Raw genomic sequence first — 59,123 nt, 5'->3', positions numbered from 1 at the left:
ATAGTAGTTATATTCTTGTACATAGGAGCAGTATTATAGTAGTTATATTCTTGTGTATAGGAGCAGTATTATAGTAGTTATATTCTTGTACATAGGAGCAGTATTATAGTAGTTATATTCTTGTACATAGGGGCAGTATTATAGTAGTTATATTCTTGTATATAGGAGCAGTATTATAGTAGTTATATTCTTGTACATAGGGGCAGTATTATAGTAGTTATACTCTTGTATATAGGGGCAGTATTATAGTAGTTATATTCTTGTACATAGGGGCAGTATTATAGTAGTTATACTCTTGTACATAGGGGCAGTATTATAGTAGTTATATTCTTGTATATATGGGGCAGTATTATAGTAGTTATATTCTTGTATATAGGAGCAGTATTATAGTAGTTATATTCTTGTACATAGGGGCAGTATTATAGTAGTTATACTCTTGTATATAGGGGCAGTATTATAGTAGTTATATTCTTGTACATAGGGGCAGTATTATAGTAGTTATATTCTTGTACATAGGGGCAGTATTATAGTAGTTATATTCTTGTACATAGGGGGCAGTATTATAGTAGTTATACTCTTGTATATAGGGGCAGTATTATAGTAGATATATTCTTGTAGAGAGGAGGTAGTAGTAGTGTTGCTAGTTGTACTTGTGATTAATGGATGACACACGATACAGACATCTTTATTATTTGCTGTGGTCACACATTAGTTCTGTACAGGTCGCTGGTTTTGAACTTTACACACAGTGAAAATACTGACAAGTTTGGCCAAAAGTTACTTAACAATAAAGGTCTGAGATTTGCCTGATCCTGTGTCTCACCCTGTGATGGATCCCGCTCCTTGTTTGGAGACTTTATGAATGTTGAACTAAAGCCATGAAATTATTATAAGAATCGGAGGCGTCTATAAGAAAGTTTAGGGGATTCATACAATAAGGCTGTTCCGGGTCTCTGGGACTATACCTTTACTTTATTCTATCGGGATGGATACCTGGTATTATGGAAACAAATGAGTGGAGAAAAATCTCCATATATTTAAGGAATGATCCAAATTTTGAAAAACATGGCTGCTTTCTACCCGAAAACAGCGCCCCCCACCTTCGCAGGTTGTGCCGGTTATTGCAGCGGTTTCTTTGAAGGATTCTGCCATGTTTTTCTTCGCCTGTACATCCGCTTTTATAGATAAAGCTGCTCACAATGTCGCTGCTCGCGATCACTTTTATGCAGTGTGTTAATAGCCGCGTCGACTTTCCCTTGGTGACGCCTTTACTTTTCTTCGGTAATCTAGATCTTAGGAACGTTCCTATTTCACTTTTTGGAGCTGCAGTTTGATGATAACCAATTGCTGTCACCTTCGTCTTTGTTCACTTTGAGTTTTTTTTTATGTTTAATGAAAAAAGAAGAAAAATGCAGCACTCACCAATAGAGCTGAAAAACTGTGCGTCTCTATTTCACATGAATTCCATCAACAAGTATGTGGACATGCAGGACGGTAGAGGAATGTTTTTTTTATACCTTGGACGCCCCTTGCTATTATGTTCCATAGGAAAATAACTTCCAAAACCTCTTCAGAAACGATTAAAAAAAAAAAAACTTTTTTCCAAAAACTCACTAAAAAAAAAAAAAGCAATGTTCCCTCACGTGGTATTGTTTTAAAAACTCAAACTCGGTGAGCATTGCCTCGGACGGCTATGGAGAGCTGTGTTTGGCTACCAGGTACAATAGCATCACAGGTCAGCCTCACTCCCTAGAGATGATCCTCTACCTCTCCGATGCGCCGCGGTCACACAGCAGCGGTACTCCATGATCTTCTACCTCTCCGGTGCGCCGCGGTCACACAGCAGCGGTACTCCATGATCCTCTACCTCTCCGGTGCGCCGCGGTCACATAGCAGCGGTACTCCATGATCCTCTACCTCTCCGGTGCGTCGCGGTCACACAGCAGCGGTACTCCATGATCCTCTACCTCTCCGGTGCGCCGCGGTCACACAGCAGCGGTACTCCATGATCCTCTACCTCTCCGGTGCGTCGCGGTCACACAGCAGCGGTACTCCATGATCCTCTACCTCTCCGGTGCGTCGCGGTCACACAGCAGCGGTACTCCATGATCCTCTACCTCTCCGGTGCGTCGCGGTCACACAGCAGCGGTACTCCATGATCCTCTACCTCTCCGGTGCGTCGCGTATACAGCAGCGGTACTCCATGATCCTCTACCTCTCAGGTGCGCCGCGGTCACACAGCAGCGGTACTCCATGATCCTCTACCTCTCCGGTGCGTCGCGGTCACACAGCAGCGGTACTCCATGATCCTCTACCTCTCCGGTGCGTCGCGGTCACACAGCAGCGGTACTTCATGATCCTCTACCTCTCCGGTGCGCCGCGGTTACACAGCAGCGGTACTCCATGATCCTCTACCTCTCCGGTGCGCCGCGGTCACACAGCAGCGGTACTCCATGATCCTCTACCTCTCCGGTGCGCCGCGGTCACACAGCAGCGGTACTCCATGATCCTCTACCTCTCCGCTGCGCCGCGGTCACACAGCAGCGGTACTCCATGATCCTCTACCTCTCCGCTGCGTCGCGGTCACACAGCAGCGGTACTCCATGATCCTCTACCTCTCCGCTGCGTCGCGGTCACACAGCAGCGGTACTCCATGATCCTCTACCTCTCCGCTGCGTCGCGGTCACACAGCAGCGGTACTCCATGATCCTCTACCTCTCCGCTGCGTCGCGGTCACACAGCAGCGGTACTCCATGATCCTCTACCTCTCCGGAGCGTCGCGGTCACATAGCAGCAGTAGTCCATGTGCACTATAATACGGCCATGTTACTAGTTCATTTTTCCATGTAACAGATATGGCCGGTGAGTGATCGCCTCTGTACATGGAGATGATCTTCCAAGAAGAGCAATTTTCTTTTACCAAAGGCACAAAAACAGATGAGTCGGGGGTACTGAGACAAAATGTGGTGGCGGAGGCTAATCTCATGTTTTCGCCGTGCCTCCTCTGTGACAGGAACATATTGATGTCTCAGCCTCTGACATCCATGTAAAATGCCATTTTGGCATGTAAGATGTCTAAAGTCTGTGTGTGTAGGGTCAGAGAGGTGTGCAGGGGTTTTTTTAGGTGAAGAATTATATATTTTTTCACATTTTACTCTATCTTTTCCACTGTTATACACTAGCCTGATTCTTGGAACCGTCAGATTCCCAGCGATCAGACCACCAATGATCCACTGGTATATACTGGGTACACTAGCCTAATTCTTGGAAAAGGTTGGTAGTCTCAGCGGTCAGACCCCAAAGATCTACTGTTGTACAATGGGTACACTAGCCTGATTTTTGGAAACGTTGGTAGTCTCAGCGGTCAGACCCCCAAAGATATAGTGTTTTACACTTGGTATACTAGCCTGATTCTTGGAAACGCTGGAATCCCTGAGGTCAGAACCCCAATGATCCGATGTAATACACAAGATACAGTAGCCTGATTCTTGGAACCGTTGCAGTCCCAGCAGTCAGAACCCCAACGATCCACTGGTATACACTGGGTACACTAGCCTGATTCTTGGAACCATTGCAGTCCCAGCAGTCAGAACCCCAACGATCAACTGGTATACACTGGCTACACTAGCCTGATTCTTGGAACCGTTGCAGTCCCAACAGTCAGAACCCCAACGGTCCACTGGTATACACTGGGTACACTAGCCTGATTCTTGGAACCGTTGCAGTCCCAGTGGTCAGAACCCCAACGATCAACTGGTATACACTGGGTACACTAGCCCGATTCTTGGAAACATTGCAGTCCCAACAGTCAGAACCCCAACGATCCACTGGTATACACTGGGTACACTAGCCTGATTCTTGGAACCGTTGCAGTCCCAGTGGTCAGAACCCCAACGATCAACTGGTATACACTGGGTACACTAGCCCGATTCTTGGAAACATTGCAGTCCCAACAGTCAGAACCCCATCGATCCACTGGTATACACTGGGTACACTAGCCTGATTCTTGGAACCGTTGCAGTCCCAGTGGTCAGAACCCCAACGATCCACTGGTATACACTGGCTACACTAGCCCGATTCTTGGAAACATTGCAGTCCCAACAGTCAGAACCCCAACGATCAACTGGTATACACTGGGTACACTAGCCCAATTCTTGGAAACATTGCAGTTCCAGCGGTCAGAACCCCAACAATTCACTGGTATACACTGAGTACACTAGCCTGATTCTTGGCAACGTTGGAATCCCACCGGTCAGACCCCCAAGGATGAACTGTTATACACTAGGTGGGCACAAGTCAGCAGAAAACACATTATGCAACCTTTATACAGAAACGCCAGCTTTTGTCTTCTCTGCTTCCTCTAAGCCTCCACACACGGGGTCTGCAGGATATCATCACTGATGTCAAACAGCCCCTTAGGAGACCCCAAGACACAGTTCTCACTATAAGTGCTGTATTCAGTTTTCTCTGGCAGTCTCATAGACAATGGAGGAAGTGAAGACCAATCGTGGGCACCACCACCTCCTCCGTCTTTGCCCCGTTCTTGGGATTGTTGAGGTCCCAGTGGTCGGACTCACAGCAATCAGAAAGTTATTGTCTATCTTAAGGATAAAGACCTATGACTACCCTGGCAGAAGACCTAGAGATCAAGATTGTCATCCTCAGACTGTAAAGGTGTCCATAACCCTTTAGAGAGCGGCCGACGGCTATCTTTCCCAACTTCCCTATATACATTATGACACAGGATTCCCATTGTTCATAAGGAGCATCATGGCTGCCATACATTGTCCTGCACCAGGACTACGTCCACCTCTCTCGCATTTCGCAGTACCAGAAAGCTTCTCACCATTGGCCACATCATTTCAGCACAGTTAACCTACCTGCAATTCTGGAGGCCTCAAAGTGGCACACACACAATAATCTGCAGATGTCAGCCGACCAGCACGTTCTTTTACACACAACGATCATGTCACCCAAGAGGTCCCCATAACAAAATATTGTTGACCAATCCCTCTGAAATTTGTGGGCTTGTGCAACTTTTTTCTAGTCTAATCGTATTAATTTGTATGAGAAGATCTTGGCAGAATCGGCCGACAATCTCATGTGTCCGGGGGAGTCCCAAATCTTTTTGATGGTTGAGGTCTGTAGGAAGATGGATTGGGCTTGGATTTCCAACTCTGATCATTTGAGGCAGAACATCCCTCTACTATTAAGAACGCATGAAAGCTTGGCCAAAATGGTCATATGGCAGAAGACAATGTGGACACCTTCATGAGCAGCCATCAGCTAGGGAAGGCTTTTTTTTATTCAAAAATATGATTTTAGAGATCTAGCTGTACTCGTGTACAACGGATATAGAGGAGGTAGATCTGAGTCCACAGCTCATCTCAACTTACAATAGCTTCATCAGACTGCGATTTTTCAAGAGGCTTTAGGGGCACAGGAATCGCCACCCTAAAATGGGGTAAACCAGCTATCTCCTCACAACCCATACTGACGTTACATACTGCTCAGTTTGCACACCAGAGGTTAAGAGTCAGTGATAAGCAGTCATAAAGGAGCGCTTAGGAAGCAACACAGGGGCAGACAAGGATGTCAGGTCTCCACCGCAGCTCCAGCCAAAAACCTCAAATGGAGGCTAGTAGCAATGAGAAGAAGGAAAACGGTCTTAGGAGCGCAGGAAAGAGACTCAGACAAGAGATCGGTTTAAACCACAATGCGTTTCGACGGAGGATCCGTCTTCATCAGGTGGAAGTTTCCTCCGGCGAAACGCGTTGTGGTTTAAACCCATCTCTTTTCCGAGTCTCCTTCCTGCGCGCCTAAGACCGTTTTCCATTTTCTCATTGCGCATCAGAGGTCGTCACAGACCGGACTTTGCCACCAATTTGTTTTCTCGAAGAAAGGTGACAGCAATCCGTCCTGAGGGTTGAGGGAGCAGATGTAGAGGCAGCGCTCTCCAAGTCCCACGTAGCTTATGTAATATCAGTTCTGTAAACTATCCTACAGGCAGATTTACCATACGGCAAATAAGCATAGAGTACGAATTCACTGAAAATGATGGCTCCATCCTCGCTTGGTGTTGAGTCAGATGGGCAGCTGGCCATCACGGGTTCTACCATGAGAGTATGATGGGTCACAGATACCTCGCACTGAACCATAGTGCAGCCACGATCATGAGTCCTAAGTCTACCCATGCGATAGTCTACACAGGATATGTGGCAGTGAGGGCCAGTAAGGACTAGTCAACGGGCAGTGAGGGTCTGAGAGTCGGGATGCATCCAGGTTATTAGGAAACTGCCCAAAGTATCTGTCATTGCTGGCAACGTAAACCTACGCCACATTTAAGCTAAGGTCTGGGCCCTTCCAAAGTCTCAAAACTTAAATGTGTGCCCACGCTTACTATACACTTAGGTCTAAATTCCTTATTGCGTTTGCGCCTGATTTTTGTCCAGTTTCTGGCATTTTAAGCCTACATTTCATTTGCACCAAATTCTTCTTTTAATTTGCATCTTATTTTTACTCCCATTTTGTATACTTTAGCCAGTTATTATTATTATTTTTTTCTTTAATGTTCGCCATTGTCGGCGTGGTTGTTTATTTTTCAGAAACTTGCAGACGATTTTATCACTTGCGACATTTTAAAAAGCCGCACAATTTTTGACGCAAACGGAAAACACGCAACATTTTGCTATTAAAAAGTACTGAACAGGATGCGGATAGAAAATAAAGAGAATTTTGGATTTTTAAAAAGCAAATTCCCAGAGTTATTTTGAAGAATTTGGCACGAAAAAAAGCATCAATTATTACAAGACTCAAAATGTGACTAAAAAATAAAAGATTGCAAGTGTTGAATCGAGGCCTTAATGTCTCTTTACACGGCCAAAGGTGTCTTCAACGGAAAGCTCGTACCTATCGCTGGCCAGTGTTCACATGCCGCTGGTCAACAAAATGCTCGTTGGTTGCTACGTGGATCATTTATGCCGACCTATAAATCATTGGGAAAGCGTTGCTGATAATATGGGGACATTATGGGGCTGGAAGCATCATATTAACCATCGTTCTGTCACCAAACATTGCCATAGATGAACACCAAAGCAAATCAGAAGCTAATTACGGAAATCTTCCATAATTCTAATTGTCCTTGTATTAAACTCACTGTAACAGCTCGTTATCACCATGATACGTACTGTCAGGGTTAACACCCCCCCCCCCCCATAAAGCTTCACTTCCGGTCCCCTCCGCAAGGTATTAACTAAATAAGACCCAACTTCTAAGGTGGCGGCTGGAAATGATGATACATCAAGGGACATAACTAAACGCAGGAAAAACAGTAAGGGATTTACAAGTCTCCATTCCAAAGGTCTAATCATCTTTGGTCTTCTACACGAGGTCACCAATGTAAAAATATGTGGTGGATGGAGTTTCTGCTGCTTTTTTTGTGAACCATTTTTGGAATTTCATTACAAAAATTAGACTTTTTTTTTTTTCCAGTAACCCCATTTCCTCCTCCCATGCATGCAAAGTATTAGTGTTCTTATTAAGTATGGGATAGAGCTTATAAAAATAAAGTCAGAAGAAGATGCAAGCAAACCCCATTTGACCATCAAAAGTCATGGGTGTGTGACATCTCTCCTCAGAGCTGCAGCTTTTCGACTCTTCCATATGTCCGACCTGCTCGGTGACTTCTTCATTTAGTAACTGAGTTTATACAATGTCCGTGACTACCCCCGCCTCACTTTTCTGGCCACAGAGTCTTCCATGTGAGCTTTCTACGCTCTATCAGCCTCTGATGGGATTTCTGGTGGCCGAGAAGACTGGTTTTCTGTCGGAAGCTCTTACCACATTCGAAGCAAACAAAGGGTTTCTCCCCAGTATGAGTTCTCTGGTGCACAGTGAGATGAGAGTTGACACTGAACGTTTTGTGGCACACGGGACACTGATAAGGTCTTTCTCCAGTGTGTGTCCTCAGGTGGACCTTAAGATGGTAAGACTTTGTAAACCTCTTACCGCACACCTGACATCCATATGGACGCTCTCCTGTATGTGTCCTCTGATGGACCTTCAGGTGCGCGCTCTTGTGAAAGCGTTTTTCACAAACGAGGCACTTGTATGGCCTTTCCCCTGTGTGGATCCTCTGGTGGATTTTCAGTTTGTAGGAGTTAGAAAAGCCTTTCCCGCAATCTCCACAAATATACGGTGCTGGCAAGCTTCTGATAACAGGTCTTGAAAGTGGCGGGATGATGTAGTCATCTCCTTCGTTATCCGGTTGCTCGCAAGTCCAAGACGTATGAACTGTTTGGTGTAAGAGAAGGGTCTCGCTTTCAGTGAAGCTTTGTTGACACTCGGAGCACTGGAATGGCCGCGCCTGAGGAGGACTCGATGGGTCTATGAAGTCATAGGCACATTCGGATATGGGCTGACCGATCCTGAATATGGACTGGCACTTTCTGGGGCGTGGGAGCCGGATCGGTGATGGTTCATCCCATTCTTCAACAGATCCATTTTCTAACATCAGTTCATTATGCTGGAAATCTGTCAAACATTCCTCAGCCGGACTCCGGATGAAACCATTATCTGTGGAAGTAGAAATAAGACTAATATTGCCATTGTACGAAAGTGACACCAAAACCAAAAGACCTGCAGATCACCTATCCTCTGAAATCAGGTAATCATTCTAGACAAATGAGTGACCATCAGAAGATTCACCAGACCTAAATAACAAGGCCAAGAACATAAAAAAATACTCCTGTGTGCATAGTAACCTAAAAAAGAACACCGTGGAGTAATTAGGAGTCCACTAAAGAACTATACGGATCCCAAAGTCTGCTTTGCGTACCCCTGGAAAAAGCCTATGCGAAACGTACACTGGGGTTCGAGTGGTGGACCAGCAGTATCACTTTATTCCTCGTCTCTTATATCATGGGGTCTAGCTGACTAGTTTCTGCTGACATGATGAGTTGTCATTTAGATTACTTTTCAGCTTTACATCTAGTCATGCATATTATAGGTTCTCTTACTGGTGTATCCCTAATTATGATCCAGGGATCTGACCATTACTGTGTAACTTTGTTCCTATTGATCTTCATACCTTGAATCTCCCATTACTGTTATCTCTAGATACTCCTTGAAGGTTTTCTGCAGTTTGTCTTACCAGCTGATTTGTGGACTGACCTGCATGCTCCTGGTCGCTCAGGGTCTCGTTGTGATCTGCTTCCTGCACATTCAACCAGAAGGGCTCCACATTCCCATCTATAGTGACCGATATTCCTGTTCCTATGACTTCATCACCTGGGGAGTCGAAGACAGGTGAACAGCCTCAATGGTCCATAAAACATTGCTCTCTTGTATACAGATGAATATTACCATGAGGCTTGGAAGCAAGTTTCAAAATTCAAGGCTGGAACATCTCCATACCCTCACACTTCAGTGAGGTGGCAACTAATGTTGACCTACACAATTGTGCTCTCTGTAGTTAGTTAAACCTAACCCCCAATCAAAATACAGGATCAAAACTCTGGAAAGCATGCTTGTACCCGTGATGTAGCTCAAGAACAAACTATCTATAGTGACTTATGACATGCCAGGTAATAGGCAAAGAAGTCGTTACATCAAAATAAATCGAAATTACAAAAGGTAAAGACTATCATGAGTGCTAATCACCACGCACCTGACACTTTCTCTCCATCCACTGGTTCTGGGTCAGGACAGGCCTCAAACACTAGCTCATCTGGCTTTATCCGTAGAAATATATCCGGCTTCACGATAGGAACCTCTGAATGAAGACAGAACAGTAAACACTGTCCAGGGAAGAGGCACGTTACTTCAAGGACATAGACCCCAACAGCTCAAGTCTCACCATGATTGTCCATGCTAGTGTCCATGGTTATAGAGAGTCACCTAACCTTCGATTGTGTCCATGATTTCAGTGTGTCTATGGCTGAATGTTGTCTCTTACCTTCGAGTGTGTACATGGTTATATATTCTCTCCTACTCTCGAGTGTGACCATGGTTTTAGAGTGTCTCCTTCTTTTGAGTGTGTCCATTGTGCTAGAATGTCTCCTTCCTCCGAGTGTAACAAAGGTTATATAAGGTCTCTTACCTTCGAGTGTGTCCATGGTTGCATATTCTCTCCTACCCTCAAGTTTGTCCATGGTTATAGATTGTCTCCTACTCTCGAGTCTGTCCATGGTTTTAGGGTTTCACCTTCCCTCAAGTGTGCTTATGATTGAAAATTCTCTCCTACCCTTTAGTGTATGCATGGTTGTAGGCTGTCTCCTTCCCTCCAGTGTGTCCATGGATGTAGAGGGTCTCCTTCCTTCAAGTATGGCCATAATGGTATACTCTCTCCACTCTCAAGTGTGTCAATGATTGTAGTGTCTCCTTTCTTCGAAAGTGTCCCTTATTGTAGAGTATGTCCTACCCTCAAGTGTATACATGATTGTAGAATGTCTTTTATCCTCGATTGTGTCCATGTTTTGGAGTTTCTTAGTTTCTCCTACCTTAGAGTGTGTCCATGGATGTAGAGTGTCTACTTCCTTCGGGTGTGTCCATGGTTGTAGGGTGCCACTTTCCCTTGAGTGTGTACATAGATGTAAATTCTCTCCTACCCTCAAGTGTATCTGTGGTTGTAAATTCTCTCCTACTCTCAAGTGTGTCTGGTTGTAGAACGTCTCCTTCCTCTGCTTGCATCTGTGGTTATAGAGTCTCTCCTACCCTTGAGTAAGTCTATGCTTATATCCTGTATCCTACCGTCAATTATGTTATTAATTGTACATGGATTCCCATACTGTTGTCTCATTTTGTGTCTTCAGTACTCGTCTTTCTAGAGACTCTCCACCTCGTGTCTCCTGTACTATGGCACCTTGCACAATGCAAAGTTAATGTATTCAGTTCATACGACAGTATCCGACAACATTGTGGAGTCAATCCTCCAGGTGAGTCATAGAATCATAGAATGTTAGTTGGAAGTTGGAAGCTTCTGTTTGAAGACTTCCATTGAAGGAGAACTCACTAACTCTTGTGGCAGCCTGTTGCACTCATTGATCACCCTCAGTGTCGAAAAGTTTTTTCTAATATTTAATCTGTATCTCCTTCCATTCAGTTTCATTCAATTGCTTATCCTTTTTCCATGTGCAAATGAGAATAATGATGATCCCTCTACACTGTAACAGCCCTTCAGATATTTGTAGACAGCTATATGGCAATATCCAGCAGGTGGTTTAAGGCAGAAATACACTACATATGGATTTAGGGATAGGGTATCAGCAGTTTACTAACTGGCACCCCCGGAAGAAGCAAGCGGGCGAAACGCGCGTCGGGTGCAGGGGCTCACCACCACCACGGTCGCACAGCTTACCCTCTTTGCTCCAGTAAGTAAACTGCTAATACACTATATATGGATTTAAATAAGGATAGGGGATTTCTGCCCTAAACCACCTGCTGGATAATGCCAAGTGGGTATCATATTGAGATCCGTCTTAGGGAGATTATATATATGGGTATACATAGAGGGTATGAGAAATGCCTTGGGCAATTATTTACTGAAATTGTAGCCATTTTGCACATTTGATTAATTACTCCCTATTTATGATTGTTTGATGTCTTTTTACCACTTGGATATACTATATGCACAGCAATAATTTGTGGTTCCCCATTGGTTATTTGGACCTTTCTAGTGGTTGGTGTCCCCTTTTGGGGTATGTTTTCTGTGATTATGTATAAGTAGCATTTTATGGATTTTAACTATGTTTGAAAAAATAATTTATTTTTAACAATTCATGGTTCTCTTCTCGTTAGTGATAGCTTTATCTGCTGTCCTTCTTGATTTATGAGTGCAATTGGAAGTGCCATTCTTTGATATTTGGAGAACATTGGTTTAATAAGTCTCCTCTCAGCCTTCTTTTTTGCAGCTAAACATTCCCTGATGCTGTAACCGTTCCTCGTAGGACATACTTTGCAGTCCGCTCACCATCCTGGTAACTCTTCTCTGAACTTGCACCAGTTTTTCAATGTCTTTTTTAAAAATGTTCCCAGAACTGGACACAAGGAGGAGTAGAGGGGGATTCCTGCTCTCTACACTGTCTGCTGTCATAGGGATGCTAATATGTTTTCTCTTGAGTCACCGAGCCTGAGATCTGTGGGATATTTTGTGCACAAGAGTTTGGTCATAGAGATTAATGAAGAGTGATTGCACGGCAGCCTTCAGTCGTGTGTCCCCTGTATGATAACCACCTCACCTGAGCTGGGAGCACTCGTCCACACCACTGGCTGTCCAGTTTTCTGAGGAGCAGAAACGTCTTCCTCCACAACCTCCCGGATCCAAAGAGAGATATCAGGGTTAAACACGGGAGCACCTGGTAGAGAAGTACCATCAGTCCTCTGCAGGGCGCTGTTACAGGAGTGGTTAATCGGCACATGAGCCGATCACTGATTTTCATGTTGTACACTTCCATTATCTTTTTACCTGCTGTCAGAGTATTTTTTGGCTCCTTTGTCTTATCTCCGGCCAGAGCCGCCTCCTTTATTTCATCTACTCGCAGCAGTTGTTCTGGGTTCAGGATGGTATATCCTATCAGAAAACATGAGCACATATGTGTAAAATCTAAATAAATAGTATAAATAGAACAAAAAAAAGAGGCTCACAAGCTGCGGTCTCTCACTAGGAACTAGTGAAAATGGGGGTCAGGATTTTGTGTCTGTGCCTGGATCAGTACTACAGGGCAGAGGCGTCAAAACAATGAGGTCCTGCATCCTGAGAGCCAGCAGAAGAGCAGACGTGTCACGACAGATATGTCAGGAGGTGATGTCTTACCCATCGACAGCAGAGTCGTGTGGATCTCCCGCATCACATTCTTATAAAGCTCCTTCTGCCAGTCCTCCAGCACCCCCCACTCCTCTGCGGAAAAGCAGGCCGACACATCGTGGAACGTCACCAGGGCCTAGCAAGAAAGACTATAAAATGGCTGGCTCTACAAGAGGCTGAAACCACATGAGGCCTTCTCTAAAGAGGGCGACAGCAAATGAGGCTACCTCTACGAGAGGATGAAACCATATGGGGCTGGTTCAAAATAAGGCTCACACCACATGGGACTGGCTCTATGAGAGGATGAAACCATATGGGGCTGGCACTGTAGAAGGTAAACGCGAGATGAGGCTGGCTCTACCAGAGGCAGCACCATATGAGACTAGCTCTACAAGAAGCTAACACCACATGGGGCTAACACCAGATGAGGCTGGCTCTACAAGAGGCTGACACTATATGAGGCTGGCATCAGATGAGGCGGGCTCTACGAGACACTGACACCACATGAGGCTGGCTCTACAAGAGGCTAACAACACAGGAGGCTAGCTCTACAAGAGGCTAACAACACAGGAGGCTAGCTCTACAAGAGGCTTACACTAGATGAGGCTGGCTCTACAAGAGGATGACATCAGATGAGGCTGGCTCTACAAGAGGATGACATCAGATGAGGCTAGCTCTACAAGAGGCTTACACTAGATGAGGCTGGCTCTACGAGAGGCTGACACCAGATGAGGCTGGCTCTACGAGAGGCTGATGCTATATTAGCCTGGCTCTACAAGAGGCTGACACAATATGAGACTGGCACGGTGGATGGCTGACACCAGATGAGGCTGGCTCTACAAGAGGCTGGCTCGACAAGAGGCTGGCTCGACAAGAGGCTGGCTCTACAAGAGGCTGATGTAACTTGAAGCTGGCACGGTGGGTGGCTGACAACAGATAAGGCTGGCTCTGCGGGATGCTGACACCACAAGAGGCTGGCTCTACAAAAGGCTGATACCATATGATGCTGGCATGGTGGGTGGCTGACATCAGATGAAGCTGGTTCTACGAGAGGCTGACAACACAAGAGGAATACGCTACATAACGCTGGCTCTACTAGAGGCTGACACTACCTGAGGCTGGTTCGCTGACCCTACCTGAGGCTGGTTCTAGGAGAGACTGACACCACATGAGGCTGAGGCTACATGAGGCTGGTTTTACGAGAGGCTGACACCATGACACCATATGAGGCTGGCAAGGTAGGTGGCTGACAGCAGATGAGGCTGGCTCTACAAGAGGCTGACGCTACGTGAGGCTGGCTCTACAAGAGGCTGACGCTACGTGAGGCTGGCTCTACAAGAGGCTGACGCTACGTGAGGCTGGCTCCACAAGAGGCTGGCTCTACCAGAGGCTGACGCTACATAAGGCTGGCTCTATGAGAGACTGTGTAAACAACAAAAAGTTGCTTCCATGAGAGGCGGACATTATAAGAGGTTGGCACCGAGAGTGGGTAACAATACAAATGGTTTCTATCACTTGAGGTTTCACCCATTAGAGTCTCACATCTGACACCTCTAAATAATGACACTGCCTAGAATCAGCCGCTTAATACGTGACTCGCTTTCTTACCCGCACTGACACCTCATGGGGGAGGATGGCAGCATCCATGGCACAACAACCGGGATCAGCCGACTCCGACATGTGCACTGCGGCTCTAAAGCAAAACAACGCACGAGAAATGATGAGAGACTCTGCAGTCACTTAAGGTAAATACATGTATACATATACGGATCAGAGAGGCGTGGCAGCCATGTCAGATTTAAAAAGTCTACACACCCCTGGTAAAACGCCAGGTATTTGTCATGTGATGTAATCCTTCTAAGAAGAATCATTTTAGAACTTTTTACCCTTTAATATCGCCCATAATCTGTACAAATTCATTGAGAAATAAACAGAAATTACTTTGAGGAAGTAAAAAAAACAAAACTACAATAATGTGGTTGCATAAGTGTGAACACCCTCTTATAATTGGGGATGTGGTTGTGTTCAGATTCAGCCAATCATCATTTACAGTGATTGTCATCAACCCCAGAGAAATTCTTTCCGTTCTAGAGAAAATTTCCTGACATTTTCTGGTCTGTAAAACAGCTGACAACACAGCAAAAGATCAGTCAGGAGAAAGTGCAGCCGACAACACAGCAAAGGATCAGTCAGGATAAAGTTATCAGTCAGGAGGTAATACAAATACATGTCCCATGCATTAGATCTACCATGGACAGACAACATTAAGAAGGGGCTGAAACTTGATACAACAGTGGCATTACCTAGAACAGGACGTCCCTCAAAAACTGATGAAAACACAAGATAAAAATTGGTCTGGGAGGCGGCTATGAAGCTGACAGGAACATTAAAGGAGCTGCAGAAATTTTTAACCAGCCCTGGATGTTTCCTTTATGCGAAAACAATCTCCCGTACTCTTCATATGTCCAGCCTGTCGGGTTGTGAGTAAGACAGAAACCTTTTCTTACTAAGAAAATCATACAAGCCTGGTTATGGTTTACCAAAACCTCCATTACGTTGACCAGAAGTATTAAACGTGTTATAGCTGATGAAATCAAGGGGGAACTTTTTGACCATAATTCCACAAGGTGAAAAGCCAACACCGCACATCACCAGACGATCACCATCCCCACAGTGAAGAATAGTGGAGACAACATTGTGCTTTGGGGTTGGGGCTTTAGTGAAGGCAGAGGGATTTATGAACAGTTCCAAATATCAGACAATTCTGCAACCAAACCTTCTGGACACTTGGAAAGGTGCAGGTTTATTTTTCAATTCATTTATACAGATTATGGGAGAAATTAAAAAGGGCAAAAGTCCTGAAAGGTTTCTTCTTACTAGGATTTTTTACATAACCATAAACTCAGATTTTATCCACTGTACATTTATATATACATAGTGATCAGAGAGAAGCTGCAACCATGTCAGGAAGATACAGGAGAACATATGTTGGTCATTTCTAAATAAAACTCCATGAGCTTTTAATGACTTGTGGTAAAACCTTAGGGTCTCTGGGCCTCGTTTCTAAAAAATGTCTTTGTTTCCATTAGCAACCAATCACAGATCATTGGTAACGTGAGATTGTGATCATCTTGTAGCCGATCATTGGTAACGTGTGACTGTCTATGATCATCCTGGAGCCGATCATTGGTACCGTGAGACTGTCTGTGATCATCCTGGAGCCGATCATTGGTAACGTGAGATTGTGATCATCTTGTAGCCGATCATTGGTAGCGTGAAACTGTCTGTGATCATCCTGGAGCCGATCATTGGTAGCGTGAAACTGTCTGTGATCATCCTGGAGCCGATTATTGGTAACGTGAGACTGTCTGTGATCATCCTGGAGCCGATCATTGGTAACGTGAGACTGTCTGTGATCATCCTGGAGCCGATCATTGGTAACGTGAGACTGTCTGTTATCATCCTGGAGCCGATTATTGGTAACGTGAGACTGTCTGTGATCATCTTGTAGCCGATCAATGGTAATCTGAGACTGTCTGTGATCATCCTGGAGCCGATCATTGGTAACGTGAGACTGTCTGTGATCATCCTGGAGCCGATTATTGGTAACGTGAGACTGTCTGTGATCATCTTGTAGCCGATCAATGGTAATCTGAGACTGTCTGTGATCATCCTGGAGCCGATCATTGGTAACGTGAGACTGTCTGTGATCATCCTGGAGCTGATCATTGGTAACGTGAGATTGTGATCATCTTGTAGCCGATCATTGGTAACGTGAAACTGTCTGTGATCATCCTGGAGCCGACTATTGGTAACGTGAGACTGTCTGTGATCATCCTGGAGCCGATCATTGGTAACGTGAGACTGTCTGTTATCATCCTGGAGCCGATCATTGGTAACGTGAGACTGTCTGTGATCATCCTGGAGCTGATCATTGGTAACATGTAACTGTCTGTCATCATCCTGGAGCCGATCATTGGTAACGTGTGACTGTCTATGATCATCCTGGAGCCGATCATTGGTAGCGTGAAACTGTCTGTGATCATCCTGGAGCCGATTATTGGTAACGTGAGACTGTCTGTGATCATCCTGGAGCCGATCATTGGTAACGTGAGACTGTCTGTTATCATCCTGGAGCCGATCATTGGTAACGTGAGACTGTCTGTGATCATCCTGGAGCCGATCATTGGTAACGTGTAACTGTCTGTCATCATCCTGGAGCCGATCATTGGTAACGTGTGACTGTCTGTGATCATCCTGGAGCCCATCACTGGTAACATGAGACTGTCTGTGATCATCCTGGAGCCGATTATTGGTAACGTGAGACTGTCTGTGATCATCTTGTAGCCGATCAATGGTAATCTGAGACTGTCTGTGATCATCCTGGAGCCGATCATTGGTAACGTGAGACTGTCTGTGATCATCCTGGAGCCGATCATTGGTAACGTGAGATTGTGATCATCTTGTAGCCGATCATTGGTAGCGTGAAACTGTCTGTGATCATCCTGGAGCCGATTATTGGTAACGTGAGACTGTCTGTGATCATCCTGGAGCCGATCATTGGTAACGTGAGACTGTCTGTTATCATCCTGGAGCCGATCATTGGTAACGTGAGACTGTCTGTGATCATCCTGGAGCCGATCATTGGTAACGTGTAACTGTCTGTCATCATCCTGGAGCCGATCATTGGTAACGTGTGACTGTCTGTGATCATCCTGGAGCCGATTATTGGTAACGTGAGACTGTCTGTGATCATCTTGTAGCCGATCAATGGTAATCTGAGACTGTCTGTGATCATCCTGGAGCCAATCATTGGTAACGTGAGACTGTCTGTGATCATCCTGGAGACGAACACTGGTAACTGTCTGTGACTGTAATCCGAGTCTCTCGCGCAGAGAAGATCAGCGCTGTATACACTACTGGACACCGGAGAGATGAGGCTGTATACACTACTGGACACCGGAGAGATGAGGCTATATACACTACAGGACACCGGAGAGATGGGGCTGTATACACTACTGGACACCGGAGAGATGAGGCTGTATACACTACTGAACACCGGAGAGATGGGGCTGTATAAAATACTGGACACTGGAGAGATGGACCTGTATACACTACTGGACACAGGAGGGATCAGGCTGTATACACTACTGGACACCGGAGAGATGAGGCTGTATACACTACAGGACACCGGAGAGATGAGGCTGTATACACTACCGGATACCGGAGAGATGAGGCTGTATACACTACCGGACACCGGAGAGATGGGGATGTATACACTACTGGACACCAGAGAGACGAGGATGTATACACTACAGGACACCGGAGAGATGAGACTGTATACACTACTGGACATCGGAGAGATGAGGCTGTATACAATACTGGACAAAGGAGAGATGGGGCTGTATACACTACCGGACACCGGAGAGATGAGGCTCTATACACTACCGGAGACTGGAGAGATGAAGCTGTATACACTACTGGACACCAGAGAGATGGGGCTGTAAACACTACTGGACACCAGAGAGATGAGGCTGTATACACTACTGGACACCAGAGAGATGGGGCTGTATACACTACAGGACACCGGACAGATGAGGCAGTATAAACTACTGGACACCAGAGAGATGGACCTGTATACACTACTGGACACCGGACAGATGAGGCTGTATACACTACCGGACACCGGAGAGATGAGGCTGTATAAACTACCGGACACCGGAGAGATGGGGATGTATACACTACTGGACACCAGAGAGACGAGGATGTGTACACTACAGGACACCGGAGAAATGAGGCTGTATACACTACAGGACACCGGAAAGAAGAGACTATATACACTACCGGAGACTAGAGACATGAGGCTGTATACATTACCGGAGACTGGAGAGATGAGGCTGTATACACTACTGGACACCGGAGTGATGGACCTGTATACACTACTAGACACAGGAGGGATGAGGCTGTATACACTACTGGACACGGGAGAGATGAGGCTGTGTACAATACTGGACACCGGAGAGATGGGGCTGTATACACTACAGGACACCGGAGAGATGAGGCTGTATACAATACTGGACACCGGAGAGATGGGGCTGTATACACTACAGGACACCGGAGAGATGAGGCTGTATACACTACTGGACACCGGAGAGATGAGGCTGTATACAATACTGGACACCGGAGAGATGGGGCTGTGTGATGGTGTGATATGTTATGTGGATGTCATTTTTTGTATATTCCTATTTTTAACAATTCCAGTTATTTTCATAGTGTTTTTCTTATTACAGTGTAAGACTACAGCCTCACTGAATCTGTCTCTTAATGACCCCCTGTAGTGCATTAGTCCCTAAGGCCTTTTGTTCTCCTCTGGGAGGCCACTTGTTTGACTACCCCTGGACAAGGAAGGGGGTGGGGGGAAGAACGGCAGCTGGACAGGTCAGTTCTGGTAGAGACAAGATGGTGAAAAGGCTGCATTTCAGAGAGAAGGACCCATTTTTTATCCTCTGGTGCTAGAGTGTTTTGGAATCTCGTTTCCCTGGACATTTTATCCTGATACTGGACTGCATTCTTATTCTGGACTATCTTATCCTTTGTGTGGTGGACTGAATATGGACCTTTTCGTATTTTTGCCTGAATAAAGGTCTTGGAATTGTTCACTCTTCGCTTGCTCTGTTGATTGTGTGATACCAGAGAAGGACCCCGTGACAGGCTGTATACACTACAGGACACCGGAGAGATGAGGCTGTATACACTACTGGACACCGGAGAGATGAGGCTGTATACACTACAGGACACCGGAAAGAAGAGACTGTATACACTACTGGACACCAGAGAGATTGGGCTGCATACACTACTGGACACCGGAGAGATGGGGCTGTATACACTACAGGATACCGGAGAGATGGGGCTGTATACACTACAGGATACCGGAGAGATGGGGCTGTATATACTACCGGACACCGGAGAGATGGGACTGTATACACTACTGGACAGCGGAGAGATGGGGCTGTATACACTACATGATACCGGAGAGATGGGGCTGTATATACTACCGGACACCGGAGAGATGAGACTGTATACACTACCGGACACCGGAGAGATGGGGCTGTATACACTACAGGACACCGGACAGATGAGGCAGTATAAACTACTGGACACCAGAGAGATGGGGCTGTATACACTACAGGACACCGGACAGATGAGGCAGTATAAACTACTGGACACCAGAGAGATGGGGCTGTATATACTACCGGACACCGGAGAGATGGGATTGTATACACTACAGGACACCGGAGAGATGAGGCTGTATACACTACAGGACACCGGAAAGAAGAAACTGTATACACTACTGGACACCGGAGAGATGGGGCTGTATACACTACAGGACATCGGAGAGATGGGACTGTATACACTACTGGACACCGGAGAGATGGGGCTGTATACACTACAGGACACCGGAGAGATGGGGCTGTATATACTACCGGACACCGGAGAGATGAGACTGTATACACTACTGGACACCGGAGAGATGGGGCTGTATACATTACAGGACACAGGAGAGATGGGGCTGTATATATTACCGGACACCGGAGAGATGAGACTGTATACACTACTGGACACCGGAGAGATGGGGCTGTATACATTACAGGACACAGGAGAGATGAGGCTGTATACACTACCGGACACCGGAGAGATGAGGCTGTATACACAACCGGACGAAGGAGAGATGGGTCTGTATACACTACCGGACGCCGGAGAGATGAGGCTGTATAAACTACCGGACACAGGAGAGATGGGACTGTATACACTACTGGACACAGGAGAGATGGGGCTGTATACACTACCAGACACCGGAGACATGGGGCTGTATACACTACTGGACATCGGACAAATGAAGCTGTATACACTACTGGACACCGGAGAGATGAGGCTGTATACACTACTGGACACCGGAGAGATGGGGCTGTATACACTACTGGACACGGGAGAGGTGGGGCTGTATACACTACTGGACACCAGAGAGATGGACCTGTATACACTACTGGACACTGGAGAGATGAGGCTGTATACACTACCGGACACCGGAGAGACGAGGCTGTATACACTACTGGACACCGGAGAGATGAGGCTGTATACACTACTGGACACCGGAGAGATGAGGCTGTATACACTACTGGACACCGGAGAGATAAGGCTGTATACACTACTGAACACCGGAGAGATGAGGTTGTATACACTACTGGACACCGGAGAGATGGGGCTGTATACACTACTGGACGCAAGAGAGATGGAGCTGTATACACTACCGGACACCACAGAGATGAGGCTGTATACACTACTGGACATCGGAGAAATGAGGCTGAATACAATACTGGACAAAGGAGAGATGGGACTGTATACACTACCGGACACCGGAGAGATGAGGCTGTATACACTAACGGACACCGGAGATATGGCGCTGTATACAACCGGACACCGGCAAAATGAGGCTGTATACACTACTGGACACCGGAGAGATGGGGCTGTATACACTACTGGACACCGGAGCGATGGGGCTGTATACATTACTGGACACCGGAGAGATGGCGCTGTATACACTACTGGACACCGGAGAGATGGTGCTGTATACACTACTGGACACCAGAGAGATGGGGCTGTATACACTACTGGACGCAAGAGAGATGGAGCTGTATACACTACCAGACACCGCAGAGATGAGGCTGTATACACTACTGGACATCGGAGAGATGAGGCTGAATACAATACTGGACAAAGGAGAGATGGGACTGTATACACTACCGGACACCGGAGAGATGAGGCTGTATACACTATTGAACACCGGAGAGATGGACCTGTATACATTACTGGACACCGGAGAGATGAGGCTGTATACACTGCCGGACACCGGAGAGATGGGGCTGTATACACTACTGGACACCAGACAGATGGGGCTGTATACACTACTGGACACCAGAGAGATGAGGCTGTATACAGTACCGGACACCGGAGAGATGGGGATGTATACAGTACTGGACACCGGAGAGATGAGGCTGTATACGCTACCGGACACCGGGGAGATGAGGCTGTATACACTTCTGGACATCGTAGAGATGAGACTGTATACACTAATGGACACCAGAGAGATGGAGCTGTATACACTACCGGACACCAGAGAGATGGGGCTGTATACACTACCGGACACCAGAGAGGTGAGGCTGTATACACTACCAGACACCAGAGAGATGGGGCTGTATACACTACCGGAGACTGAAGAGATGATGCTGTACACACTACTGGACACCGGAGAGATGGGGTTGTATACACTACCGAACACCGGAGAGATGTGGCTGTATACACTACCGAACACTGGAGAGATGAGGCTGTATACACTACAGGACAGCGGAGAGATGAGGCTGTATAAACTACAGGACACCGGAAAGAAGAGACTGTATACACTACTGGACACCGGAGAGATGGGGCTGTATATACTACCGGACACCGGAGAGATGAGGCTGTATACACTACTGAACACCAGAGAGATGAGGCTGTATACACTACTGGACACCAGATAGATGGGGCTGTATACATTACTGGACACGGGAGAGATGAGGCTGTATACGCTACAGGACACCAGAGAGATGAGGCTGTACACACTACCGGACACCGAAGAGATGAGGCTGTATACAATACCGGACACCGGAGAGATGAGGCTGTACACACTACCGGACATCGGAGAGATGGGGCTGTATACACGACCGGACACCGGAGAGATGAGGCTGTATACACTACCGGACACCGGAGAGATGGGGCTGTATACACTACCGGACACCGGAGAGATGAGGCTGTAAACACTACCGGACACCGGAGAGATGGGGCTGTATACACTACCGGACACCGGAGAGATGAGGCTGTACACACTACCGGACACCGGAGAGTTGAAGCTGTACACACTACCGGACACCGGAGAGATGAGGCTGTACACACTACCAGACACCGAAGAGATGGGGCTCAATACACTACCGGAGACTGGAGAGATGAGGCTGTATACACTACCAGACACCGGAGAGATGAGGCTGTATACACTACTGGACATCGGAGAGATGGATCTGTATACACTACCAGACACCGGAGAGATGAGGCTGTATCCACTACTGGACAGCGGAGAGATGGGGCGGTATACACTACCGGACACCAAAGAGATGAGGCTGTATACACTACCAGACACCGGAGAGATGAGGCTGTATACACTACTGGACACCGGAGAGATGAGGCTGTATACACTACAGGACAACGGAGAGATGGGGCTGTATACACTACTGGACACTGCAGAGATGGGGCTGTATACACTACCGGACACCGGAGAGATGAGGCTGTTTACACTACTGGACACCGGAGAGATGAGGCTGTATACACTACTGGACACCGGAGAGATGGTGCTGTATACACTACCGGACACTGGAGAGATGAGGCTGTATACACTACTGGACACCAGAGAGATGGGGCTTTATACACTACCGGACACCGGAGAGATGAGGCTGTATACACTAACGGAGACACCGGAGAGATGGGGCTGTATACATTACAGGACACAGGAGAGATGGGGCTGTATATATTACCGGACACCGGAGAGATGAGACTGTATACACTACTGGACACCGGAGAGATGGGGCTGTATACATTACAGGACACAGGAGAGATGAGGCTGTATACACTACCGGACACCGGAGAGATGAGGCTGTATACACAACCGGACGAAGGAGAGATGGGTCTGTATACACTACCGGACGCCGGAGAGATGAGGCTGTATAAACTACCGGACACAGGAGAGATGGGACTGTATACACTACTGGACACAGGAGAGATGGGGCTGTATACACTACCAGACACCGGAGACATGGGGCTGTATACACTACTGGACATCGGACAAATGAAGCTGTATACACTACTGGACACCGGAGAGATGAGGCTGTATACACTACTGGACACCGGAGAGATGGGGCTGTATACACTACTGGACACCGGAGAGGTGGGGCTGTATACACTACTGGACACCAGAGAGATGGACCTGTATACACTACTGGACACTGGAGAGATGAGGCTGTATACACTACCGGACACCGGAGAGACGAGGCTGTATACACTACTGGACACCGGAGAGATGAGGCTGTATACACTACTGGACACCGGAGAGATGAGGCTGTATACACTACTGGACACCGGAGAGATAAGGCTGTATACACTACTGAACACCGGAGAGATGAGGTTGTATACACTACTGGACACCGGAGAGATGGGGCTGTATACACTACTGGACGCAAGAGAGATGGAGCTGTATACACTACCGGACACCGCAGAGATGAGGCTGTATACACTACTGGACATCGGAGAAATGAGGCTGAATACAATACTGGACAAAGGAGAGATGGGACTGTATACACTACCGGACACCGGAGAGATGAGGCTGTATACACTACCGGACACCGGAGATATGGCGCTGTATACAACCGGACACCGGCAAAATGAGGCTGTATACACTACTGGACACCGGAGAGATGGGGCTGTATACAATACTGGACACCGGAGCGATGGGGCTGTATACATTACTGGACACCGGAGAGATGGCGCTGTATACACTACTGGACACCGGAGAGATGGTGCTGTATACACTACTGGACACCAGAGAGATGGGGCTGTATACACTACTGGACGCAAGAGAGATGGAGCTGTATACACTACCAGACACCGCAGAGATGAGGCTGTATACACTACTGGACATCGGAGAGATGAGGCTGAATACAATACTGGACAAAGGAGAGATGGGACTGTATACACTACCGGACACCGGAGAGATGAGGCTGTATACACTATTGAACACCGGAGAGATGGACCTGTATACATTACTGGACACCGGAGAGATGAGGCTGTATACACTGCCGGACACCGGAGAGATGGGGCTGTATACACTACTGGACACCAGACAGATGGGGCTGTATACACTACTGGACACCAGAGAGATGAGGCTGTATACAGTACCGGACACCGGAGAGATGGGGATGTATACAGTACTGGACACCGGAGAGATGAGGCTGTATACGCTACCGGACACCGGGGAGATGAGGCTGTATACACTTCTGGACATCGTAGAGATGAGACTGTATACACTAATGGACACCAGAGAGATGGAGCTGTATACACTACCGGACACCAGAGAGATGGGGCTGTATACACTACCGGACACCAGAGAGGTGAGGCTGTATACACTACCAGACACCAGAGAGATGGGGCTGTATACACTACCGGAGACTGAAGAGATGATGCTGTACACACTACTGGACACCGGAGAGATGGGGTTGTATACACTACCGAACACCGGAGAGATGTGGCTGTATACACTACCGAACACTGGAGAGATGAGGCTGTATACACTACAGGACAGCGGAGAGATGAGGCTGTATAAACTACAGGACACCGGAAAGAAGAGACTGTATACACTACTGGACACCGGAGAGATGGGGCTGTATATACTACCGGACACCGGAGAGATGAGGCTGTATACACTACTGAACACCGGAGAGATGAGGCTGTATACACTACTGGACACCAGATAGATGGGGCTGTATACATTACTGGACACGGGAGAGATGAGGCTGTATATGCTACAGGACACCAGAGAGATGAGGCTGTACACACTACCGGACACCGAAGAGATGAGGCTGTATACACTACCGGACACCGGAGAGATGAGGCTGTACACACTACCGGACATCGGAGAGATGGGGCTGTATACACGACCGGACACCGGAGAGATGAGGCTGTATACACTACCGGACACCGGAGAGATGGGGCTGTATACACTACCGGACACCGGAGAGATGAGGCTGTAAACACTACCGGACACCGGAGAGATGGGGCTGTATACACTACCGGACACCGGAGAGATGAGGCTGTACACACTACCGGACACCGGAGAGTTGAAGCTGTACACACTACCGGACACCGGAGAGATGAGGCTGTACACACTACCGGACACCGGAGAGATGGGGCTCAATACACTACCGGAGACTGGAGAGATGAGGCTGTATACACTACCAGACACCGGAGAGATGAGGCTGTATACACTACTGGACATCGGAGAGATGGATCTGTATACACTACCAGACACCGGAGAGATGAGGCTGTATCCACTACTGGACAGCGGAGAGATGGGGCGGTATACACTACCGGACACCAAAGAGATGAGGCTGTATACACTACCAGACACCGGAGAGATGAGGCTGTATACACTACTGGACACCGGAGAGATGAGGCTGTATACACTACAGGACAACGGAGAGATGGGGCTGTATACACTACTGGACACTGCAGAGATGGGGCTGTATACACTACCGGACACCGGAGAGATGAGGCTGTTTACACTACTGGACACCGGAGAGATGAGGCTGTATACACTACTGGACACCGGAGAGATGGTGCTGTATACACTACCGGACACTGGAGAGATGAGGCTGTATACACTACTGGACACCAGAGAGATGGGGCTTTATACACTACCGGACACCGGAGAGATGAGGCTGTATACACTAACGGAGACTGGAGAGATGAGGCTGTATACACTACTGGACACCGGAGAGATGAGACCGGAGAGATGGGGCTGTATACAATACTGGACACCGGAGAGATGAGGCTGTATACACTACCGGACACCGGAGATATGGCGCTGTATACAACCGGACACCGGCAAAATGAGGCTGTATACACTACTGGACACCGGAGAGATGGGGCTGTATACACTACTGGACATCGGAGAAATGAGGCTGAATACAATACTGGACAAAGGAGAGATGGGACTGTATACACTACCGGACACCGGAGAGATGAGGCTGTATACACTACCGGACACCGGAGATATGGCGCTGTATACAACCGGACACCGGCAAAATGAGGCTGTATACACTACTGGACACCGGAGAGATGGGGCTGTATACACTACTGGACACCGGAGCGATGGGGCTGTATACATTACTGGACACCGGAGAGATGGCGCTGTATACACTACTGGACACCGGAGAGATGGTGCTGTATACACTACTGGACACCAGAGAGATGGGGCTGTATACACTACTGGACGCAAGAGAGATGGAGCTGTATACACTACCAGACACCGCAGAGATGAGGCTGTATACACTACTGGACATCGGAGAGATGAGGCTGAATACAATACTGGACAAAGGAGAGATGGGACTGTATACACTACCGGACACCGGAGAGATGAGGCTGTATACACTATTGAACACCGGAGAGATGGACCTGTATACATTACTGGACACCGGAGAGATGAGGCTGTATACACTGCCGGACACCGGAGAGATGGGGCTGTATACACTACTGGACACCAGACAGATGGGGCTGTATACACTACTGGACACCAGAGAGATGAGGCTGTATACAGTACCGGACACCGGAGAGATGGGGATGTATACAGTACTGGACACCGGAGAGATGAGGCTGTATACGCTACCGGACACCGGGGAGATGAGGCTGTATACACTTCTGGACATCGTAGAGATGAGACTGTATACACTAATGGACACCAGAGAGATGGAGCTGTATACACTACCGGACACCAGAGAGATGGGGCTGTATACACTACCGGACACCAGAGAGGTGAGGCTGTATACACTACCAGACACCAGAGAGATGGGGCTGTATACACTACCGGAGACTGAAGAGATGATGCTGTACACACTACTGGACACCGGAGAGATGGGGTTGTATACACTACCGAACACCGGAGAGATGTGGCTGTATACACTACCGAACACTGGAGAGATGAGGCTGTATACACTACAGGACAGCGGAGAGATGAGGCTGTATAAACTACAGGACACCGGAAAGAAGAGACTGTATACACTACTGGACACCGGAGAGATGGGGCTGTATATACTACCGGACACCGGAGAGATGAGGCTGTATACACTACTGAACACCGGAGAGATGAGGCTGTATACACTACTGGACACCAGATAGATGGGGCTGTATACATTACTGGACACGGGACAGATGAGGCTGTATACGCTACAGGACACCAGAGAGATGAGGCTGTACACACTACCGGACACCGAAGAGATGAGGCTGTATACACTACCGGACACCGGAGAGATGAGGCTGTACACACTACCGGACATCGGAGAGATGGGGCTGTATACACGACCGGACACCGGAGAGATGAGGCTGTATACACTACCGGACACCGGAGAGATGGGGCTGTATACACTACCGGACACCGGAGAGATGAGGCTGTAAACACTACCGGACACCGGAGAGATGGGGCTGTATACACTACCGGACACCGGAGAGATGAGGCTGTACACACTACCGGACACCGGAGAGTTGAAGCTGTACACACTACCGGACACCGGAGAGATGAGGCTGTACACACTACCGGACACCGGAGAGATGGGGCTCAATACACTACCGGAGACTGGAGAGATGAGGCTGTATACACTACCAGACACCGGAGAGATGAGGCTGTATACACTACTGGACATCGGAGAGATGGATCTGTATACACTACCAGACACCGGAGAGATGAGGCTGTATCCACTACTGGACAGCGGAGAGATGGGGCGGTATACACTACCGGACACCAAAGAGATGAGGCTGTATACACTACTGGACACCGGAGAGATGAGGCTGTATACACTACAGGACAACGGAGAGATGGGGCTGTATACACTACTGGACACTGCAGAGATGGGGCTGTATACACTACCGGACACCGGAGAGATGAGGCTGTTTACACTACTGGACACCGGAGAGATGAGGCTGTATACACTACTGGACACCGGAGAGATGGTGCTGTATACACTACCGGACACTGGAGAGATGAGGCTGTATACACTACTGGACACCAGAGAGATGGGGCTTTATACACTACCGGACACCGGAGAGATGAGGCTGTATACACTAACGGAGACTGGAGAGATGAGGCTGTATACACTACTGGACACCGGAGAGATGAGACCGGAGAGATGGGGCTGTATACACTACTGGACACCGGAGAGATGAGGCTGTATACACTACCGGACACTGGAGAGATGGTGCTGTATACACTACCGGACACTGGAGAGATGGTGCTGTATACACTACCGGACACCGGAGAGATGAGGCTGTATACACTACCGGACACCGGAGAGATGAGGCTGTATACACTACTGGACACCGGAGAGATGGTGCTGTATACACTACCGGACACTGGAGAAATGAGGCTGTATACACTACTGGACACCGGAGAGATGAGGCTGTATACACTACTGGACACCGGAGAGATGAGGCTGTATACACTACTGGACACCGGAGACATGGGGCTGTATACACTACCGGACACCGGAGAGATGAGGCTGTATACACTACTGGACAATCTAGGGAGTGACAACTAGTGACAGTCTCTGCTCTCTAATGAGGCTGATAATTAATGACAGTCTCTACTCTCTAATGACAGTGATAATTATTGACAGTCTCAGCTCTCTAATGACAGTGATAATTAGTGACAGTCTCTGCTCTCTAATGAGGGTGATAATTAGTGACAGTCTCTGCTCTCTAATGACAGTGATAATTAGTGACAGTCTCTGCTCTCTAATGACAGTGATAATTAGTGACAGTCTCTGCTCTCTAATGAAGGTGATAATTAGTGACAGTCTCTGCTCTCTAATGACAGTGATAATTAGTGACAGTCTCTGCTCTCTAATGACAGTGATAATTAGTGACAGTCTCTGCTCTCTAATGAGGGTGATAATTAGTGACAGTCTCTGCTCGCTAATGACGGTGATAATTAGTGACAGTCCCTGCTCTCTAATGACAGTGATAATTAGTGACAGTCTCTGCTCTCTAATGACAGTGACAATTAGTGACAGTCTCTGCTCTCTAATGACAGTGATAATTAGTGACAGTCTCTGCTCTCTAATGAGGGTGATAATAAGTGACAGTCTCTGCTCTCTAATGAGGGTGATAATTAGTGACAGACTCTGCTCTCTAATGACGGTGATAATTAGTGACAGTCTCTGCTCTCTAATGACAGTGATAATTAGTGACAGTCTCTGCTCTCTAATGACAGTGATAATTAGTGACAGTCTCTGCTCGCTAATGACGGTGATAATTAGTGACAGTCCCTGCTCTCTAATGACGGTGATAATTAGTGACAGTCCCTGCTCTCTAATGACAGTGACAATTAGTGACAGTCTCTGCTCTCTAAAGACAGTGATAATTAGTGACATTCTCTGCTCTCTAATGAAGGTGATAATTAGTGACAGTCTCTGCTCTCTAATGAGGGTGATAATTAGTGACAGTCTCTGCTCTCTAATGAGGGTGATAATTAGTGACAGTATCTGCTCTTTAATGAGGGTGATAATTAGTGACAGTCTCTGCTCTCTAATGACAGTGATAATTACTGACAGTCTCTGCTCTCTAATGACAGTGATAATTAGTGACAGTCTCTGCTCTCTAATGAAGGTGATAATTAGTGACAGTCTCTGCTCTCTAATGACAGTGATAATTAGTGACAGACACTGCTCTCTAATGAGGGTGATAATTAGTGACAGTCTCTGCTCTCTAATGACAGTGATAATTAGTGACAGTCTCTGCTCTCTAATGACAGTGATAATTAGTGACAGTCTCTGCTCTCTAATGAGGGTGATAATTAGTGACAGTCTCTGCTCGCTAATGACGGTGATAATTAGTGACAGTCCCTGCTCTCTAATGACAGTGATAATTAGTGACAGTCTCTGCTCTCTAATGACAGTGACAATTAGTGACAGTCTCTGCTCTCTAATGACAGTGATAATTAGTGACAGTCTCTGCTCTCTAATGAGGGTGATAATAAGTGACAGTCTCTGCTCTCTAATGAGGGTGATAATTAGTGACAGACTCTGCTCTCTAATGACGGTGATAATTAGTGACAGTCTCTGCTCTCTAATGACAGTGATAATTAGTGACAGTCTCTGCTCTCTAATGACAGTGATAATTAGTGACAGTCTCTGCTCGCTAATGACGGTGATAATTAGTGACAGTCCCTGCTCTCTAATGACGGTGATAATTAGTGACAGTCCCTGCTCTCTAATGACAGTGACAATTAGTGACAGTCTCTGCTCTCTAAAGACAGTGATAATTAGTGACAGTCTCTGCTCTCTAATGAAGGTGATAATTAGTGACAGTCTCTGCTCTCTAATGAGGGTGATAATTAGTGACAGTCTCTGCTCTCTAATGAGGGTGATAATTAGTGACAGTATCTGCTCTTTAATGAGGGTGATAATTAGTGACAGTCTCTGCTCTCTAATGACAGTGATAATTACTGACAGTCTCTGCTCTCTAATGACAGTGATAATTAGTGACAGTCTCTGCTCTCTAATGAAGGTGATAATTAGTGACAGTCTCTGCTCTCTAATGACAGTGATAATTAGTGACAGACACTGCTCTCTAATGAGGGTGATAATTAGTGACAGTCTCTGCTCTCTAATGAGGGTGATAATTAGTGACAGTATCTGCTCTTTAATGAGGGTGATAATTAGTGACAGTCTCTGCTCTCTAATGACAGTGATAATTACTGACTGTCTCTGCTCTCTAATGAGGGTGATAATTAGTGACAGTATCTGCTCTTTAATGAGGGTGATAATTAGTGAAAGTCTCTGCTCTCTAAAGACAGTGATAATTAGTGACAGTCTCTGCTCTCTAATGAATGTGATAATTAGTGACAGTCTCTGCTCTCTAATGAGGGTGATAATTAGTGACAGTCTCTGCTCTCTAATGAGGGTGATAATTAGTGACAGTATCTACTCTTTAATGAGGGTGATAATTAGTGACAGTCTCTGCTCTCTAATGACAGTGATAATTACTGACAGTCTCTGCTCTCTAATGAAGGTGATAATTAGTGACAGTCTCTGCTCTCTAATGACAGTGATAATTAGTGACAGTCTCTGCTCTCTAATGAGGGTGATAATTAGTGACAGTCTCTGCTCTCTAATGACAGTGATAATTAGTGACAGTCTCTGCTCTCTAATGACAGATATAATTAGTGACAGTCTCTGCTCTCTAATGAGGGTGATAATTAGTGACAGTCTCTGCTCTCTAATGAAGGTGATAATTAGTCACAGTCTCTGCTCTCTAATGACAGTGATAATTAATGACAGTCTCTGCTCTTTAATGAGGGTGATAATTAGTGACAGTCTCTGCTCTCTAATGACAGTGATAATTAGTGACAGTCTCTGCTCTCTAATGAGGGTGATAATTAGTGACAGTCTCTGCTCTCTAATAAAGGTGATAATTAGTGACAGTCTCTGCTCTCTAATGAGGGTGATAATTAGTGACAGTCTCTGCTCTCTAATGAGGGTGATAATTAGTGACAGTCTCTGCTCTCTAATGACGGTGATAATTAGTGACAGTCTCTGCTCTCTAATGAGGGTGATAATTAGTGACAGTCTCTGCTCTCTAATGTGGGTGATAATTAGTGGCAGTCTCTGCTCTCTAATGACAGTGATAATTAGTGACAGTCTCTGCTCTCTAATGAAAGTGATAATTAGTGACAGTTTCTGCTCTCTAATGAGGGTGATAATTAGTGACAGTCTCTGCTCTCTAATGAGGGTGATAATTAGTGACAGTCTCTGCTCTCTAATGACAGTGATAATTAGTGACAGTCTCTGCTCTCTAATGAGGGTGATAATTAGTGACAGTCTCTGCTCTCTAATGAGGGTGATAATTAGAGACAGTCTGCTCTCTAATGACAGTGATAATTAGTGACAGTATCTGCTCTCTAATGAGGGTGATAATTAGTGACAGTCTCTGCTCTCTAATGAAGGTGATAATTAGTGACAGTCTCTGCTCTCTAATGAGGGTGATAATTAGTGACAGTCTCTGCTCTCTAATGAGGGTGATAATTAGTGACAGTCTCTGCTCTCTAATGAAGGTGATAATTAGTGACAGTCTCTGCTCTCTAATGAGGGTGATAATTAGTGACAGTCTCTGCTCTCTAATGACAGTGATAATTAGTGACAGTCTTTGCTCTCTAATGACAGTGATAATTAGTGACAGTCTCTGCTCTCTAATGAGGGTGATAATTAGTGACAGTCTCTGCTCTATAATGAGGGTGATAATTAGTGACAGTCTCTGCTCTCTAATGACAGTGATAATTAGTGACAGTCTCTGCTCTCTAATGACAGTGATAATTAGTGACAGTCTCTGCTCTCTAATGAGGGTGATAATTAGTGACAGTCTCTGCTCTCTAATGATGGTGATAATTAGTGACAGACACTGCTCTCTAATGAGGGTGATAATTAGTGACAGTCTCTGCTCTCTAATGACAGTGATAATTAGTGACAGTCTCTGCTCTCTAATGAGGGTGATAATTAGTGACAGACACTGCTCTCTAATGACAGTGATAATTAGTGACAGTCTCTGCTCTCTAATGAGGGTGATAATTAGTGACAGTCTCTGCTCTCTAATGAGGGTGATAATTAGTGACAGTCTGCTCTCTAATGACAGTGATAATTAGTGACAGTCTCTGCTCTCTAATGACAGAGATAATTAGTGACAGTCTCTGCTCTCTAATGAGGGTGATAATTAGTGACAGTCTCTGCTCTCTAATGACAGAGATAATTAGTGACAGTCTCTGCTCTCTAATAAGGGTGATAATGAGTGACAGTCTCTGCTCTCTAATGAAGGTGATAATTAGTGACAGTCTCTGCTCTCTAATGAGGGTGATAATTAGTGACAGTCTCTGCTCTCTAATGACAGTAATAATTAGTGACAGTCTCTGCTCTCTAATGACAGTGATAATTAGTGACAGTCTCTGCTCTCTAATGAGGGTGATAATTAGTGACAGTCTCTGCTCTCTAAAGAGGGTGATAATTAGTGACAGTCTCTGCTCTCTAATGACAGTGATAATTAGTGACAGTCTCTGCTCTCTAATGACAGTGATAATTAGTGACAGTCTCTGCTCTCTAATGACGGTGATAATTAGTGACAGTCTCTGCTCTCTGATGAGGGTGATAATTAGTGACAGTCTCTGCTCTCTAATGAGGGTGATAATTAGTGACAGTCTCTGCTCTCTAATGAGGGTGATAATTAGTGACAGTCTGCTCTCTAATGACGGTGATAATTAGTGACAGTCTCTGCTCTCTAATGACAGTGATAATTACTGACAGTCTCTGCTCTAATGAAGGTGATAATTAGTGACAGTCTCTGCTCTCTAATTAGGGTGATAATTAGTGACAGTCTCTGCTCTCTAATGAGGGTGATAATTAGTGACAGTCTCTGCTCTCTAATGAGGGTGATAATTAGTGACAGTCTGCTCTCTAATGACGGTGATAATTTGTGACAGTCTCTGCTCTCTAATGAGGGTGATAATTAGTGACAGTCTCTGCTCTCTAATGAGGGTGATAATTAGTGACAGTCTGCTCTCTAATGACGGTGATAATTAGTGACAGTCTCTGCTCTCTAATGAAGGTAATAATTAGTGACAGTCTCTGCTCTCTAATGACAGTGATAATTAGTGACAGTCTCTGCTCTCTAATGAGGGTGATAATTAGTGACAGTCTCTGCTCTCTAATGAGGGTGATAATTACTGACAGTCTCTGCTCTCTAATAACGGTGATAATTAGTGACAGTCTCTGCTCTCTAATGAGGGTGATAATTAGTGACAGTCTCTGCTCTCTAATGAGGGTGATAATTAGTGACAGTCTCTGCTCTCTAATGAGGGTGATAATTAGTGACAGTCTGCTCTCTAATGACGGTGATAATTAGTGACAGTCTCTGCTCTCTAATGACAGTGATAATTACTGACAGTCTCTGCTCTAATGAAGGTGATAATTAGTGACAGTCTCTGCTCTCTAATGAGGGTGATAATTAGTGACAGTCTCTGCTCTCTAATGAGGGTGATAATTAGTGACAGTCTCTGCTCTCTAATGAGGGTGATAATTAGTGACAGTCTCTGCTCTCTAATGAAGGTGATAATTAGTGACAGTCTCTGCTCTCTAATGACAGTGATAATTAGTGACAGTCTCTGCTCTCTAATGACAGTGATAATTAGTGACAGTCTCTGCTCTCTAATGACAGTGATAATTAGTGACAGTCTCTGCTCTCTAATGAGGGTGATAATTAGTGACAGTCTCTGCTCTCTAATGACAGTGATAATTAGTGACAGTCTCTGCTTTCTAATGACAGTGATAATTAGTGACAGTCTCTGCTCTCTAATGAAGGTGATAATTAGTGACAGTCTCTGCTCTCTAATGACAGAGATAATTAGTGACAGTCTCTGCTCTCTAATGAGGGTGATAATTAGTGACAGTCTCTGCTCTCTAATGAAGGTGATAATTAGTGACAGTCTCTGCTCTCTAATGAGGGTGATAATTAGTGACAGTCTCTGCTCTCTAATGAAGGTGATAATTAGTGACAGTCTCTGCTCTCTAATGAGGGTGATAATTAGTGACAGTCTCTGCTCTCTAATGAGGGTGATAATTACTGACAGTCTCTGCTCTCTAATGAGGGTGATAATTAGTGACAGTCTCTGCTCTCTAATGAAGGTAATAATTAGTGACAGTCTCTGCTCTCTAATGACAGTGATAATTAGTGACAGTCTCTGCTCTCTAATGAGGGTGATAATTAGTGACAGTCTCTGCTCTCTAATGAGGGTGATAATTAGTGACAGTCTCTGCTCTCTAATAACGGTGATAATTAGTGAGTCTCTGCTCTCTAATGAGGGTGATAATTAGTGACAGTCTCTGCTCTCTAATGAGGGTGATAATTACTGACAGTCTCTGCTCTCTAATGAGGGTGATAATTAGTGACAGTTTCTGCTCTCTAATGACGGTGATAATTAGTGACAGTCTCTGCTCTCTAATGAGGGTGATAATAAGTGACAGTCTCTTCTCTCTAATGAGGGTGATAATCAGTGACAGACTCTGCTCTCTAATGACGGTGATAATTAGTGACAGTCTCTGCTCTCTAATGACAGTGATAATTAGTGACAGTCTCTGCTCGCTAATGACGGTGATAATTAGAGACAGTCCCTGCTCTCTAATGACGGTGATAATTAGTGACAGTCCCTGCTCTCTAATGACAGTGACAATTAGTGACAGTCTCTGCTCTCTAAAGACAGTGATAATTAGTGACAGTCTCTGCTCTCTAATGAAGGTGATAATTAGTGACAGTCTCTGCTCTCTAATGAGGGTGATAATTAGTGACAGTCTCTGCTCTCTAATGAGGGTGATAATTAGTGACAGTATCTGCTCTTTAATGAGGGTGATAATTAGTGACAGTCTCTGCTCTCTAATGACAGTGATAATTACTGACAGTCTCTGCTCTCCAATGACAGTGATAATTAGTGACAGTCTCTGCTCTCTAATGAAGGTGATAATTAGTGACAGTCTCTGCTCTCTAATGACAGTGATAATTAGTGACAGACACTGCTCTCTAATGAGGGTGATAATTAGTGACAGTCTCTGCTCTCTAATGACAGTGATAATTAGTGACAGTCTCTGCTCTCTAATGACAGTGATAATTAGTGACAGTCTCTGCTCTCTAATGAGGGTGATAATTAGTGACAGTCTCTGCTCGCTAATGACGGTGATAATTAGTGACAGTCCCTGCTCTCTAATGACAGTGATAATTAGTGACAGTCTCTGCTCTCTAATGAGGGTGATAATAAGTGACAGTCTCTGCTCTCTAATGAGGGTGATAATTAGTGACAGACTCTGCTCTCTAATGACGGTGATAATTAGTGACAGTCTCTGCTCTCTAATGACGGTGATAATTAGTGACAGACTCTGCTCTCTAATGAGGGTGATAATTAGTGACAGTCTCTGCTCTCTAATGACAGTGATAATTAGTGACAGTCTCTGCTCTCTAATGACAGTGATAATTAGTGACAGTCTCTGCTCGCTAATGACGGTGATAATTAGTGACAGTCCCTGCTCTCTAATGACGGTGATAATTAGTGACAGTCCCTGCTCTCTAATGACAGTGACAATTAGTGACAGTCTCTGCTCTCTAAAGACAGTGATAATTAGTGACAGTCTCTGTTCTCTAATGAAGGTGATAATTAGTGACAGTCTCTGCTCTCTAATGAGGGTGATAATTAGTGACAGTCTCTGCTCTCTAATGAGGGTGATAATTAGTGACAGTATCTGCTCTTTAATAAGGGTGATAATTAGAGACAGTCGTTGCTCTCTAATGACAGTGATAATTACTGACAGTGTCTGCTCTCTAATGACAGTGATAATTAGTGACAGTCTCTGCTCTCTAATGAAGGTGATAATTAGTGACAGTCTCTGCTCTCTAATGACAGTGATAATTAGTGACAGACACTGCTCTCTAATGAGGGTGATAATTAGTGACAGTCTCTGCTCTCTAATGAGGGTGATAATTAGTGACAGTATCTGCTCTTTAATGAGGGTGATAATTAGTGACAGTCTCTGCTCTCTAAAGACAGTGATAATTAGTGACAGTCTCTGCTCTCTAATGAAGGTGATAATTAGTGACAGTCTCTGCTCTCTAATGAGGGTGATAATTAGTGACAGTCTCTGCTCTCTAATGAGGGTGATAATTAGTGACAGTATCTGCTCTTTAATGAGGGTGATAATTAGTGACAGTCTCTGCTCTCTAATGACAGTGATAATTACTGACAGTCTCTGCTCTCTAATGAAGGTGATAATTAGTGACAGTCTCTGCTCTCTAATGACAGTGATAATTAGTGACAGTCTCTGCTCTCTAATGAGGGTGATAATTAGTGACAGTCTCTGCTCTCTAATGAGGGTGATAATTAGTGACAGTCTCTGCTCTCTAATGAAGGTGATAATTAGTGACAGTCTCTGCTCTCTAATGACAGTGATAATTAGTGACAGACACTGCTCTCTAATGAGGGTGATAATTAGTGACAGTCTCTGCTCTCTAATGAGGGTGATAATTAGTGACAGTATCTGCTCTTTAATGAGGGTGATAATTAGTGACAGTCTCTGCTCTCTAAAGACAGTGATAATTAGTGACAGTCTCTGCTCTCTAATGAAGGTGATAATTAGTGACAGTCTCTGCTCTCTAATGAGGGTGATAATTAGTGACAGTCTCTGCTCTCTAATGAGGGTGATAATTAGTGACAGTATCTGCTCTTTAATGAGGGTGATAATTAGTGACAGTCTCTGCTCTCTAATGACAGTGATAATTACTGACAGTCTCTGCTCTCTAATGAAGGTGATAATTAGTGACAGTCTCTGCTCTCTAATGACAGTGATAATTAGTGACAGTCTCTGCTCTCTAATGAGGGTGATAATTAGTGACAGTCTCTGCTCTCTAATGACAGTGATAATTAGTGACAGTCTCTGCTCTCTAATGACAGACATAATTAGTGACAGTCTCTGCTCTCTAATGAGGGTGATAATTAGTGACAGTCTCTGCTCTCTAATGAAGGTGATAATTAGTGACAGTCTCTGCTCTCTAATGACAGTGATAATTAGTGACAGTCTCTGCTCTTTAATGACGGTGATAATTAGTGACAGTCTCTGCTCTCTAATGACAGTGATAATTAGTGACAGTCTCTGCTCGCTAATGACGGTGATAATTAGTGACAGTCCCTGCTCTCTAATGACGGTGATAATTAGTGACAGTCCCTGCTCTCTAATGACAGTGACAATTAGTGACAGTCTCTGCTCTCTAAAGACAGTGATAATTAGTGACAGTCTCTGCTCTCTAATGAAGGTGATAATTAATGACAGTCTCTGCTCTCTAATGAGGGTGATAATTAGTGACAGTCTCTGCTCTCTAATGAGGGTGATAATTAGTGACAGTATCTGCTCTTTAATGAGGGTGATAATTAGTGACAGTCTCTGCTCTCTAATGATAGTGATAATTACTGACAGTCTCTGCTCTCTAATGACAGTGATAATTAGTGACAGTCTCTGCTCTCTAATGAAGGTGATAATTAGTGACAGTCTCTGCTCTCTAATGACAGTGATAATTAGTGACAGACACTGCTCTCTAATGAGGGTGATAATTAGTGACAGTCTCTGCTCTCTAATGAGGGTGATAATTAGTGACAGTATCTGCTCTTTAATGAGGGTGATAATTAGTGACAGTCTCTGCTCTCTAATGACAGTGATAATTACTGACAGTCTCTGCTCTCTAATGAGGGTGATAATTAGTGACAGTATCTGCTCTTTAATGAGGGTGATAATTAGTGACAGTCTCTGCTCTCTAAAGACAGTGATAATTAGTGACAGTCTCTGCTCTCTAATGAAGGTGATAATTAGTGACAGTCTCTGCTCTCTAATGAGGGTGATAATTAGTGACAGTCTCTGCTCTCTAATGAGGGTGATAATTAGTGACAGTATCTGCTCTTTAATGAGGGTGATAATTAGTGACAGTCTCTGCTCTCTAATGACAGTGATAATTACTGACAGTCTCTGCTCTCTAATGAAGGTGATAATTAGTGACAGTCTCTGCTCTCTAATGACAGTGATAATTAGTGACAGTCTCTGCTCTCTAATGAGGGTGATAATTAGTGACAGTCTCTGCTCTCTAATGACAGTGATAATTAGTGACAGTCTCTGCTCTCTAATGACAGATATAATTAGTGACAGTCTCTGCTCTCTAATGAGGGTGATAATTAGTGACAGTCTCTGCTCTCTAATGAAGGTGATAATTAGTGACAGTCTCTGCTCTCTAATGACAGTGATAATTAGTGACAGTCTCTGCTCTTTAATGAGGGTGATAATTAGTGACAGTCTCTGCTCTCTAATGACAGTGATAATTAGTGACAGTCTCTGCTCTCTAATGAGGGTGATAATTAGTGACAGTCTCTGCTCTCTAATAAAGGTGATAATTAGTGACAGTCTCTGCTCTCTAATGAGGGTGATAATTAGTGACAGTCTCTGCTCTCTAATGAGGGTGATAATTAGTGACAGTCTCTGCTCTCTAATGACGGTGATAATTAGTGACAGTCTCTGCTCTCTAATGAGGGTGATAATTAGTGACAGTCTCTGCTCTCTAATGTGGGTGATAATTAGTGGCAGTCTCTGCTCTCTAATGACAGTGATAATTAGTGACAGTCTCTGCTCTCTAATGAAAGTGATAATTAGTGACAGTTTCTGCTCTCTAATGAGGGTGATAATTAGTGACAGTCTCTGCTCTCTAATGAGGGTGATAATTAGTGACAGTCTCTGCTCTCTAATGACAGTGATAATTAGTGACAGTCTCTGCTCTCTAATGAGGGTGATAATAAGTGACAGTCTCTGCTCTCTAATGAGGGTGATAATTAGTGACAGTCTGCTCTCTAATGACAGTGATAATTAGTGACAGTCTCTGCTCTCTAATGACAGAGATAATTAGTGACAGTCTCTGCTCTCTAATGAGGGTGATAATTAGTGACAGTCTCTGCTCTCTAATGACAGAGATAATTAGTGACAGTCTCTGCTCTCTAATGAGGGTGATAATTAGTGACAGTCTCTGCTCTCTAATGAAGGTGATAATTAGTGACAGTTTCTGCTCTCTAATGAGGGTGATAATTAGTGACAGTCTCTGCTCTCTAATGAGGGTGATAATTAGTGACAGTCTCTGCTCTCTAATGAAGGTGATAATTAGTGACAGTCTCTGCTCTCTAATGAGGGTGATAATTAGTGACAGTCTCTGCTCTCTAATGAGGGTGATAATTAGTGACAGTCTCTGCTCTCTAATGAGGGTGATAATTAGTGACAGTCTCTGCTCTCTAATGAGGGTGATAATTAGTGACAGTCTCTGCTCTCTAATGACAGTGATAATTAGTGACAGTCTCTGCTCTCTAATGACAGTGATAATTAGTGACAGTCTCTGCTCTCTAATGAGGGTGATAATTAGTGACAGTCTCTGCTCTCTAATGATGGTGATAATTAGTGACAGACACTGCTCTCTAATGAGGGTGATAATTAGTGACAGTCTCTGCTCTCTAATGACAGTGATAATTAGTGACAGTCTCTGCTCTCTAATGAGGGTGATAATTAGTGACAGACACTGCTCTCTAATGACGGTGATAATTAGTGACAGTCTCTGCTCTCTAATGAGGGTGATAATTAGTGACAGTCTCTGCTCTCTAATGAGGGTGATAATTAGTGACGTCTGCTCTCTAATGACGGTGATAATTAGTGACAGTCTCTGCTCTCTAATGACAGAGATAATTAGTGACAGTCTCTGCTCTCTAATGAGGGTGATAATTAGTGACAGTCTCTGCTCTCTAATGACAGAGATAATTAGTGACAGTCTCTGCTCTCTAATGAGGGTGATAATTAGTGACAGTCTCTGCTCTCTAATGAAGGTGATAATTAGTGACCGTCTCTGCTCTCTAATGAGGGTGATAATTAGTGACAGTCTCTGCTCTCTAATGAGGGTGATAATTAGCGACAGTCTCTGCTCTCTAATGAAGGTGATAATTAGTGACAGTCTCTGCTCTCTAATGAGGGTGATAATTAGTGACAGTCTCTGCTCTCTAATGACAGTGATAATTAGTGACAGTCTCTGCTCTCTAATGACAGTGATAATTAGTGACAGTCTCTGCTCTCTAATGAGGGTGATAATTAGTGACAGTCTCTGCTCTCTAAAGAGGGTGATAATTAGTGACAGTCTCTGCTCTCTAATGACGGTGATAATTAGTGACAGTCTCTGCTCTCTAATGACAGTGATAATTAGTGACAGTCTCTGCTCTCTAATGACGGTGATAATTAGTGACAGTCTCTGCTCTCTAATGAGGGTGATAATTAGTGACAGTCTCTGCTCTCTAATGAGGGTGATAATTAGTGACAGTCTCTGCTCTCTAATGAGGGTGATAATTAGTGACAGTCTGCTCTCTAATGACGGTGATATTTAGTGACAGTCTCTGCTCTCTAATGACAGTGATAATTACTGACAGTCTCTGCTCTAATGAAGGTGATAATTAGTGACAGTCTCTGCTCTCTAATGTGGGTGATAATTAGTGACAGTCTCTGCTCTCTAATGAGGGTGATAATTAGTGACAGTCTCTGCTCTCTAATGAGGGTGATAATTAGTGACAGTCTCTGCTCTCTAATGAGGGTGATAATTAGTGACAGTCTGCTCTCTAATGACGGTGATAATTAGTGACAGTCTCTGCTCTCTAATGACAGTGATAATTACTGACAGTCTCTGCTCTCTAATGACAGTGATAATTAGTGACAGTCTCTGCTCTCTAATGAGGGTGATAATTAGTGACAGTCTCTGCTCTCTAATGACAGTGATAATTAGTGACAGTCTCTGCTTTCTAATGACAGTGATAATTAGTGACAGTCTCTGCTCTCTAATGAAGGTGATAATTAGTGACAGTCTCTGCTCTCTAATGACAGAGATAATTAGTGACAGTCTCTGCTCTCTAATGAGGGTGATAATTAGTGACAGTCTCTGCTCTCTAATGAAGGTGATAATTAGTGACAGTCTCTGCTCTCTAATGAGGGTGATAATTAGTGACAGTCTCTGCTCTCTAATGAAGGTGATAATTAGTGACAGTCTCTGCTCTCTAATGAGGGTGATAATTAGTGACAGTCTCTGCTCTCTAATGAGGGTGATAATTAGTGACAGTCTCTGCTCTCTAATGAGGGTGATAATTACTGACAGTCTCTGCTCTCTAATGAGGGTGATAATTAGTGACAGTCTCTGCTCTCTAATGAAGGTGATAATTAGTGACAGTCTCTGCTCTCTAATGACAGTGATAATTAGTGACAGTCTCTGCTCTCTAATGAGGGTGATAATTAGTGACAGTCTCTGCTCTCTAATGAGGGTGATAATTAGTGACAGTCTCTGCTCTCTAATAACGGTGATAATAAGTGACAGACTCTGCTCTCTAATGAGGGTGATAATTAGTGACAGTCTGCTCTCTAATGAGGGTGATAATTACTGACAGTCTCTGCTCTCTAATGAGGGTGATAATTAGTGACAGTCTCTGCTCTCTAATGACGGTGATAATTAGTGACAGTCTCTGCTCTCTAATGAGGGTGATAATTAGTGACAGTCTCTGCTCTCTAATGACGGTGATAATTAGTGACAGTCTCTGCTCTCTAATGAGGGTGATAATTAGTGACAGTCACTGCTCTCTAATGACGGTGATAATTAGTGACAGTCTCTGCTCTCTAATGACGGTGATAATTAGTGACAGTCTCTGCTCTCTAATGACAGTGATAATTAGTGACAGTCTCTGCTCGCTAATGACGGTGATAATTAGTGACAGTCCCTGCTCTCTAATGACGGTGATAATTAGTGACAGTCCCTGCTCTCTAATGACAGTGACAATTAGTGACAGTCTCTGCTCTCTAAAGACAGTAATAATTAGTGACAGTCTCTGCTCTCTAATGAAGGTGATAATTAATGACAGTCTCTGCTCTCTAATGAGGGTGATAATTAGTGACAGTCTCTGCTCTCTAATGAGGGTGATAATTAGTGACAGTATCTGCTCTTTAATGAGGGTGATAATTAGTGACAGTCTCAGCTCTCTAATGATAGTGATAATTACTGACAGTCTCTGCTCTCTAATGACAGTGATAATTAGTGACAGTCTCTGCTCTCTAATGAAGGTGATAATTAGTGACAGTCTCTGCTCTCTAATGACAGCGATAATTAGTGACAGACACTGCTCTCTAATGAGGGTGATAATTAGTGACAGTCTCTGCTCTCTAATGAGGGTGATAATTAGTGACAGTATCTGCTCTTTAATGAGGGTGATAATTAGTGACAGTCTCTGCTCTCTAATGACAGTGATAATTACTGACAGTCTCTGCTCTCTAATGAGGGTGATAATTAGTGACAGTATCTGCTCTTTAATGAGGGTGATAATTAGTGACAGTCTCTGCTCTCTAAAGACAGTGATAATTAGTGACAGTCTCTGCTCTCTAATGAAGGTGATAATTAGTGACAGTCTCTGCTCTCTAATGAGGGTGATAATTAGTGACAGTCTCTGCTCTCTAATGAGGGTGATAATTAGTGACAGTATCTGCTCTTTAATGAGGGTGATAATTAGTGACAGTCTCTGCTCTCTAATGAAGGTGATAATTAGTGACAGTCTCTGCTCTCTAATGACAGTGATAATTACTGACAGTCTCTGCTCTCTAATGAAGGTGATAATTAGTGACAGTCTCTGCTCTCTAATGACAGTGATAATTAGTGACAGTCTCTGCTCTCTAATGAGGGTGATAATTAGTGACAGTCTCTGCTCTCTAATGACAGTGATAATTAGTGACAGTCTCTGCTCTCTAATGACAGATATAATTAGTGACAGTCTCTGCTCTCTAATGAGGGTGATAATTAGTGACAGTCTCTGCTCTCTAATGAAGGTGATAATTAGTGACAGTCTCTGCTCTCTAATGACAGTGATAATTAGTGACAGTCTCTGCTCTTTAATGAGGGTGATAATTAGTGACAGTCTCTGCTCTCTAATGACAGTGATAATTAGTGACAGTCTCTGCTCTCTAATGAGGGTGATATTAGTGACAGTCTCTGCTCTCTAATGAAGGTGATAATTAGTGACAGTCTCTGCTCTCTAATGACAGTGATAATTAGTGACAGTCTCTGCTCTCTAATGACAGTGATAATTAGTGACAGTCTCTGCTCTCTAATGAAGGTGATAATTAGTGACAGTCTCTGCTCTCTAATGACAGTGATAATTAGTGACAGTCTCTGCTCTCTAATGACAGTGATAATTAGTGACAGTCTCTGCTCTCTAATGAAGGTGATAATTAGTGACAGTCTCTGCTCTCTAATGAGGATGATAATTAGTGACAGTCTCTGCTCTCTAATGAAGGTGATAATTAGTGACAGTCTCTGCTCTCTAATGAGGGTGATAATTAGTGACAGTCTCTGCTCTCTAATGAAGGTGATAATTAGTGACAGTCTCTGCTCTCTAATGAGGGTGATAATTAGTGACAGTCTCTGCTCTCTAATGAAGGTGATAATTAGTGACAGTCTCTGCTCTCTAATGAGGGTGATAATTAGTGACAGTCTCTGCTCTCTAATGAGGGTGATAATTAGTGACAGTCTCTGCTCTCTAATGACGGTGATAATTAGTGACAGTCTCTGCTCTCTAATGAGGGTGATAATTAGTGACAGTCTCTGCTCTCTAATGAAGGTGATAATTAGTGACAGTCTCTGCTCTCTAATGAGTGTGATAATTAGTGACAGTCTCTGCTCTCTAATGAGGGAGATAATTAGTGACAGTCTCTGCTCTCTAATGAGGGTGATAATTAGTGACAGTCTCTGCTCTCTAATGAGGGTGATAATTAGTGACAGTCTCTGCTCTCTAATGAGGGTGATAATTAGTGACAGTCTCTGCTCTCTAATGAAGGTGATAATTAGTGACAGTCTCTGCTCTCTAATGACAGTGATAATTAGTGACAGTCTCTGCTCTCTAATGAGGGTGATAATTAGTGACAGTCTCTGCTCTCTAATGAGGGTGATATTAGTGACAGTCTCTGCTCTCTAATGAAGGTGATAATTAGTGACAGTCTCTGCTCTCTAATGACAGTGATAATTAGTGACAGTCTCTGCTCTCTAATGAGGGTGATAATTAGTGACAGTCTCTGCTCTCTAATGAGGGTGATAATTAGTGACAGTCTCTGCTCTCTAATGAGGGTGATAATTAGTGACAGTCTCTGCTCTCTAATGAGGGTGATAATTAGTGACAGTCTCTGCTCTCTAATGAGGGTGATAATTAGTGACAGTCTCTGCTCTCTAATGAGGGTGATATTAGTGACAGTCTCTGCTCTCTAATGAAGGTGATAATTAGTGACAGTCTCTGCTCTCTAATGACAGTGATAATTAGTGACAGTCTCTGCTCTCTAATGACAGTGATAATTAGTGACAGTCTCTGCTCTCTAATGACAGTGATAATTAGTGACAGTCTCTGCTCTCTAATGAAGGTGATAATTAGTGACAGTCTCTGCTCTCTAATGACAGTGATAATTAGTGACAGTCTCTGCTCTCTAATGACAGTGATAATTAGTGACAGTCTCTGCTCTCTAATGAAGGTGATAATTAGTGACAGTCTCTGCTCTCTAATGAGGGTGATAATTAGTGACAGTCTCTGCTCTCTAATGAAGGTGATAATTAGTGACAGTCTCTGCTCTCTAATGAGGGTGATAATTAGTGACAGTCTCTGCTCTCTAATGAAGGTGATAATTAGTGACAGTCTCTGCTCTCTAATGAGGGTGATAATTAGTGACAGTCTCTGCTCTCTAATGAAGGTGATAATTAGTGACAGTCTCTGCTCTCTAATGAGGGTGATAATTAGTGACAGTCTCTGCTCTCTAATGAAGGTGATAATTAGTGACAGTCTCTGCTCGCTAATGAGGGTGATAATTAGTGACAGTCTCTGCTCTCTAATGAAGGTGATAATTAGTGACAGTCTCTGCTCTCTAATGAGGGTGATAATTAGTGACAGTCTCTGCTCTCTAATGAGGGTGATAATTAGTGACAGTCTCTGCTCTCTAATGACGGTGATAATTAGTGACAGTCTCTGCTCTCTAATGAGGGTGATAATTAGTGACAGTCTCTGCTCTCTAATGACGGTGATAATTAGTGACAGTCTCTGCTCTCTAATGAGGGTGATAATTAGTGACAGTCTCTGCTCGCTAATGACGGTGATAATTAGTGACAGTCCCTGCTCTCTAATGACAGTGATAATTAGTGACAGTCTCTGCTCTCTAATGACAGTGATAATTAGTGACAGTCTCTGCTCTCTAATGAGGGTGATAATTAGTGACAGTCTCTGCTCTCTAATGACGGTGATAATTAGTGACAGTCTCTGCTCTCTAATGACGGTGATAATTAGTGACAGTCTCTGCTCTCTAATGACAGTGATAATTAGTGACAGTCTCTGCTCTCTAATGAAGGTGATAATTAGTGACAGTCTCTGCTCTCTAATGACAGTGATAATTAGTGACAGTCCCTGCTCTCTAATGACAGTGATAATTAGTGACAGTCTCTGCTCTCTAATGACAGTGATAATTAGTGACAGTCTCTGCTCTCTAATGAGGGTGATAATTAGTGACAGTCTCTGCTCTCTAATGACGGTGATAATTAGTGACAGACACTGCTCTCTAATGACAGTGATAATTAGTGACAGTCTCTGCTCTCTAATGACAGTGATAATTAGTGACAGTCTCTGCTCTCTAATGAGGGTGATAATTAGTGACAGTCTCTGCTCTCTAATGACGGTGATAATTAGTGACAGTCTCTGCTCTCTAATGACAGTGATAATTAGTGACAGTCTCTGCTCTCTAATGACAGTGATAATTAGTGACAGTCTCTGCTCTCTAATGAAGGTGATAATTAGTGACAGTCTCTGCTCTCTAATGACAGTGATAATTAGTGACAGTCTCTGCTCTCTAATGACAGTGATAATTAGTGACAGTCTCTGCAATTAGTGACAGTCTCTGCTCTCTAATGAAGGTGATAATTAGTGACAGTCTCCGCTCTCTAATGAGGGTGATAATTAGTGACAGTCTCTGCTCTCTAATGACAGTGATAATTAGTGACAGTCTCTGCTCTCTAATGAGTGTAATTAGAGTTCCGTAATTAGTGAGTGCCCCTGGTGGGCGGTCTGTCTCGGGGGTCTCACGCTGGGGGTCTCTTCTTACCTTTCTTCTTCTGCAGATTTTTCTTTCCACGATTTTATCTTGCAAAACAGAAATTTTAGGAAAAGCTAATCTCCACTGCGCAAGCGCAGAAAAGTGACAGCAGGCTCTGAGCGTGCGTAGAAGCCGGTCACTGTTCCTAATGCGCAGGCGCAGCACCGGAGGCATTTCACCCAGCTCGCGTGCGCCGTGTGACACAGGGGTGGGCGTGTCCCGGTCATGCGCAGCAGTCATCGCAGCTTCTGCGCCGCCATTTTTGTTGTGGTAACGACATGCCCACAGTTTGTGTCCAGATCTGAGGTGAATATTGGGGACCTGAGAGAATCCCCTCCGGTGCAGAGAGCAGAGCACTGATACCACGACAATGGCGGCGACTCCTGGCTCCTCACACTGACCCCACTGTCGTCTCCTCCTTTGGTTTTGTTATGTTTTTTGTTTTTTTATGGAATTGCTGCTGATGTCACTGGTCAGACAGGAAGGGGTTAACCCCTTTACCCCCTTAGTGTACTTCATGTTAGTGGTAACATTTCATTCATATAACTTGCGTTTATTTGTGGGGAAAAAACGGAAATTTGGCGAAAATTTTGAAAGTTTCGCGATTTTCCAACTTTGAATTTTTATGCCCTTAAATCACAGAGATACGGCACACAAAAAACTTGATAACTAACATTTCCCACATGTTTACTTTACATCAGCACAATTTTGGAACCAAAATTTTTTTTCTTAGGAAGTTATAAGGGTTAAAAGTTGACCAGCGATCTCTCATTTTTACACCACCATTTTATTTTTAGGACCACATCACATTTGAAGCCACTTTGAGGGGTCTATATGATAGAAAATACCCAAAAGTGACACCATTCTAAAAACTGCACCCCTCAAGGTGCTCAAAACCACATTCAAGAAGTTTATTAACCCTTTAGGTGCGTCACAGGAATTTTTTGAATATTTAAAAAAAAATGAACATTTAACTTTTTTTCACAAAAAAAATACTTCAGGTCCAATTTTTTTTATTTTACCAAGGGTAACAGGAGAAATTGGACTGCAAAAGTTATTGTGCAATTTGTCCTGAGTACGCTGATACCTGATATGTGGGGGGGAACCACTGTTTCGGCGCATGGCAGAGCTCAGAAGGGAAGGAGCGCCGTTTGACTTTTTCAATGCAAAATTGGCTGGAATTCAGATCGGACGCCATGTCACGTTTGGAGAGCCCCTGATGTGTCCAAACAGTGGAAACCCCCCACAAGTGACCCCATTTTGGAAACTAGACCCCCCAAGGAACTTATCTAGATATGTGGTGAGAACTTTGAACCCACAAGGGCTTCACAGAAGTTTATAACGTACAGCGGTACAATTAAAAAATCATATTTTTTCCACAAAAATGATCTTTTCACCCCCAATTTTTATTTTCCCAAGAGTAACAGGACCCTAAAAGTTATTGTGCAATTTGTCCTGAGTACGCTGATACCCCACTTGTGGGGGTAAACCACTATTGGGGCGCATGGCAGAGCTCAGAAGGGAAGCAGCGCCATTTGACGTTTTTGGCTGGAATTGAGATCGGACACCATGTCGCAATTGGAAAACCCCTGATGTACCAAAACAGTGGAAACCCCCCACAAATGACACCATTTTGGAAACTAGACCCCCCAAGGAACTTATCTAGATGTGTGGTGAGAACTTTGAACCGCCAAGGGCTTCACAGAAGTTTATAACATACAGCCGTACAATTAAAAAATCATATTTTTTCCACAAAAATGATCTTTTCACCCTCAATTCTTATTTTTCCAAGGGTAACAGGACCCTAAAAGTTATTGTGCAATTTGTCCTGAGTACGATGATACCCCACATGTGGGGGTAAACCACTATTTGGGCGCATGGCAGAGCTCAGAAGGGAAGCAGCGCCATTTGACGTTTTTGGCTGGAATTGAGATCGGACACTGTTATGATTGAGTCACCATAGGAGGTAAAAACAGAAATACTAGCTAAGTCCAGAAAACCAGAGAAGTTGGCAGCTATCAGATTGCAGACCCCTGAACCTATCAACACAACTAGCAGTAGCCGTGGGTGGCTCCTACGATGCCCTAGGCCCCTCGATCACAGCCGGAGGACTACATAGCCTAAAGACAGAAGGGGAAATCTAAACTGCCCCAGAGCAGACCCCAAAGCAAAAGGCAGCCCCCAACATATAATGACGGTGAAGCAAGAAGAAAGAACAAAACACAGACAGAAAGATAGACTGAGCAAAGATGGGGCCCAAGCTAGCTTAGATAGGAAAGCACAGGAAGGCTGCTGTCTGCAATCCGTGAAAAACCCTATGAAAATAAGAGCCAACAAACTGACAGTAAAAAGGCCCTGAAGACGCTAAGCTTCAAAAAAGGCTATGTCAGTACTCAGGAATATTCTGAAGACAGAGCAACAGGCAAAAGGAGATTCAGCTCACCCCAGCAGGGAATGGCAGAATCCAGAAAAGCAAGGAAAACAAAAACAAAACACTAATGCAAAAAGGCAAAGCAGAAATCTTAGCTTTAGATGAGCAGGAATCAGACTGGTTTCCTAGAAGTCCACAGAGAAATCACCCGCAGGCCAGAAGGGCGTCGGCAGCCTTATATCCAGTCATTAACTCCACTCAGCCAGTCATCATCATCAGCTCCAGGTGTTTGACAATCAGGCTCACTACCTTTCTTCACCAGAAGAGGGAGTTCCTCGGGCCTCAGTAGTGAAGGGGAAAATGAACTCACAACAGGACACCATGTCGCGTTTGGAGAGCCCTTGATGTACCAAAACAGTGGAAACCCCCACAAATGACACCATTTTGGAAACTAGACTCCCCAAGGAACTTATCTAGATGTGTGGTGAGCACTTTGAACCCCCCAGTGCTTCACAGAAGTTTATAACGCCCGGGCTTGAAAATAAAAAAATCTTATTTTTTCCACAAACATGATCTTTTAGTCACCAATTTTTTTATTTTCCCAAGGGTAACAGGAGAAATTAGACCTCAAAAGTTGTTGTCCAATTTGTCCTGAGTATGCTGATACCCCATATGTGGGAGAAAACTACTGTATGGGCACACGTCGGGGCTCGGAAGGGAAGTAGTGACGTTTTGGAATGCAGACTTTGATGGAATGGTCTGCGGGTGTCATGTTGCTTTTGGAGAGCCCCTGATGTACCTAAACAGTGGAAACACCCCACAAGTGACCCCATTTTGGAAACTAGATCCCCTAAGGAACTTATCTGGATGTGTGGTGAGCACTTTGAACCCCCAAGTGCTTCACAGAAGTTTATAACGCCCGGGCATGAAAATAAAAAAAATCGTATTTTTTCCACAATCATGATCTTTTAGTCCCCATTTTTTTTATTTTCCCAAGGGTACCAGGAGAAATTGGACTGCAAAAGTTGTTGTCCAATTTGTCCTGAGTACGCTGACACCCCATATGTGGGAGAAAACTACTGTATGGGCACACGTCGGGGCTCGGAAGGGAAGTAGTGACGTTTTGGAATGCAGACTTTGATGGAATGGTCTGCGGGTGTCATGTGCGTTTGGAGAGCCTCTGATGTGCCTAAACTATTGAAACTCCCCACAAGTGACCCCATTTTGGAAACTAGACCCCCCACGGAACTTATCTAGATGTGTGGTGAGCACTTTGAACCCCCAAGTGCTTCGCAGAAGTTTAGAACGCCCGGGCGTGAAAATAAAAATATCATTTTTTTCCACAAAAATGATATTTTTGCCCCCAATTTTTTATTTTCCTAAGGGCAACAGGAGAAATAGGACCCCAAAAGTTGTTTTGCAATTTGTCCTGAGTAGGGTGATACTCCATAGGTGGGGGTAAAACACTATTTGGGCGCATGGCAGAGCTCGGAAGGGAAGGAGCACCATTTGACTTTTTCAACGCAGAATTGGCTGGAATTGAGATCAGACGCCATGTTGTGTTTGGAGAGCACCTGATGTGCCCAAACAGTGGAAACCCCCAATTCTAACTCCAACCCTAACCCCAACACACCCCTAACCCTAATCTGAGCCCTAACCCTAGCCCTAACCCTAGCCCTAACCCTAGCCCTAACCCTAACCCCAACACAATCCTAACCCTAATCTCAGCCCTAACCCTAGCCCTAACTCTAGCCCTAACCCTAATGGGAAAATGGAAATAAATACATTTTCTTTTAGTTTTATTATTTTTCCCTAACTAAGGGGGTGATAACGGGGGGTTTGATTTACTATTTATGGCGGTTTTTATGTTTGGCAGCTGTCGCACGCTAAAAGACGCTTTTTATTGTAAAATAGTTTTTGCATCACCACATATTGAGAGCTATAATTTTTCCGTATTTTGACCCACCGAGTCATGTGAGGTCTTATTTTTTGCGGGACGAGTTGACGTTTTTATTGGTACCATTTTCGGGCACGTGACATCTTTTGATCGCTTTTTATTCCGATTTTTGGGACACAGAATGAACGAAAACCAGCTTTCCATGAATTTCTTTTGGGGGGTGCGTTTACACCGTTCCACGTGCGGTAAAATTGATAAGGCGCTTTTATTCTTCGGGTCAGTACGGTTACAGCGATACCTCATTTAGGTCTTTTTTTATGTTTTGGCGCTTTTATGCAATGAAAACTATTTTATATAAAAAATAATAATTTTTGCATCGCTTTATTCTGCGAGCTATAACTTTTTTATTTTTTCGCTGATGATGCTGTGTGGCGGCTCGTTTTTTGTGGGACAAGATGACGTTTTCAGCGGTACCATGGATATTTATATGCGTCTTTTTGATCGCGCGTTATTGCACTTTTTGTTTGGCGGTATGATAATAAATCATTATTTTTTGCTTCGTTTTTTTATTTTTAATTTTTAAGAGGTTCGCTAAAGGGGTTAACTAATGGGACAGTTGTACAGGGCGGGTCGTTACGGACGCGGCGATACCTAATATGTGTACTTTTATTGTTTTGTTTTTTTTTATTTCCAAAAAATGAATTTATTTGGGAATATTTTTTTTTCTAATTTATTTGGCGATTTATTTAAAATTAACTTTACACTTTTTTTTTTTTTAACTTTATTACATTGTCCCAGGGGGGGACATCACTGTCCTGTGACAGATCGCTGATCTGTCACATCACAGATCACTGTGACAGATCAGCGATCTGTCACAGACACTGCTGCAGACTTCCTCATGCCTGCGCTTTGCAGGCACTGAGGAAGTCAGCTCCCTGCAGGCCCCCGAAGGCCCCCGTCGCCATCTTGGATCCGGGGACCTGTAGGGAAAGAGTCCCCCGCAGCAGCGCTGCACATTGCGCTGCCGTGGGGGGCTCAGGGAAGCACGGAGGGAGCCCCCTCCCTGCCGACGCTTCCCTTTAACCACCGGTACACCGCGATCGTGTTTGATCGCGGTGTGCAAGAGGTTAACGTGTCGGGGGTGGTCCGTGACCGCCCCTGACACATTGTGCCGGGTGTCAGCTGTGATAATCAGCTGACACCCGGCCGCGATCAGCGGCGCTCACCATGTGAGCGCCGCTGATCTCACTAGACGTACTATCCCGTCCCTGGGACTTAGGTCCCAGGTCACATGGACGGAATAGTACGTCCAATGTACGTAAGGGGTTAAACACGTTTTCTCTTGAACTTGCTTGGGTCACTGCCTCATCACTGCACAGCGTGGACACCGCTGCACTACATATGGTGGAGAAGGCAATGTGAACTGAGGCATACCACAAAGCATGCTACATGTCGCTGGTCAGGCCTGCAACACTGCAGCTTAAGCCTGAGGACAAGATGGAGGAAATACTAAGACAGTTGGCCATGTCTCAAGCACAACAGCAGGAGGCGCTGCAGTTGCAGCGTCAACAGCTGGAGCAGCAGCAACGGCAGCAGGAGCTACATAATCAGCAACAGCAGCAGACAACGGAATTGTTGATGCAGCAGATCGCGGCTATGGGAGAGGCAAGTCCACCAGCAACAGCATTCCAGTCTGAGAGTCTGAAGCTCGGTACAAGGTCTGGTCAGCGCTGAGGAAGATGACGCCTGAAGACGACATGGAGGCCTTCCTCACCATCTTTGAACGTACTGCAGAGCGAGAGAGCTTGCAAGTGACTCAGTGGGCTGAAGTGGTGTCCAACTTCTTGACGGGAGATGCACAGAAGGCCTACCTGGACCTCAGTTGGGACAATGCCCTGGACTGTGGGAAGCTGAAAAGTGAGATCCTTGCCAGACTGGGGGTTAATACATATGTGCGGGCACAGTGGGTGTTTCAGTGGTCCTTTTCCGAGACTCGCTGTGCCCAATCTCAGGCCTATGACTTGCTGCAACTAGTTAAAAAAATGGCTCCAGCCTGAGACAACCCCATTCCAGATGGTAGAGAGGGTAGTGGTCGACTGGCTGGTGAGGGCTCTGCCAGCAGCCATAAGGCGTTGGGTGGGGCAAGGGGTCCCAGGCACTCTGGATCATGTAGTAGGACTGATAGAGCGGTATACAGCCACTCAGGACTTTATACGAGACACTGCTCCACTTCGGCTGTCACTTAAGCCCCTGCTATCCCAGGAGCCAGGAAAAAGTTCACGACCCTCTACCGGGGCTAATACGGACCGTGACCGTACTGAGGGGATATCTCGAAAATGAGAGTGACAACAGACCCGTGTCCCCTAAATTGGCCCCAAGGTTCCCTCATGCCACAGTTGTTAAGTGTTGGCGATGCCAAGAACCTGGACATGTGGTTGCCAACTGCCCCCTAACAACAGAACCCATGGACTGCGCGTATACCCACCATGTATCTATGTATGCCCAGCCAGTCTGCACTGTCACTACAGGCCCTGGCAGTACCGAACCTCAGCTGTGCCAGGTACTCATTAATGGGTACCAGACGGACGTTCCCTTGGACTTGGGAAGCTTGGTGACCCTGGTACACGGGTCCCTGGTTGCTGGGGACAGTCCTAATGGACATAAGGTGGTGGTAGTGTGCATACATGGGGACCTCCGAGAGTACCCGACTGCGGAGGTCACATTCTCCACCCCGTGTAGGGAGATAAAACATGTGGTAGGAGTGTTATAGACTCTTTCGTAATGAGACCGTATTGGGAAGAGACTTTCCCCTGTTCTGGTCCCTTTGGGAGAGCAGGGTTAAACCTCACAGGGTAAATAGTATTCCGGGTGCAGAACCCAAAGATCCTGAGTCAGGGATAACTGCCGTAGGGGTCACCAACATAGGGAAAAATTGTAACCCCGATAGGTTTCCCCTAGAGGTATTGGCAAGAGAAGTTGAGGAGAACCCACCGATTCCTGAGCTGGAGGTGTCACCTGGTAAGTTCGGGACTTCCCAGCTCCAGGATCCCACTCTGACCAGGGCCAGGGAAAGAGTAATTGAGGTGAATGGGGTGGCTCAACGACCTGGCGCAGAGGAGTTTCCTTGGATGATGATCAACCAGGAGTTACTGTACGGGGTTGATAAAATCAGGGATGAGGTGGCAGAACAACTGGTAGTGCCCCAATCCTATCGTCAGGCGGTGCTCGACATGGCTCACACTCACATGCTGGGAGGGCATTTGGGGGCCAAAAAGACTAGAGCGCATATTGCAGCATTGTTTTTGGCCTGTTGTCTACGTTGAAAGTCAAAAGGACTTCCCAGCTCCAGGATCCCACTCTGACCCGGGCCAGTGAAAGAGTAATTGAGGTGAATTGGGTGGCTCAATGACCTGGTGCAGAGAAGGAGTTTCCTCGGATGATGATCAACCAGGAGTTACTGCACAGGGTTGATAAAATCAGGGATGAGGTGGTAGAACAACTGGTAGTGCCCCAATCCTATTGTCGGGTGGTGCTCGACATGGCTTACACTCACATACTGGGAGGGCATTCAGGGGCCAAAAAGACTAGAGCGCATATTGCAGCATTTTGTTTGGCCTGGTGTCTACGTTGAGGTCAAAAGGTACTGTGACACATGTCCAGAGTGCCAACTAACTTCACCCACCACGAACTACCGGAGTCCATTGGTGCCTCTGCTCATTATAGAGGTACCTTTTGAGCGGATTGCGATGGATCTGGTAGGACCAATAGTAAAATCCACCCGGGGCCACCAGCACATATTAGTAGTCGTAGACTACGTCACCCGGTACCTAGAGGCGATACCACTCTGCCACACTTCGGCTAAACTAATAGCCCGTGAACTGTTCGCCATGTTCTGTTGCCTTGGGCTACCCAAGGAGGTCCTGACTGATCAAGCAACTCCATTTATGTCTAAGGTGACCAAGGAGCTGTGTAAGGTGCTCCAAATTAAACAGCTACGAACGTCGGTGTACCATCCACAAATCGACGGGTTGGTGGAGAGGTTTAATAAAACCCTCAAAGCCATGCTAAAAAAGGTTGTCGCCAAGGATGGGAGGGATTGGGATATATTACTGCCCTATGTAATGTTCACCATCCGCAAGGTACTGCAGGCATTTGTGCTATTGTATGGCAGGCATTCAAGGGGACTGCTGGATGTAGTCAAAGAGACTTGGGAAAAGGAGCCCACTCCACATAACTGTCATCGAGTATGTGGCAAATAAGCAGGATTGGATTGCGGTCGTGCAGTTCATAGTAAAGGAGCATCTGATGGATGCCCAGGCCACTCAGAGCCGCACGTATAATAAAAGGGCCATGGTTGTAAGGGGGTGAACAGGAATAACGTCATCGGACAGAAATGCCTCTGGAACCGGAACTATCGGGGTCGTCACCACTGTTGCAGGGGGTTGACATGCCTGATAATAATAATAATCTTTATTTTTATATAGCAGCGCTTTACAGTTAGCACACATTATCATCACTTATCCCTAATGGGGCTTACAATCTAGATTCCCTATCAGTATGTCTTTGGAGTGTGGGAGAAAACCAGAGTACCCAGAGGAAACCCACGCAAACAAGGGGAGAACATACAAACTCCTTGCAGACGTTGTCCTTGGTGGGATTTGAACCCAGGACCCCAGCGCTGCAAGGCTGCAGTGCTATCCACTGAGCCACCGTGCTGCCTGATGTGCCTGACTTGACTGGGTGGGAGGAGCTCAAGCACCTGACTGAAGGGGGCGTGAGGGACTTAAAAGGAGCGGAGCGTGGGAAGACGAGAGACTTGGCGGGAAGGCGACTTCAGAGCAGGACGAAGGTTGACTACCTCTCCTCAACCACCGCCACTGACGCCAGCCCTTTACAGACTGTTCCCCTCTCGTGTACTGTACCCAGTGCCTCCCTACGAAAGAGACCTGTAACGGGAAGTGCAGCTGACTTACCAACCTTTACTGGACGTTGTGATTCTGTACGAGGCCTTGTCAACCCTGCGGCCTCTATCACATCGTGCTCCCGGCGTGTTGCATCATGCTACAACCCACGGCAGGAACTTTACCCAAAATTCAATGGACTCAAGTTCAACAGACCCAAGTTCAACAGACCCAAGTACAACGACCCCAAGTCCAGCGGATCGGGATATTTCTGCACAGTCCGGAGACAGTGCATCTCGTACTTACGCCAGAGAGCCAAAGACTTTGTTCACGGACTGTGACGCCGTCGGGAAATGTTCCAACCGTTCTCCAAAAAGATCTTCAACCGATAAGTCTTTATCTTCACTTTTACTCTTATGTTGAGCTATATTGTACATTTTACTGTCTTTCTCAGCACCTCCCTTCGCGTAAGGTTTCCTTGTGATCATATCCGTTAATTGCTCAACTAAACTTTGTTAACCCCTTTTCTGTCTCCTGCTTTTCACTGCATCCGACGAACCTTTACATTTTGGCGTAGTTGGCAGGATGCATCTGGCAGCATGGAGTCGGCAGAACAGGCAGCCGGGCCCAGGACCAGTATCTCTTTGGGGGCCATGTTAAACAATTTGACCAAATTCATGGGGTCCAACACCATGTTGTGGAGCAGGACCGAGCGTTTGAGGGGTATGTTGAGAATGCACCCGATGACTCCCGTGCTAGAGGCTGAGGTGGCCATTATGGCCCTGGACGGAGAAGCTAGGGACTCCGTGATGCTGCGCACCTCCCGAGACCCTGACACGCTGACTAAAGTATTGCAGATCTTGGAAGCAACCCACAGGGACCCCACTGATGTAGGGGAGCTCAGGACTTGCCTGTTTAGCCATATGCAAAGGGAGGGGGAGACGGTGATGCAGTATATGAATGCCATACAAGAGTTGCATACCGCTATTGTCAGAAAGGATGGAGTGGGAAAAGGGCCGACCGACATCGTGCTACGTGATTTGTTGGTGATTGGGATATGAGATGTCCTGACCAAACAGACCCTGAGGGAGCGAGTATAGGTAGACCCCCGCATCACTTTTGCTGACATAGGAAGTGAGGCCCGCTTACGTGAACAAGAGCAGAGGGTGACGGTCCCGGTAGGGAAGGTCCAAAGTGGGGAAGCCACAGCGAATACTGTCACTGAACCCCCCTGGGTCAAAGAGGTGAGGAAAGAGCTGCTGAATATCCAAGGAGAATTGGCCCAGATGAAGGAGAAAGTGGAAACTGGTACGAGCGCCAGTAATGAGACCAAAAGACCCCGACGGCCAAGGTCCGTCACCTGCTTCAACTGCGGAAAGATAGGACACTGTGCTCGGGAATGTCCATCGAGGGGCGGATCTCACCACAAAACTAGAGGGCTCCAAGCCCCGGGGGACGTCGCCCGGAGCCAGAATGGAAAGGAAGGAGTATTGAAAGTCCCACAATTCTAGTGTCCATGTGCCCGCTAGTCTGGGCTGAATTTGATGGGCGAGCAGTGCAGTGCGTTGTCTGGTGGATACGGGGTCTCGGGAGACCACGATGCCCGAAGCCTACTTTCATCAACACTTTCTGGGGAAGCTACAGCCCAAGTGGGGCCCGGTAGTAAAGTTGACGGCGGCAAATCAGCTGCACATCCCGGTCACAGGGGTAGTGTGGATTCAAGTCTCTCTATGCAGCAAAGACCTCGGACGGAAGGGTGCAGTGTTGACCCAGGGAGAAGTCGGCCCCAGTCATACCATCACTTTGGAGATGAACGTCTTGTAGGAGTTCGGGAAAGTGCTTCTGAATGAACCCGCCCACTTATTCCTGAAACAGTGGAGCACCCATACCCCCAGCGGCTAGTATTTCAATGACTGCTTCATGCCGCTCAAGCCCAGGAGTCATCCAGCCATGGAGAAGTGTTAGGAAAAGTGACAGTGCCGAACTCTGCGAAACTCACCCTATGACCGGGACAGACTGTGCTGACCCTGCCTGTTCGTGCCCACGCCCCACTGGAATGGGTGCGAGTACAGCTAGAACCCTCCTTGACTGGATCGTTCCTTGACTGGATCGTTACTGGCGAGACTGCTGGTGGCCCGAACTTTGGCCGTTGTGCAAGACGAGACCGTGCTAGTACGCTGTGTTAACCTGAACGATCAGGAAATAGTACTACCACCCAGGAGCCTAGTAGCACAGATAGTGGGGATGCCCGAGGAAATTATTCTGCCCCAGGTCATACAGTTGTCAGTTAAACGGGAAGACCCTTGGTCAGTGACAGTCACCACGTCTCCAGCGTCAGAGCCCCAGTTCATCCACGAGGGGCGTCGCATATTAGAACAGATGCATGCCAAGTTGTCTGAACTCACTCCTGCTCAAGTTCAATAAGTGGAGACAGTGTTGGGGCGGTACAGGTCCGGGTTTGCGAGTCATGAGGACGACTTTGGCTGTACTACGGGTATCACCCACGAAATACCAACAGGGA

The 59,123-nt window shown here is 45.5% G+C and overlaps 1 protein-coding gene across 3 annotated transcripts; it reads right to left on the bottom strand.

Moving 5' to 3' along the window:
- Positions 1 to 6,548: 6,548 nt before the first annotated feature.
- On the bottom strand, positions 6,549 to 47,560 carry LOC141065389 (zinc finger protein 212-like). Of its 3 annotated transcripts, none has more exons than XM_073557857.1 (8): positions 47,443 to 47,560; positions 14,411 to 14,495; positions 12,812 to 12,938; positions 12,464 to 12,568; positions 12,237 to 12,353; positions 9,668 to 9,772; positions 9,172 to 9,288; positions 6,549 to 8,574 (listed from the first exon to the last, which is right to left on the bottom strand). In XM_073557857.1, exons 2-8 carry the CDS (start codon positions 14,480 to 14,482, stop codon positions 7,733 to 7,735), a joined length of 1,485 nt encoding a protein of 494 aa, XP_073413958.1. In that variant the 5' UTR covers positions 14,483 to 14,495; positions 47,443 to 47,560; the 3' UTR covers positions 6,549 to 7,732. The 3 variants fall into 3 exon arrangements, with proteins under 3 accessions (XP_073413958.1, XP_073413960.1, XP_073413959.1); XM_073557859.1 differs by having other exon boundaries at positions 12,812 to 12,895; positions 47,443 to 47,527; XM_073557858.1 differs by lacking the exon at positions 47,443 to 47,560 and having other exon boundaries at positions 12,812 to 12,951.
- Positions 47,561 to 59,123: the final 11,563 nt, after the last annotated feature.

This window comes from Dendrobates tinctorius, unplaced genomic scaffold, assembly GCF_039654945.1.
Source record: "Dendrobates tinctorius isolate UK_male_01 unplaced genomic scaffold, ASM3965494v1 ptg000251l, whole genome shotgun sequence".
NCBI lineage: Eukaryota > Metazoa > Chordata > Amphibia > Anura > Dendrobatidae > Dendrobates > Dendrobates tinctorius.
This window is presented reverse-complemented; position numbering and strand designations above follow the sequence as displayed.

Bases quoted from the DNA above. Each gene is read 5' to 3' on its own strand.
- LOC141065389 (XM_073557857.1), bottom strand. From the start codon at position 14,482: ATGTCGGAGTCGGCTGATCCCGGTTGTTGTGCCATGGATGCTGCCATC. The intron at 12,569-12,811 runs GTAAGACATCAC...GTTTTCTGATAG, and splicing joins CACGACTCTGCTGTCGATGG to GATATACCATCCTGAACCCA. The intron at 9,773-12,236 runs GTGAGGTGGTTA...GTCTTCATTCAG, and splicing joins GACGAGTGCTCCCAGCTCAG to AGGTTCCTATCGTGAAGCCG.